Source organism: Artibeus jamaicensis, unplaced genomic scaffold (genome assembly GCF_021234435.1).
Source record: "Artibeus jamaicensis isolate MK-2021 breed Jamaican fruit bat unplaced genomic scaffold, CSHL_Jam_final contig_484, whole genome shotgun sequence".
NCBI lineage: Eukaryota > Metazoa > Chordata > Mammalia > Chiroptera > Phyllostomidae > Artibeus > Artibeus jamaicensis.
Window position 1 is genome coordinate 3084196 of NW_026521859.1, and position 71282 is coordinate 3155477.

General features: G+C 44.2%; 2 protein-coding genes across 4 annotated transcripts; one reads left to right on the forward strand and one right to left on the reverse strand.

The window, feature by feature from the left end:
* The first annotated feature begins 5210 nt into the window (after positions 1-5210).
* LOC119059745 (glutathione S-transferase A2) lies at positions 5211-17963 on the forward strand. The gene is made up of 7 exons (XM_037159558.2): positions 5211-5317; positions 9691-9797; positions 12126-12177; positions 12364-12496; positions 14573-14714; positions 16731-16862; positions 17593-17963. Exons 2-7 carry the CDS (start codon positions 9711-9713, stop codon positions 17713-17715), a joined length of 669 nt encoding a protein of 222 aa, XP_037015453.2. The 5' UTR covers positions 5211-5317; positions 9691-9710; the 3' UTR covers positions 17716-17963.
* A 14312-nt stretch (positions 17964-32275) lies between these two features.
* Positions 32276-44746, reverse strand: TMEM14A (transmembrane protein 14A). Of its 3 annotated transcripts, none has more exons than XM_037159570.2 (5): positions 44504-44738; positions 40635-40712; positions 37393-37494; positions 34958-35045; positions 32276-32847 (listed from the first exon to the last, which is right to left on the reverse strand). In XM_037159570.2, exons 2-5 carry the CDS (start codon positions 40702-40704, stop codon positions 32808-32810), a joined length of 300 nt encoding a protein of 99 aa, XP_037015465.1. In that variant the 5' UTR covers positions 40705-40712; positions 44504-44738; the 3' UTR covers positions 32276-32807. The 3 variants fall into 3 exon arrangements, with proteins under 3 accessions (XP_037015465.1, XP_037015464.1, XP_037015463.1); XM_037159569.2 differs by lacking the exon at positions 32276-32847 and adding an exon at positions 32860-33583 and having other exon boundaries at positions 44599-44746; XM_037159568.2 differs by lacking the exon at positions 32276-32847 and adding an exon at positions 32860-33583 and having other exon boundaries at positions 44504-44746.
* Between the last annotated feature and the right edge of the window lie 26536 nt (positions 44747-71282).

The following is a 71282-nucleotide window of genomic DNA, read 5'->3' on the forward strand; positions in this document are numbered from 1 at the left end:
AGGACCCCAGGGCCCAGGCCCGGACAGAGATTCTGGTGTGCGGGACTGTACGGAACCTGTGAGAGAGGTGACGGCAGCCCAGACTGGAAGGTGGGGTGGTAAGAGAGAGGCAGCCGGGAGGTGTGAGAGTGGGAGGACGGCGGGGATTCCCAGGGGCAGGGCGGAGTCGGGGATGGCGGCAGGCTTCCAGCCTGGGCGACAGTGTGGATCAGCAGTGTCACTCAGATCCAAAGCCCAATTTCTGCTTGGGGTTTGGTTAGTGTGAGTGATGAGAGGGTCAGCCAGGTAGGTGTGTCCAGAAGGCAGATATACACGGATCGTGTCTGGGCAGAGAGCTCTCCCAGACACATGGCCCTGGAGTTCAGTGAGTGACTTCCTGGGGCTCTTCTGGTAAGGGAGTTGCCTGGTCTTTTGTCCGCTTCAGGGAGAAGCGGGTGGGGATGAAGCCCTAGGGAAGAAGCATGTGGGTTGCCTTCCAAGTTGGCGGGAACTTAGCATACCTCCTGGATAGACCGGTATTACAGAATCTTTCCCTCTCCCTCCAGGAGGCACTCCGTGCTTCCTCTCTCACAGGCTGACCTGAGAGAGACCAGCTCCCATCTCACCTGTGACTCTGGGCTTGGCACCCATTTCCTTAACTAATAAACCTTTTGCGTGTGATTGGGTTTTCATGAGCACAAGCAAATGAACCCCTTGAGTTCTGTAACAGTTTTCCTGAAATGCAAGCCTGAGTATCACCACCCTCTCTACCTCCTTCAGTGACTCCCGTGCCTGCAAGGGGGCCTCCTCATGTCCCCCCTCACCCCAATCTCCATCCCAGTTTTACCCTTGGGCATGGGCCGGGGCCACTTGCCTTCCTCCTGGGCACACTGACCAATCAGGACTGGGGCAGAAGAAATTCAAGGTAAGTCTGGAATATTGCTGGTGCAAAAATATATGGAAATACCCATAAAGAGAGGGAACTTGTGATGAAGGACACAGGACCCAACCTGAAGTACCTATCAAAGGTCAAAGTTGAAAATTTGAGCCAAAAAGTGTATATTGACAGTACTAGATCAAAACCTTTAGGATAAAATGTCTATAAGTCCATACTGATCTAAGTAAACAATTGAATAAATAGCTAAGGGAGAAGAGATAGCTCTTACAACATAATTCCAGCTATTCCGTGTAGCAGGAATGAGTGACACCACCTTTAAGCAAACACTGTAGTAACATTTTGCTATAGGCAAGATCCACAATGGATGTTAAAGTTAGTGAGTGGAAGTTCAGCAAGAAACAGACTGTTTGCATAGCCACAAAGTATCTCCTTACAAAATATTTATTACTTTCAAAGGGATAAATAGTAACATTACAGCTGACAAAACAGGCTGACACTACTTTAGTCAAAGGATCAAAGTTAACATCACCTTAGTAAGACATATTTTGTTTCGGCTATGATGTTATGTCTGGAAATGAGATACCAGTGTGGGAACAGCATAACTTCTGTGGTTTCTTGCAAAAAATGTATTAAGTGCAATCAAATTATGAGGAAATATTAGGCAGAGACATATTGAGAGACATTCTACCAATACTCTTCCAAAGCACCAATGAGGAAGGAGACAGTCAGGAAGGAGGAAACTCAGGAGGAGCCCAGGGCTAAGATAAAGGATGCCAATACAGAATAGTGATCCTGTTCTAAGACTGGTCACTCCCACTTTCTGGAAAAGAGCTGAATCATGGTGACTCATGAATGTACCTGCACAGCAGATGCTACATGACCCCTGCTTCATTATAGTAGCATTATAATAAATTAACATTGTGTGGCCTACTTCTCTGGTAGCCAGTCAAAGAAAATCATGGGAGACCACATATACAGTAGCTTTAAAGTAATACAACTACTTGTACATGTGCAATTAAAGTCCACCAACACTAGCTAGGAAATAGCCACCCTGTAAGAATAGAATCCCTCCAGCCCCTGAGGTCGGTCTCTGCTTGGAGTTGTCCTGCTCCCATGTTCTGTGGAGTGTGCGATCGCTTAACAAATCTGCTCTCTCTCTTTCAGCTACAAACTCTGTGTGTTCAGTTCAATTCTTTGTCCGCGATCACCAAGAACCTGGTTACCTGTGCCCACCTGTGACACCAAGATCATGACAGGCAAGGAAAGACTGAGGAATTGTCATAGACTGAAGAAGACTATGGCAACTAATCAGTGTGGGATCCTGAACTGGGGGGAAAAAAAAACCACTGGTTGGAAAACTGCTAAACCCAAATCAAGTCTGGAATTTGATTAATAGTGTTGTTATCCACATTAATTCCTGGTTTTGATCAGGGTACTACGGTTATTAAGATATTCAATTAGAGGAAACTGGGTGAAGGCTGATTGGGAACTCTATAGCACTTTTGCAATTTTTCTGTGATGCAAATAATTTCACCCTATTGATCCACAAGATAGATGTTACATTATTTATCGGAGGAATAACATAAAATCTGAGATTTGTTTCAAAGCATTGCTGACAACAATTGGTGTACAGCAATGGGTACACTAAGGCCCATTATACTCTTCCTTCTGCACATATGTATGTTGGAAATTTTCCATTAGAAAAAGATGAGGTATGCATATATATTTATATTTATCTATTTACTTATTAAATCTCTTCCATGTGCCAGGCACTGTAGTCAGTCACGGGCACTTGGCAGTCTTGTCCTCAAGGAGCTCCCAGTGAACAGTGGCGGGGGAACATGTGATAAGCATATAAGGTCATGGTCACAGGACAGAGGAGGCACAGGATGCCTGAGAGTAGGGAGGGGAGAATGTACCCATCACAAGAAACAGTGCATGCAAGGGTCCTGGGGCCAGAGTGGAATGCTAAAGCAGACAGGGATGCCCGGCACACATAGAATCAATCTTCTGAAATCTTTCAACAATGAGGTGCTCTACTGGAATTTCAACCTTGGCTATATATAGTGAGAATAATAAGCTTTTTCCAAGTACTTAAATAATAAACACCCATGAGCAGATTTAGTTACAGTTTATTCTTGTTCATTAAAATCTAATATGAAATCAGATTTTCAATCTTCTATTGTGTCCCTCTTGGAATTAAGAATTAAATTAAAAAGGGAAACAAATTATGAGGTCTGTTTGATCTTTTCCAGAAATTGTCACATAACATCTGTCCCAGAGACTATCAAAGAGTCAAGTGTAAACATTTATATCTGACACTCTCAGGTATTAACGGGGAATTGCTAACTTTTAGGGTAATGGCATAGAGAAATTTTTTTCTTTAGGAGCCATTTTCCTTCTGATAATAAAAATGTGTTTTGTTATTCATTTTTCTCCTGGGCAGTACAACAGCTACATGCCTACTCTGGACGCTGGTGTTGCAGGAGGCGGGAAGTAACAAAGAGTAAACCAGGCCCAGGCTCTGCTCTCTGGTTGCCTGCCGTCCCTCACGGTCCGCGATGGGCCTGGCGCCTCATTGCTCTGCTGCTTAATGCCCTGTGGGGCCCTGGCTGAGATTTCCCTTGGGTTACTCGATGTCATTCAGAACTGGACTTTCGAGATACAGATTATATGTATAAATTAGATGCAAATGATTATATATCAGATCACGTTTCTTTGGCCTGTCACTGGGCAGAGTGGCTGGACTAGGAGTGATTTCTAGCTTTAGCCATATTCGGGGCTAATAATTCACACCCTGCCAGAAGGTCTGCCCTCTGGCCCATTAATTTCTTGTTCCTTAGAGTGAGCTTCTCCACGCTGTGGGGTGGGCAGCTGACAGACACCCAGGGCTCCCTGGCTGCAGCGCCACCTCCATCTGGTCTGCTGTCTACTTGCAACCAGAAAGGTTTCCCTAACATGCACATTTGAGTGTCACCACCTTCTTTAACTCCTTCGGCCACTAGACTACCATGCCTGCCTGCCGGGGAGCCTCCTCCAGTCACTCTTCACGCCTCCTTCCCACCTGCGGGTGCTGAACTCCTCACCTCAGCTGCTTCCCAGGGAGAGCAGGGCTCTCTCCTCTGTGCCTCCCCTGCAGCCCTGTAAACCACTAATAGAGTTGAACGCCACTGGGCCTCCCCCACTGTCCTGTGAGGTGGTAGGTGTGGTCACGGCCCCGGGCTGTCCCCACTGCTCCATCACAAATGGTAGTAACGTTGCTAGTCAGGGACCAGCCCAGAAGGAGGTCTGCCTTGAGCCAGCCTCTAGTGTGAGGGTTCTTGAAGTCCGTGCAGGAAAGATTTCACAACAGGAGTTCAAGTTCCTTTACTTAATTACATCTGCAAAGACCCTTTCTCGAAGTATGGTCACATTTATAGGTTCTGTGCATTTGGACAAGGATCTATGTTTTCAGGAGGCACCATGTCACCCCACGGCGTAGAGATAAAAGGAGATCGTTGGCAATTGCTGAAGCCGGGGGATTGGTACATTGGGCTTTCTCTACTTTCTGCGACTCTCTCCATGTTCGTATTTGCTGGAAATTTTCCATTTAATTATTTTTTAAAACAATTTATCTATTATTTATTGAGTTCCAATTATGTGCTGGGCTCTGTGCCAGACCATGGGGACGTCACTGAGAAGAAGATGAAAACCTGCCCCCGGGACTTCACAGACTATGGAGAAAATGGACATTAAACATTTAATGTAAAAGACACAGTCGTAGCTCAAAAGAGAGTATTCCAAACAGAACAAATCACATATGCAAAGGCCCGGAGGATAGCAAGACTGGCTTAAGTGTGGCATAGAGGAAAGTGTATACCGACCTGGTTGCCAGACTTAGCAGAGAAAAGACAGGATGCCCAGTTAATGTGAATTTCAGATACACACTAAATAATTTTTAGTATAAATATGTCCCATGTCTGCAACTCTCATTTACTTGAGTGTCCTGTATTTTCTCTGCAACCCAACATAAAAAGTATTACACAATCGGCTTGCCCTTTACCGACATCAGCTTCCTGCTCTGCTCACAGTGGAGGTTTATTTATCTACTGTAGTCCTTGCACCCAATTTATGAAAATCTCACCATAAGCTCCTTCCAAAAGCCGTGCCCAACTCCCTGGCAGAGTCCAACAATACGAAATTCTTTGCTTTATCTTTTATTTGCTGACCTTGACAAGAAACATATTAACCAGTTGTTTTCTGATATGAAGGATGACTTGGCTTTTTTTTTTTCTATTTGGCATCGGACCCATTGACCCTGAACACCATGGGAAGAGATTTTCTTTATCTGGAAGTTACACTTTTCAGAGAGGAGGAGTCATTCAGTTATAAAAACAGCTGTCACACACATGAGGACTTGGCACTGAGTGGCTGAGCAACTGGGAGGCAGGCTTTAATAAGGTAAGTACTGATTTTATAAACCTTCATACAATGCCTTACATCCTCATACCTTAGTCACAAAAAAAGGGAAAGTTTCCAAAATATGTCATTAGCACAAGCAAATGTTTGTTTTCTACTCACATTGAACGTCTTTGGTGTGCTAACAGGACAATTGCTATTAGGTATGTCTGTATGAAAAAGTAAAAGCGAAGAATTTAGCAAACTAGGGCACAAGCATTGTGATGTAAGGAAAATTAATGTGAGGAGAAAATGTTGTTATCATTGTAGATAACCTGAAAATATGACCAGGGCAAGTGAGAGTGTAAGTGTTCACACTAAAGTTACTTTCTCTATGGAAGAAGTCAACACACACAGTTGTGAATGGTAACACTGTAATCTGATAGAGGCTGTGAAAATTCAAAATTGAAATTTGTTATAACAGGATGAAATTATTCTAAATGTCATTGGAACGAGATTGTATTCATTCCCAGCTATGCTTAGCCCCCTGAGCAGTCTGGCTCTTTCTCTGGGGCTCATGGCAAGCCCAGCCCAGGGCTGGGGCAGGTTTCTCACTGTGGTGCTGTTGGCGAGGTGGGCTGGGTAATTTGTCGTAGTGGGGAGCTGTCCTGTCCATTGGCTTTTTGTCTGCTTGCTTGTTTGTTTGTTAAAAATATTTGTTATAGAAATGTGCATTTAATTGGTTTTAAGGGCTCTACTTGACAATAGTGTTATCATATATTTCCTCAAATTTTTAAATTTTACAGCTTTCAGATATTGACAATAACTATTTGTTTACAAGTTTTGCAAGAAATCATCCCTCCGCCAACTCTGTGGACAGAGTTTCCCTTCCTTTTCCTCTGCACTAGTAGGAAGGACAGAGTGGGGTAAATTGCCATTCTGGTGCTATTTCTAGTCTGCAGAGTTGAATGCAGGTGTGAATGGCTAGAGAATTAGTGTCTTTTCAAAACAACTTTATCCTGGAAAGATTACATAGAGCTAATAGCCAAGTGCAATCAACTGTCTGGTATTTCCAGCTAAATAGCCAAAAAATGTGTGTTAGGACAACATGGTTGATGAATAAAAGCTAGTTAACATGCAGAAAGATTTAAGGTGGATAAAATTGTATTTGTGCTGGAGCTTTGAGTCAAGAGACAGTGAGATGATAGACGGATGGATAGATGGAGAGCTAGATAAATAATAGATAAGTGATAGACAGATGGATGGATGGACTGACAGGCAGAAGAAAGAAGACACATGTGCTACCCAATGTGTTCAGAGCCTTACCTGTCTCCCAGAAACTGGGAGCAGGCGGGGACTTGCATTTGCTGATTCCTATGATGACTTTTATGTAGATCATCACATTTAACTGTCTCAAAACCCCTCAAATTACATATACCTATCTTCATTTTTAGAAGAGAAAATTGGGGTGCAAATATGAAACAATCTGGCCAAGTTTATGAACATCATAAGGAAAGGAGTTGGGCTTTGTCTCTAAGTCTCTCCTCTCTCTGCTAAGAAACACCCCCAGAGACTTAACTCCTTAAGTTTATGATGGAATTATCATAGGATATATTCCTTTCAAGGAATATAAACCTACTTCGTTAGGAAGGTAAAATATAGTTATGCTAGTTCTCAATTTATTCACAGGTTTTTAGGGTATCAATATAAAGCAAGACACACACTTACTAATATTTCTTCTTGTTAAGCCACTAAAAATCAGGCACCAGAAAGACACTTGTGAATTCAATGTCTCTCTCTCTCCCTCCCCTTTAACCATTAATTGGCTAATGGATTCTGAATGGGGCAAGGGACGAGGGCCTCAGAGAGAAGCACAGAGCCTGCTGACGTGTTTCATGGTGGAGTGCAAAGGCCCCAGACCTGAAATCAGAAGATGAGCTCAAACTAACCTAACGCTCGAAAAACACAAGCGCATAGGAGAGGCACTTTATCTCTTTGAACTTCAGTCTCCTGGTCTTTAAAGCAGGGTATTAAAAGCTGTTTCCTAGGGTAGTTGCAGAGGCAGATGCACTCGCTAGATACTCGCTGCGAATCAGGAACAAATGTGTGACCTCTGGCACATTGTCACATCCCTCGGGTTCTCACTTTTTGTTGACCAAAGTTTCATGGTAGGGTCTGGCCCAGTCTTGACCAGGACATTGGGGACCTCCTACTTGGGAGGTGAAGAAAGTTTCCTTTGAGGAGGAGCTTAATGATAAAATATTACATAAGGTAGAAGTTATTTCCCTTTGTAACTTGATCCTCAATCAACAGAGTAAGGGAGCTTAATGACAGGATGTGAGTCACTAAGCTCTGTAAATTCTAGCCCATAACAAACATGTTTCCGAGCTAGTGGAGACTTTATTCCCCTTCTCATTCTGCTGAATCATAGCATCTCCATTTCCCATGATAAGAAAGTATACTACACAAAATCTCCGCTTATGAAGCAGGTTGATTAAGGGTGTTTCCAAAAGACTCTTTATTTTCTTCTTTTTTTAAGAATCCTCGTTCAAGGACATGCTTATTGATTTTAGAGAGAGGGGAAAGAAGGGCAAGAGAGAGGGAAAGCAACATCAATCAGTTGCTTGTCTCACTCGCCCTGCCTCGGGACTGAACCCACAGCCTAGGCATGTGTTCAGACCAGAATCGAACCAGTGACCTTTCAGTGTGTGGTGTGACGCTCCAACCAACTGAGCCACCGCAGTCAGGGCAAAGACTCTTTACTTTCTAAAGCTTAGGCTATTGAATCTCATGTTAACAATGTGGACATTGAACACATTGTGATATCTTAAATTCAAGTCACACTCACGTTTTCAGAGATATATCCATTTGGGTAAAGGAAAGTATATTTTTGTCCCAAACTTCACCACAACAATTTCACAGGAGAATTAATATATACTAAGCAGAGTTTGGGATTTACATAGAAAATTCAATCTTCTAGCTAAAGATGGTTCCTCTCTAAGTCCTGGCTTTAGATCCCTGCTTTCGATGAGTTCTGTGTGCCTCCATTCACACAGTGACAGAACTCCTGAGTTTCAATATCTGGTTGCAGGCTTTGTCCATTTGCTCTGCAGGCCGAGATAGACCAAGGGCTTTCAAAGTTTGTTGACCAAACACTGACACAGCACCTCTCATTTTTATAATAACCAGGTGCACATGCACACAGTCACACATCTATACACATAACAGATACAACGAAGACTGAAACCTCGTGGAACAGTGCTTACCTTGACTATATATAATGCAGTCTGATAGCTTCTGTTTTTAATTTCGTTTTTTAAATAGGTGGGTATCACAATTCACTTTAGCACTATCATGCATATCTTTTAAAACAACTAAGATAGAAAATAAAGCCAAGATTTTGATTTTTAAGAGAAGTGGGTTTCACTTCCAGGTCCACCACTTACTTTGAGTGAGTTACCCTGGAAACCTCAGTATCCCCAACTGTAAAATCAAAGCACTACCAGAATCGATCTCAGGGGATTTTTGCAGGATTAAGTGAACGTAAACGGGCGAGAGAAAGCCCATCGTGCAGGGGCAGCAGACACTGGACGAATCCTGGTTCCACTCTGTAGACTGCAAAGGCAGTGCAGTTTCACTTACTTTTCTAGGTTGTAAAATGTACCAAGTATAGGTAGAATGTAGAATTCCAAGAAAGGTGGGAATTAGCAACCTGTGTTTATTTAAAAAACTTAAGGTCTTTTGAGCTCCAATTAGGTGAATCTCAGCCCTAATTTCAGCCTTTGAACAAATACAGCATAGCCGTGAAGATGCTGAGGCCTGACTCTGCTCCCTCCCCCACCTCCCCGTCAGTGAAGCCCTCTGGTTTCCAGGCTCCACACGGGCTCTCAGGGCCTATACCTGGGTGGTTTCCATCCCTGTCCTTTTTCAGTGCTTGATGTGGATTTCCATGTCCCTCCTTAACTGCAGTGTGACTGTGCACAGGTCATTTAGCCTCTGGGCCTTGGTTTCATGAACTGAATAATGGGTACATGACAACTAGTTCACAGGGCTGTTGTGAGGATTAAAAATATAATGTTTCTAAAGCAACTAGCACTGGGTCAGAATCATTAGATTTTCAGCAGATATTAGTTGTCTAATCCTTCCCTTCTCCCTAACACGCACACATACAGCCTTACCACAGACTCCCCCCATTAGCCTGCCAAATCAATCAGACTTTACCCAATAGAGAAATGAGAATGGTTTATAGCAATTTCCCAGGGTTGGCTAATGATGGGTGAGAATTTAGGCCAAAATGGACATTCCAGAGACTCTTCCAACTCTGCCAGGAAGAGGGCAGATACTCCTTCAGCATTGTTGGTGCGCTACCACCACACATCATAGGGTGAATTTTCGCTTTTGTGGTTTCGTGCATTCATTCATTCACTCATGTTTAGAGAAAACAAGAGGCGGCATCATGGCGGGGAAGCCCAAGCTTCACTACTTCAATGGACGAGGCCGAATGGAGTCCATCCGCTGGCTCCTGGCTGCAGCTGGAGTGGAGGTCAGTCCTGAGTTCTGCCAGTTTAAGCTAGACCTGAAATTGACTGTATTGAACTACTTTCTTACTAAGCTGAAAGCTTTTCTTAGCTCATCATGAGTTTTGCATGAAAAGAAAAACTGCTAGTTATTAAGCGAGGAACAGATTTAGTCTAATATTAAAATCTCTTCTCGTCGCAGAACAAAAACAATCAAAATAACTTTAACAAACTAAGCGCAATGAGGACCTGATATGGATTTGGATGTAAACACACCACAAAATGTCACATGTAACATTCATGCAACATTAGAAATACGCACGTCCCTTGAATGTTGGTGACAGTAAAGAATCGTCGTGGGTGTTAGGTGTGATCACATATTTTGGTTACTTTACAAATAATTCTCAGGTTTCAAAAATACAGATGGAGGTATTTAAAGGTGAAATATATGATGTCCAGAATGGGCTTTAAATTATTACCCAGAGTGTGGGTGGGCAGAAACACAACATGGGGTTAGTTAGAGTTGGTAATTATTGAAACCGGGTGATGGGTACAAGGGGGGAATCACTCTCTGTCTTTTATGCATGCTCAGAGTTTCCATAATAAAAAGATAAATTAATGTATTTGAAGTTAAAGCATTAGCCAGAAAAATGGGGAGGAGCAGACTGTAAGAAACTGCTTGTTAAAGATTCAGTACAGGCAGTCAGCAGCGAATCTGTTGGGCAGCCTTAAGTTCCAGGTTCCGTGGTAGGTCCTGGGGACACAGAGGTGAGAGAGACAGACAAGGCCCCTGTGCTCAGGGAGCTTACATTCCAGGGAGGATGCAGACAAGCAAATGGGTGATTCCAAGGAGGGATGGGAGCATCCAGGGTGACACCTCTGCCCCCTAAAGGCGCCAGTGAGAAAATCTTCCCAGTCCAGATCAGAGAGACCCAGCGTCTCTGAGGAGCATCTTCCTGGGGAAGGAGTGGTGGATGAACTCAGGAGACCGTGTCTCTGACATTAGAGCCATGCAAGAGGGTCTCAGGTGAGGTGGCCTTGTGTGAAGGGGGCTTCTGGTGCACTCCCTTCGTGTGCTGACCCTCGGGAACCACGTGTGTGGCCGAGCCTTGGATTATACTTTCTGGATTGCTCAATGAGTGCATAGGACTTCATCTGGCCCTTTCTGAATTTCATGAAGAAATGAGCACACACACACAAATACAAATAGTGCCACCCAGCTTGTTTGGTTATATACCAATAACCCTCAGTTTCACTGCAGTGCAGTCTTCAGCTTTGGGTTTGGGGACATGTTCAGGGCCTCTGGGCAGGATGAGTTCAGCAGAGGAGGGTGGGTCGGAGTGAGGCCGCCCCAGGCTGCCTCTCCTGAGTCCCAGCTTGACTGGAGAGTGTGTGGGGCAAAGACTATAGATCAAGAACAGAGGGCATTTGCACCAATGTTAGATTTCTTTAAATTAAAAGAAAAAATGATGGATGATATTATGAGATAGTAGCCATCTTTAAATATCTAAGCACAACTTATATTTATGAAGCACTTAGCTTTCGCTGGGCATTGTTCAAAGGCCTTGGCACACCTAGTTGATTTAATCTTCACATCAACCTGTGACACAGGTACCATAAAGATACACATTTTATGGATGGAGACTGAGACACAGATTCAAGAATGTGATTAAGCAAAAGAAACAAGTACATGAAAGAGGCAATAGTCACATCCAGGCAGTCATATCAGAAACCAGGGGATTTTTGTTCCTTTAAAATTTAAGAACTAATTTGGAAAACGTTTTTTCTTCCTTATTGGGAATTCCAGCCTAGTGTGTCATACTTTTCAAAAGGGAACATTCTGAGTAGAAAGAGTTCAAGCTGTACAGCAAGGAGGACCCATTTCACCTGCAGTGTGGCCAGACGATGTGGACTGAGGCCCTGAGTGGCAGCGTCTCAGATGGTCATTGCCCCATGGGTACCCCGAGCTGGGGCACACACACTGTCCTGTCTCAAGTGGAGACAAAGGCTTTCCCAAGTTGTTAAAACTCCACAACTAGCAGAACTTCCCAGTCCCTTCCCTCCAGTAACACTCTGCTCCCGAATCACAACCTAGTCATTCACAGATAGAAGAGCAGGGCGGAGGTGGATGGAACGTCCAAATAGGAGCAGTTGCCTGTTGCGACCCACACTCTCTTCCTGGTGGCTCTTACCCAGATTCACAAATGGCCGGGATCGCACTCCTCCGTGTGCCTGCAAACTTGGAGAGCTTACCTCCTCCACGTTATGTACCAGACAGAGGTCATTCAAGGCTGAAAGTCCTATAATGCTATGGAATGAATAACAAGAACTCCTTTACTGTTTCTGCTTTCCAGTTTGAAGAGAAATTTGTGGAAACTCCGGAAGGCTTGGACAAGTTAAGGAACGGTAAGACCAAGTGTCTAAAGTGCTCTGAGGAGCGCATCTGTAAAGTCCATAACGAGGTTTGAACACCAGGCAATAATTTTTGGTTTCCTTTCATATCTTTAGTCATTTCAACAAACACATTTTCATTACCAGAGTGTGTGCTCTATGAAGCACTTCAGTCCACTTTTCCTTTTCTCCTTTCAAAAGATGGGTATCTGCTGTTCCAGCAAGTGCCGATGGTGGAAATCGATGGGATGAAGCTGGTGCAGACCAGAGCCATCCTCAACTACATTGCCGCCAAACACAACCTCTACGGGAAAGACCTGAAGGAGAGAGCCCTGTACGGTACTTTTGCTGTGTTCCCCCCTCAACGGTGAACAGGAACTGTTCAGACTCTTCTGTGAATGAGCAGGCTGTGTCAGGGATCACGACCAGCAGCAGAGTGGGCCTTGGAGGCAAAGACTGAGGTCCAGCCCAGCAGGGAGCATGAGCATGAGCATGAGGGGTTCTGCCTGAGGTGGAGTCAAGCAAGTGGGAGCATAGAAGGAGGCTCAGTCCACGGCATAGCACAGGGAGTGACAGAGGTGTCCACACACTGATGAACTGTGAAGCCAGGAGGAAGGTGCAGCCTGGACTCCAGGTGCTCAGGCCTTTGCGATGATAAGGCTGGGGAGGGGAAGATCCAAAGGAGCGAAGTTTCAAGTTCCAGAAATTACTAGAATAATTCCCAGGAGCCTAACCTATCAGCTGGTTGTGTGGACTGGCCCCTTGACAAGGGTGAGCAGAGGCTGGTCCTCAAGAGGCCGGGGTTACCTTGCACATTTGGAGACAGAACCGAAGCAGCCAGATTCATTCCATACACGCACATCTGGGGTGGGCTTGGGGGTTCTCCTTCCCATGGTGGTGGGAACGCGTGATGGAAACTAAAGTCTTGTAAGGAACTGTTGGCCGTTACTCAGGAAGTTAAACATAGTTACCATATGTTAGCACCTCCACTAGTAGGAATGTACCCAAGAGAATCAAAAACATATCTACACTAAAACTTGTAAAAAAATGTTCAAGCCCTGGCCAGGTAGGTCAGTTGGTTAAGCATCGTTCCAATATGCCAAGGTTGTAGGTTTGATGCCCTGTCAGGGCACATACAAGAATCAATCAATGAACGCATCAATAAGTGAAACAACAAATGGATGTCTCTCTCTCTTTCTTACTCTCTCTCACCTCCCTGTCTATCTCTCTAAATCAATAAATAAAAATTGAAAACATCCATAACAGCATTATTCATAATATTCAATTAGTGAAAACAACAGAAATGTCCATCAACTGATATTAATGAACAGAGTTTTGTGAATCTGTCAATGTAGTAATATTTGGCCATGAAAAGCAATGAACATGGATAAACCCTGAAAACATTATGTTGCATAAAGAAACCAGACACCAAAAGCTCATATTGTATGATATCATTGAGATGAAATGTCTAGAACATTTATATTCATAGAAACAGAAGATAATTTTATTCTCAGGGTTTGGGGGTGGGGACAGAAGGAAATGTGGAATGTTACAACAGCATGCAGTAATTCTTTGGGGAGAATGAAAATATTCTGAAATTAGAGTGAGGTGATGGTACAGAAATCTGTGACTTTATGAAAAAGTACAAAATTGTACATTTAAAAAGAGTGACATTGTGGTATGAGAATTATATGTCAATAAAGCTTTTATTTATTTTTTAAAAGAAATCACTTATAAGAAGCCTGGCTAGGAATAATAAAAACATATCTCCTGGAATATGCAGTGGTTGGAATTATATAAACAATTACACCAGTTCAGGGGCAACTTTAGGGGGAGTCCGGAGCAGTGCAGACATGGCCAGAGCTCGGGCCCCGCCCCTGGGGAGGGCTGTGGAGGGTGTTCCATGGGGAACTGCGGGGAGCACTGCGAACGCTGGGCGTGTACAAGGGCCTGATGCAACAGGATGAGAGAGGGAGAGGGACATGACACAGGTGGCTCTGCCAGGGACTGTCTTCAGGTCACTCAGCTGGCGGGTATTTAGCATTGAGTCATACTGAGTGTGTGCCCAGAACAGACCACAGCACAGCTGGCAAACCCTGGGCACAGTCTCAGTGGTTACTTGCAGTGATCCTACTGGTTTCTCTGTGCCTGTGACTCTGGACCCCTCACTGCTGTTCTCTGGCCCTATATCTGGTCATGTGTATAATGAAAATTTTAGACATGTGTGTCTATCTACCCCGATGCGAAATGTTCAAGTTCAGTGAAAACTGTAGCTGAATGAGTGGCTGTGAAAAAGCGCCCAATGGAAGTGGTTTACCTTTCACCTCCTGGGGCCCCATTGTTTTACATTTTTAAAGAGTAACTTGTAAGTCGGGCGACAATTGACAATTGGGTCATTTTTGTCTTTCAGGATTGATATGTATTCAGAAGGTATAGCAGATCTGTATGAAATGATCTTGCTTCTTCCACTGTGCCCACCAGATCAAAAGAGTGCCAAGATAACCCAGATCAAAGAGAGAACAGTGAACCGCTATTTCCCTGTCTTTGAAAAAGTAGGTGGTCTGTTCTGCGTTTGGCGCACTGAGATGAGAGAGGACAAACAGCAGTGGTGCCTGGCAGGCCTGGGGCATTGACCCTCGCTTCCCGAGGGCCTCCTGAACACGAATGTAGCCCCTGGCTCCCTAGGCGTGTTACGGAAATCCGCTGTGGGGAGGGTGTGTGTCTATTACACCCAAGTGATAATCTCCCAGGAACATCCCCATGGGCTGGGGCCCAATTCAGAGCTCCGTGTTTGCTGGCATATTGTGTCACGGTGACAGCGGGGCCGTGGGAGGCCCTGAGAGCCACACCAGCGATGGAGTGGACCCCACAGAGACCTGCTGTGCAGGGGCTTTTCATCCAAGAGGAGGAGCACGATGAAAGCAGTTGGTCAGAAAATGTTCTGACAGCATGTGAGGGAGACAGGGGACCAGCTGCCCAGCAGGAGAACAGGCTAGTGTTTCAGGGAAGGGTGAGATGTGTGTAAACTAGTGGGGGTCGGGGGATGGTTGGGAGGAGACAGATGAAAAGATGCTAAGGAACAAATTATGTACAAAATGTTGGGTCCTCAGACTTTAGAGGAAAGCCTCTCAGCGTAAGGAATCGGGATTCATCATTACGTATGTAGTGCATGTCATAGTTTTCACTTTGAAGGGAAGAGAAGAACATATCAGATGAAAACTTCCTGAAATCAAGCTAAATAAAAATTATGAACTGAATAATGATAAGAGATACAGTAGGAATACATAGAAATACAAGGTTTAGCATCAATACCCTCATCTCTATAAAACATTAAAAAGCATTTATAAGGCAATCTTTCATTCATCCTACAAATGTTAATTCCTTACTTGTGTGTCCATCAGCATTCAAGAAACAAGGAATTTAATACTAACCTGAAAATACACTGTCCTGGGCCTTGTGGTGCTGAGCGTTTAGGGGACATCATGTAATGGCAAGCTCATTAGTCACTGCAGTTTGAGAATCGACACTTGCTATCATGTTACCTCCATGGTAACATGAAAAAACAAACCTTACAAAACACTTTTTGATGTTATTATAATCTTTGTTAAATAATTACCTATTCTTTTATATGTATACATGATCTGAAAGTGTATTTGCCAAAATGTTGCCTTTAGTGGGTGGTGCCGTATGTTTATTCTCTTAATACTTTGTGATTTCCATATTGCTGGACCATTTTAATAAATATCACATATTTCCCCAGCATTTTATTATGAAAAATTTTATACCTTCAGAAAAATTGAAATAAATTTACAGTGAACACATATGTGCCTACCACAATACAACTATTAACCTTTCCATATGTTTGCTTTATGATGAGTTTCTATCTTTCAACCCCTTTCCTTATCCATTGAACTACTATTTTTGGAAATATTACAAAGTGAATTTCAAGCAAACTTAGACAGTCACACCTAGACACTTCAGCAGTGCTGAACAGAAAACAGTGCAAGTTAGCAGTCAGAGTCAATGCTGTAAGGGAGATGGTGAGTTCACGTTGACCCAGGTTTATGTCAGGTCCCAGAGAGAGAGACCAGGAAATGAGGAGAGGACACAGAGGAGAAATGGAGGCTCTGAAACAGTCTGCTCAGCACTGAAGAAGGATGTCACGGAGATGGTGTCTTTGTAAAAGGGGCAGAGAGAGAGGGCAGCGTGGAGAGCCGTCCATGTCCTGACACCACAGAGCATCTGGGCAGTCAGGGCGTGTAGACAGAGAAACACGGTGCAGCCACGGCCGGCCCCGGGCCAGCAGAAGATGCACACGGGGAACCCTGTGGCGTGGGAACGGGAATTAGAACCAGTAGCTTGCACTTTAAGTGAAGAGTGAGGAAAGAACAGCAGAGAGAGCCCTGCTTCTCTCTGTCTCACTGAACCAGGGGCAGTGAATGTGGCCTGGTTCCCCCACTGGCCCAGTGAGGCAGCAGAGGCAAGAGGTTGGGCTGGAGAACCTGGGCAGGAACAGGGCTCCACGTGATTGTGCCCCTGTTCATAATCTGATCCCTGCCATTCACCAGGCGCTCAAGAGCCATGGACAAGACTACCTGGTAGGCAACAGGCTGAGCAAGGCTGACATCCACCTGGTTGAACTGATCTACGCTGTTGAAGAGATTGACCCCAGCCTTCTGGCCAACTTCCCTCTGCTGAAGGTAACCTCCGTCACAGCCCTCGGAGGGAGGCCCGCCCCTCCCCTCTTGGAGTCTCGTGTTTGGACTCTTGCACTGGTGATGTGATGACCCACACCACTGCCTGCAGGTCTCCAAAATGTGCTCGTAGGCCCAGGTCTGAGGCATGAAAAGAATCTGGTTTTGCCAAGGGAAGTGGAGGTGGATGCTTCCCCAAGGAGAATAGTTTGTCTTTCTCAATGAGACAGACCACGGACTCGGCATTTCTGTCCCTGGCCCTTCTCCCATGAGAGCATCTGCCCTCGTTGCCTCTGGGTTCCCTTTGGCCCAGATGTGTCCTTGTCTATGTCACCTGAGTCTGTGTGGGCAGGTGTCCTTCCTCTGAGTGCCTTCCTTCCGTCTTCAGTTTCACCTAGCTGTCTGATATCTTCATTTTTCCCGTTTGGAGCCTTTATCTGTGTTGCTCTTCCTTGTATGAACAAGAGTGATGAAACGACAGGATTTCCCTGTAGGGAGGGAGACCGGGAAGACTGAGAACTGAATCAAGTCTTCACCGTGTCTTGGGGGGAGTGCTGTTGAGCTGGGATTTCTCCTCTCCTGCTCGTGTCTTGCTGGCTGTTTGCCAGCCTCATGCTGGTGCTGAGGGGAGTGACTCAGTTGGTGGTGGTGTAGGAGGGTCTGGAGTCCCTGGCTTGTGCTAATGGCGGGCGGGTGTTTGGTCTGCCCCCTGAGACTGTGCTCTTGTGCATTGCAGGCCCTGAAAACCAGGATCAGCAGCCTCCCTTCGGTGAAGAAGTTCCTGCAGCCTGGCGGTCAGAGGAAGCCTCCCATGGACGAGAAAGCATTAGAACAAGCCAAGAAGATTTTCAGGCTTTAAATAAAGCAGACAGGGATGCCCAGCACACATAGAATCAATCTTCTGAAATCTTTCAACAATGAGGTGCTCTACGGAGATGTCAAACCTGTGAAACTAAGAATCTTTTCCGAAGTATAAATGCTAGTTTAATTAGAAATCAACTTTGCAGATTTACTTGCCCAGCAATCTATTTTGTTTAGGTCAAATGTGAAATCACGATCATATTCTGGAATGTGTCTTCCATCTAAATAAATGGAGAAAAAGCTTCATGGACTCTTTGATCTACCTGAAAAGATGCCATAGAACAGTTATTGTCATAGATGTTATCAGAAGAGTTAAGGAGAAATATCCATGTGGCACTTAGTGCCACAAAAACAGCCTTTTCCTGTCTGATGTATAAACCTAAACACTTTCTTGTCCCCCTCAAAAACCATTTTCTTCAGGTAAACAATGCTTGTTTTGTCCAGTTATGAAACGACTATTAATTTCACATGTGATGTGTAATAGCCAGTGTTCTGCGAGCTGGGGAAATAAGGATGGCAAAGCCAGCTATTGTCTCTGTCCTCATGGGGATTACTCTACGGAGAGAAACCAAAAATAGGTCATTCTAACCCCAAACCATGTATATCAATTTCCTAAGGTTGCTGTACCACAGTCCTGCAAATTTAGTGGCTTAAAACATTAGACATTTATTTTCTCACAGTTTTGGAGTCTTTCAATGTGAACGAAGTTGTGAGCAGGGCCATGCTCTCTCCGAAGGCTTCTGGAGAGGCTCCCTTCTCGTCTGTTCCTAGTTTCTGAAGGTTACGGGCAAGCGTGGAATTGCCTGACTTATGGACACACAACTACAACGTCTGCCTCTGTGGTCATGCAGCAGACTTCCCACGTCTGTGTCTGTCTCTAGCCATATTCCCCCGCTTTTTGCGTAGATGCCAGTCATTTGATTGGTGCCCACCCTGATCAATATGATTTGGTCTTGATTTGATTACGTCTGTGAAGACCGCACTGCCAGATGACCACATTCATAAATATCCAGGGTTAGAACTTCGAGTTTTGGGGGAACACAACTTAATGTGCAACACCACGCTCAGGGTTGCAACAATGTTGGGAATGAACCTAGAAAGGACACGTGTATGGGAATCCGTGGGTCAGTCATGACTTCTCAAGGAGGGGAGTCGTGTCTGACACGAGATCTGAAGGAACGGAAGTCGTAGTTAGGGAAGCCAGTGGGTAGAACTTCATTTAAGCAGAAGAGATGGAATTCAGGCAGAAGGGCAGCGGGGTCTATGGCTGGAGAGAATCTGAGCAGTGTATTTGAAGAAAGAGAAGCCGGGAGGCCTCTGGGGAACATTCCTCAGGTGGGGAGGGGAGATGATGAGCTGAGATCGGGGAACGAGGCATAGAGTCCTAAGGTCTTTGAAGGCCGTGGCAAGAAGTTTGGGTTTTATCCTAAGGACAGTAGGGAGCCATTGAAGTATAGCCATATATCCTGCTTTACCAGCCAGACACGCATATAGAATAATATCATTTTTTAAAACAAAAGCGCTTGTGAGCATTTAGTGAACTCTCTGCATGGCTTCAAGCTGCCCCTACCAACACCCCTGCCAACATCCTTAATCTTCTCCTGAGCTTTTCTTCTGAAGAACTTGGCCTTCACCATGACTGGCTGCTTTAGGAGCTTTCCCTTCCCCGAACTTTGTAGTAGCCCAATGGCACCACGCCAGGGATAGGAGCAGCTCCAGTCTTGTTTTGGGCAATGTTTACCCGTATTTGCTCACTGATGAAAGGCCACAGTTTCTAACAGTTTACAGTTGGCAGGAAGTTCTGGTTTCTCTGTGAATGGCAATGCTTCATACCAACTTTCCTGAGGGAAGGGACCTGGGTGATATTTGTCAAAACTGATGCTGTGGTGATGCAGCCACCAGAGTTACTTCGGCCTCCCGAGTGCTTCCTGTGCTGGCCAATGTGGCGGTGGCCATAGCTCACGTGGCCCCAGAGTTTCTGGGCCTTCCTCAGACTAGATGCTATGTTGGTGGCCAAGACTCCGATCATATCATATCTTTTAAATAATCAATTTAAGTCACTCAAGCATCCATCTCAGAATAGCAAGAACATTCTTCCCCCACCCTGGGATTCTCTGTTTCATGTTTAACTCATCCACTAGGGGGGTTTACTCTACTCAAGGACTCAAGTAGTCTTGAGTCAAACAGAACATTCAGTCCTCTGCTGCAACCCCTGTTTTTGCTGCCCTTTGTGCCTGTAGTCCCATGGACTCCTGATCTGATTAGGTTGAGTCAAAACACTGGTCACCATTAGTCCATCTGAGCAGCTGCATCCTCTGTATCTGCATCCTCATCCTCTGTATCCTCTGTATCTGCAGAGGGAAGGAAGGGAGGTCTCCCTCCTTACTGTCACTCAGGCTTGGGTTCTCAGACTACAGATGGAGGTGTACATCTATCTCCCCCTGGCATGTCTCTGTGGCACTGTGCAGGAGAGGCTGGGATAAAGTGATTCCTAGCTTCAGCCACATACTGAGCCCGTAACTTGGGCTCCCCCAGGAAATCTAGGATTTATGGAGTTGAGCTCAGAGCCCTAGTCTTTTCATAGTGTGAACCTGCCCCGAGTTGAGTGGGGTGGGGCAGACACAGTCACAGGACACATGACTCATGCCCGTATGTTACAGTCCAACTCAGCCCAGCCAAGGTGTCCCAAGATGACTTCACAGGAGGCTCTGGTTCCCTTTGCACAGTTACCTGTTCTCTGTGGCTCTAGACTCAAGAAACTGATGAGGAGGAGAGGCCTTTGTTATATGCCCCTCCAACAACATCCTCATAAACCCTTGTTCTGGAGCAGAAGTTCTTAACCCTACCTAGCCCTCCTCAGTTGATAACAAACATTTTATAATGCCTTTTATTATTCTGAAGTAAACTTTAATAAGATTTACCTCATTGTGGCTGGTGCTATAAAAACAAGAAGAATGAGATATCACCTTGACTCAAAAACAGTGACTGAAGAGAGTTTAATGAAATATCTATTTACAAAGACCAGGGTAAGGTTAAGATACTTGAAAGATGGTGAAGCCCTCTGGGTCTAGACACATGGGAGGCCTCTACCTTCCCTCCCCTCAGTCAGTGTGACAAGGGTAGAAAGCAGTAGGGAGACCTAGGAATTCACCAAGAGCCACAGGTGCAGGAGGGGGCCACCACAACCAGAACTGGTGGCCTTCACAGAGGAAGGTACCCGCTGCCAACCCCAAAAGCCCAGGACCCATGGACAGTTCATAAAAACCACAAATGACTAGAGAAGATTACAATAATTTGTGACTGGTTTGTACAGCTTTATACACTTTTATGCTATACATAATTTAGGTTAAAAAAATTGGGATTATAAATGGTAATATGTTTTTAATTTTGGGTATATATACTGAATTATATCTTAATTTATATTTCCTATACCAAATGTTAAATATTTTGAATACTGCTCCTAGGTAATCTGTGGTATAAAAACATAAAGATGTTTGTCATAATTAACACTTGGTATTTGATCTTTACACCACCTACCATTTTTATGGAGAGATTTTATATATAGAATTGAAATGAAAGTGGATAATAATTTTCTCTGACTACAGTGGGGGAAGTGGAGCAAGAGTTGAACTATATATATGGTAACTTTCCAATTTTCCAAAGTCTTCTTGAAGAACAAATATGCTTTAGAAACATTCTGCCAGTCACGGCCATTTGGCCCGAGGCAGCCCTGAGTCAGCACAAATGTAATCTGTGTTGACTTCGATCCGCCTTGCCTCCTACCTTTCTTCCACAATCTTTGTTCACCTTTATTTAAATATACTTGTCCTTTGAAACTTTTCATGTAGTTGCGACATTCTAAGTCAACAAGCCAGCTAAACATACCCAGTAGAAAGAGTATTTAGACTCTGGCCTTAGAAATTGATGAAATTTTCTTAAGGGTTATAGCTCCAGTAAAAAATATTGAAATGATTTTATTCATTATTTTACTCAGTAAGTGTTTAGTGAGCATCTGTTTTGTTCCCTACATTTTTCTAGGCGCAAAGGATTGCCATGGTACCTATTAACAGCATTTCCCTGCTCAGATAGAGTAAATAAATAAATCAAAGAAAAAACTTAATCCTGACTAGTGATGAACACTATGAGAGAAATAAAACAGAGTAGTGTGATGGAGACTTTTGGGGATGGTGATAGGGAGGGGGTTAACTTAGAAGTGGTCACAGAAGACTAAGTCCTGAACAACAGGAAGAAGCCAGGCATGGAAAATCCAGGGTCACAGAATCTTAACCAGAGGGACCAATGAGGGCAAGGGCCTTGGTCAGGAATAACTCTGGCATGTTTCAGGCACAGCAGGCAGGCAGGTGTTGTGGGAGCATGGGGAAGAATGAGATCAGAGGGATAGACATAGTTATACCAGCTTCCTATTTTTGCACAACAAATCACCCCAGAGTTTAGTGACATAGAGCCACAAATACTTATTATCTAACAATTTCTGAGGGTCAGGAGCCTAGAAGCAACTCAGTTGGTGGTTCTGGGTCAGGATCTCCCAAAAGGTTGCAGTCAAGCCATCAGCAGGGACTGTACTCATCTGAAGCTTGACTGGGGATCAGGGGTCCACTTTCAAGATGGTTCACTCCCAGGACGCCGTCAGAGGCCTCGGGTCAGCTCTGGCTGTTGGCAGTAGGCCCCTGTTCCTTGTCACGTCTGCTTCTCTGTAGGGCTGCTTGAGTGTCATCATGACACACCAGCTAACTTCCCCAGATCGAGCAATTCAAAACAGCGAGACGGAAACTAGCATTGGAAGTCACTCCTCTGATGATGGTGCTAGATTGAGGAGGTCGCCTAGGATGGGAGAGCAGTGAGAGGGGAGAAGGGAAGTGCAGTGGGAGCCAGCTAGGGAATCAGCGGCGGGTGTCTGTCAGTGCAGTAGGGGAGGAGCCAGGAAACTGTGGCATCGAGAACGAAGGAGGAAGGAAGGACCGAAGAGTGACCGTCGAGTTTCGTACCCAGAGGCCACTGCTGCCCCTGATGAGGGCAGGTGCTGTGGAGTGGGGCACAGAAGCCTGACTAGAATGGGTTGAGGGGGAAATGGGAAGTGAGAAGTAGAACGAGCAGCTACTAACTGCTTTCTTAACAATTTCTCTCTCCTAAAGAGCAAGGGGAATGGGACAGTACGCGTTACCTAGAAAAGAAAAGGAAGGTTTAGTAGGTTACACTCAGTTTCATTTGGAGCTGCGAAGTCATGTAAGAATGGCTGAGGCTGTATACTAAAGGGACAAAGGCTCTAAAAGGCATTGAAGTTGTTGATCACAGAGAGGTCCCATTGCTCCAGAAAGGTCGCCACCTAGTGGTCAGTCATGGCGTCAGAGTGAGACTAACTTTTCAGAGTGCATTGGGCGTCTTCTGTTCAGAGCAATCCCTTTGCTGAAACAGAGAAATGTTTCTTTTAAATCTTGAATGCATGTTGGAGTAAACCGCCAAGTGAGTGACAAAAAACTGCTGACTGAAAGGCTGAGGCGGTTCTCCACATTTTCCCTTATACCTTCCAGTTCATTCCTCTTCCTTCTTAGTCCCTCGGTCCCTCTTTTCAGTGTCCCTTCCACTGTCCATGTCTATGGCAGAGACCGAGTGATACATCCACACGCTGAGGACCGCTGGCAGCCACCCCCCTCCCCCGCCCCAAAGCTCGGACAGGGGCATGGAACAAACTCTCCCTCAGTGGCATCTGAAGGAACCAGTTTTTTGTTTTTTGTTTTTTTTTATGGATTAGGTTGTTTCTATATTTATTTATTTGTTTGTTTGTTTATTTATTTATTTATAGCTTGAAGTTTTCTTTTTTAAAATTTTTTTATTGATTATGCTGTTACAGTTGTTCTATTCCCCCTTCATTCCCCTCCAACCTCCCCCCCTCCCCCACCATTCCCCCCTTTAGTTTATGACCATGTGTCTCAAGTCCTTTAGATTCTATATTTCCCATGCTATTCTTGCCCCCCCATCTATTTTCTATCTACTGTCTATGCTACTTATTTTCTGTACCTTCTCCCCCTTCTCCTCCTCCCACTCCCCTGTTGCTAACCCTCCTTGAGATCTTCATTTCTATGGTTCTGCTCCTGATCTAGCTGTCCTCTTAGTTTGCTTTTGTTTTAGGTGTGGTTGTTAATAACTGTGAGTTTGTTGTCCTTTCACTGTTCATGTTTCTTTAACTTCTTTTTCTTAGATGTCCCTTTAACATTTCATATAATAAGGGCTTGGTGATGATGAACTCCTTGAATTGGATCTTATCTGAGAAGCACTTTCTCTGTCCTTCCATTCTAAATGAAAGTTGTGCTGGATAGAGCAATCTTGGTTGTAGGTCTTTGGATTTCATAACTTGGAATACCTCTTTCCAGCCCCTTCTCGCCTGTAAGGTCTCTTTTGAGAATTCGGCTGACAGTCTGATGGGGACTCCTTTGTAGGTGACTGTCCCCTTATCTCTTGCTGCTTCTAGGATTCTCTCCTTCATTTTAATTTTGGCTAATATAATGATGATGTGCCTTGGTGTGTTCCTTCTTGGGTCCAACTTCTTTGGGACTCTCTGAACTTCCTGGATTTCCTGGAAGTCTATTTCCTTTGCCAGATTGGGGAAATTCTCCTCTATTATTTGTTCAAATAAGTTTTCCACTGGTGGCTGTGCCTTTCCCCCTTCTGGTACCCCTATAATTCGGATGTTGGAGCGTTTAAAGATGTCCTGGAGGTTCCTAAGACTCTCCTCATTTCTTTGAATTCTTGCTTCTTGACTCTTTTCTGTTTGGCCATTATTTACTTTCTTCTGGTCCACTCCATTGATTTGAGTCCCAGTTTCCTTTTCATTGCTATTGGTGTCCTGTGCAATTCCATTCATTTCAATTAGTTTCACCTTCATATATTTGTCTAATTTGTGGCTGTAATCAACCAGTTCTGTGAGGATCCTGATCACCAGTGTTTTAAACTGTTAGTCTGAGAGTTTTGCTATTTCTTCATTGCTTAGATTTATAGGCTCTGGGGCTTTGAGATCTTCTTGAGCCATTTTTGGTCTGTTCTGGCCCTTCAAGTGTGAGGAGCGGCGCCTTGGACTCCCAGGTCGCTGGGTTGTGACGCTGTATGTGGGGGCGTGGTCAGAGTGGGAAATGGCGACCCCCTCTGCTGTTTCGTGCCGTTGGGTGAGGAGCTGCACCTAAGGTGATTCACCGGGGCCGGGCCACTCAGAGTCGCTGGGTTATGATGCTGTATGTGGAGGTGGGGTCAGAGCAGGGAAATGGCGGCTCCCTCCCTGACGGTTGCTGTGGGGACCTGCAGGGTTCCGGTCCAACCGCCCACTCCCTCACTTGTCTATCCTTGCACAAATGCGCGACCACAGTCAACCCGCAGCCCTGCTCCCTCGCTGCTTGGTCGCTTGCTCGCTCGGTCGCTCACTAGGTCCAACCCTGCGCCTGGATTCCACCGCCTGCGTCCGTCTGACCGAGTTTTCCTGTGCAACCCCGCTCCACCAGGTGCTGGTTTCGCCCCTTACTGGTCAGGCTGAAGAATTTGTTGTTACCAGACTACCGAAAAGTTCAATTTTCCATGTTCTGGCTGTGTTTTCTGTTGCTAATATTTAGTTGTCTCTAAACTTGGTTGTGTGAGAAGGCGCGGCGTCTCCACCTATGCCTCCATCTTGGCGGAAGTCCCTCTGAAGGAACCAGTTTTGATGGTATGTTGATTTCAGGCTTCTGGAATGGTGTCAGAATACATTTCTGTTGTTTCAGCCACCTGGTTTATGGTAATGGTTACAGTAGCCACAAGAAATGAGTATAATTACTTCAGAACAACCAAGAATGGATACACATCCAACGACATAGATGAAGCTCAAAATAATTATGCCTAGTGGAAGAAACCAGACCAAAAAAAAAAAGAGCACTTACTGTGTGTTTCTATTTATATAAAATTCTAGAAAATGCAAACTAATTTATAGCAACAAGAAGCAGACAGATCAGTGGTATGGGGAGGGAGGTGCAGGAGGAAGGGATTCCAAAGGGCAAGAAGACATGCTGTGTTCATTGTGTCGACTGTGGTGGATGTTTTCACGGGTATATAGCTATGTCAAAGCTTATCTAATTGCACAACCAAATTATGTGCACTTCATTATATGTCAATTATACCAGCAATGATGGCACTAAAACTAATGGAGGCAAATAATGCCCCAGAAATCTATCCTCTGGCATGCTGCCTTCTAATGACAAACAGGCTTAGGTCTCTCTTGTCCTAAACTCCTTAGCCACCTACACTCTCACTCTTCATTAAAAAATAGAAATTTAAAATAAACACTCCAAAACAAGTCAAAACATGAGCTCGGCCTAAGATGGTGGCTCTTTCCACATTGGTTTGCCTGGCAGAGAGGTCACGACCTGGAAGCAAGCTCTGTTTACGAGGCCTGGTGAGGCCTGGTGGGCACAGGGAGGCAGGATGGAGACGCACATGGGGGGGCAGATGCCCAGTTAGTCTGAGGAAGAAGGCTGTGGGGGGCCAAAAGGTTGGTGGGGGTTTGTGGCTGGCTGGTTTTCCTTTTCGCTGTTTCCTTCCCTCTTCTGTCACTTCCCAAACTCCAGTAGTCTATACTCTTGACTCTACTTCCTCTTTCCAAAGTCTGGAACTTTTTTCTAAACCAATGACCCAATTGTCACATTGGTCCTATTGGTTCAAAGGTGTTTCCTCAGTTCTCTCTTCTTGAACATCTTTATTGTAAATCCATGCCCAACCTCCTTTTTCCATCAGCAACTTTTTGCCCCCCTCCCCCACCAAGCTCCAGTGCTCATACAATCCTGGGGCTCCCTTTCCTTGGTTTAGTGATTTCTATGACTTTCTTGCCTCATCCCACCCAATCCTGCATCATTTCAAAAGGTCAAAATGTTCACAAAATAACAAGTTATCAACGACAGCCCCCTCCTCCAAAGCTCAGGCTCCTCAGGAATGCTATGAAGCGTTTGCAGAGTCTGACATCCAGCAGAGAAAGCAGCATTTGGCAGGGCAATTGGGATGAGGCTTCAACCAACTGAGCCACCTAGGCAAGGCCCTAATATTGTGTTTTAGAAATTAATATCTTTATGCTAATCTGTATTGAAATGAAACTTCCAGTACAAGAATGTATCTGAGCACTCACATGTAAGTTCCACACACATGCACAGATGTGAAGAAAACAAGCTCAACTGCACTCAGATGCAAAGTTCTGTGTTTCAAAATTGTTTGACAATTTAAGAACATTAGATTAAAATATAATAGGCCATTAAGATTTCTTAAAGAAATTGATTTTGCTTAAATTTTTTCCCAACACAGTTTAAATAAATTAACTTATCTGCTTATCTAGCTATCACCTGATTATTTTACAAAGCCTCATTTTTTGACTGTTAGCAACAATTTGGTTCCGAGTGCCAAGTGAGCCTCCTGCAAGGAGAATGAAGCGCAGGCCTTTCCAAGTCAGACCAGCACGTGCCAGGACAGTATCCTTATGGGAGCAAAGTAACTTCTTTTTCATAAGCAGAACGTAAAAATTGTCATAAACCAGAAAATGCATATTCGGTAACCAAGGACATGTGAAATGTACTGTGTGCTGGGTTACTAGACTGACTTCTATCAAGGGGAAAATTCTTGTCCCTTATCTTAAAGGACCCACGAATCCACATCATGAAAACCCAGTTTCACTAGACAAAGCAGAGGGGAGGCATGGTGCCAGCATGCTTGGAGATGAAACTCCAGACTGCTGGCTGAAAATAAAAAAGAGGGAGGCGGGGCATGCGTGGTTACTGTTGTATTTAATTCCTCGTACTCATACACACTTTAAACAATGCATTTTTAAATTTTTTTAACTTTAGAGGCGCACTTGAAAGCTATGAAACTAACCACTTAGCAGAGTGCTATGAAGTTCTTCTGGCTAGAGTGAGACAAGTGCACAAGAACTGCTTCCATCCCTCCTTTCCAGCAAATGGGTGGAGAGAATTGTCATCAGTGTTTCCGGAGTCTACTGGGCCACCTTCTTAACCTTTCCCTTGACTTCAGTAAAAGACAGCCTTGGAAGCAATTACAAAAGGAAAGAGTGTTGGAAAAAGCTCATGGAAGATGCTAGTCCATGAGTACTTTTTGCTCAGATTCCTGTTTGACATCATTTGGCTGAGGAGGCCAGTACTTTCTCTTAAGCAAACAAGTTCAGTTGTTAAAATCCAGAAATTATTCTAGAATGTGTTTACTATATTCTTAGCACAAAATCACAGATATTAAAAATATGAAATAATTTTTCTGTGTATATTTTAATGAAAGCCAAAATTATCAATATTTTTAAATGAATAAGCCATATTGATTCATGTATATTTGTCAAATACTCTTGTTACTCTCTCACCTCAAATTAATATGCATAACGAGCAGACAGGGAATTTACCATTATCTGTTACATTAATAGACATTTTATTTAAATACAGATATATGAACACATAATACCAAGTGTATATATATTTTTTAAATATATTTTATTAATTATGCCATTACAGTTGTCCCATTTCCCCCTTCATTCTCCTCCCCTCTGCACACCCCTCCCCCATCCCCCCTTTAGTTTATGTCCACGTGTCTCAAGTTATTTAGATTCTATACTTCCCATACTATTCTTGCCCTCCCCCCTATTTTCTACCTACCATCTATGCTTCTTATTCTCTGTACCTTCTCCCCTTTTCTTCTCCTTCCACTCCCCTGTTGCTAACCCTGCATGTGATCTCCATTTCTATGGTTCTGCTCCTGATCTAGCTGTCCTCTCAGTTTGCTTTTGTTTTAGGTGTGGTTCTTAATAACTGTGACTTTGCTGTCCTCTCACTGTTCACATTTTTATCTTCTTTTTCTTAGATAAGTCCCTTTAACATTTCATATAATAAGGGCTTGGTGATGATGAACTCCTTGAATTTGATCTTCTCTGAAAAGCACTTTATCTGTCCTTCCATTCTAAATGAAAGCTTTGCTGGATAGAGCAATCTTGGTTGTAGGTCTTTGGATTTCATGACTTGGAATACTTCTTTCCAGCCCCTTCTTGCCTGGAAGGTCTCTTTTGAGAAATCCGCTGACAGTCTGATGGGAACTCCTTTGTAGGTGACTGTCCCCTTATCTCTTGCTACTTCTAGAATTCTCTCCTTCATTTTAATCTTGGCTAATGTAATGATGATGTGCCTTGGTATGTTTCTCTTTGGGTCCACCTTCTCTGGGACTCTCTGAGCTTCCTGGACTTCCTGGAAGTCTATTTCCTTTGCCAGATTGGGGAAGTTCTTCTTTATTATTTGTTCAGATCTTCCTCTTCCCCTTCTGGTACCCCTATAATTCAGATGTTGGAACAATTAAATATGTCCTGGATGTTTTAAAGCCTTTTCTCATTTTTTTAAATTCTTATTTCTTCATTCTTTTCTGTTTGGTTGTTTCTTCCTTCTGGCCCACTCCATTGATTCGAGTCCCAGTTTTGTTTCCATCACTATTGGTTCCCTGTGCATTTTGCTTCATTTCACTTAGTGAAGCCTTCATTTTTTCATCTAATTTGCAACTAAAATCAACCAGTTCTGTGAGCATCCTGATCACCAGTCGTTTGAACTGTGCATCTGATAGATTGGCTATTTCTTGGTCTCTTAGAAGTATTGGCTCTGGGGCTCTGAGCTGTTCTTCTTGAGCCATAATGTTTTGGTCTGTTCATGCCTGTTACATGTGAGGGGCAGAGCCTTAGGTGTTCACCAGGGTGGGTCAACTCAGTGGCTGGGTTGTGACGCTGTCTGTGGGGACGGGGTCGGAGAGGGAGCAATGGCATTTGTTCCGCTCTCTCTCGCAGATTTCAATCCCCTCTGCTGCTTCCCACAGGCAAATTGGGCCCTTCTGGTGCTGGTTCCCAGGCAGGTGGGTATGTGTACATTCTAGGACCCTGTGGGTCTCTCCAACGAACTTCCTGTGAGGCTGGGAGCCTCTCCTGGCACCTCAATACCTGTAAGTGTTTCTAATTGGTGCTTTTAGGCTTTATTTCCTGTCGCTGGGGCCCTGTGTTGCGAGGTCTGCCTCACTGCTGGTTTTTTGCCTGATTTATGTGCATGTGAATGTGTATCCACAGTCAGCCAACCACCTTGTGCACCTCACTGGGTTTGCTGGTTTCCTCCCCCAGGTGCGCCAACCATCACCTTTTCCTGCTGTGACCCCTGTCCACCCGCCACCGACTCCACCTCTCTTACTGGTCTGGATAAATGGTTCGTTGTTCAATTTTCTGTCTGTTCTGGTTGTGTTGTTGTTTCTAAATCTTTGTTGTCCTTAAATTTGGTTGTGGGAGGAGGTACACTATTTCCACCTACGCCCCCACCTTGGCCAGAAATCCAAGAGTATAGTTCTTAATCAGCAACATGTTTTCCACATTTGAAATTTCATTTTGAGTTTATTTGAATTCTTACAGTTCTTTTTTGGTTAATTGTTTGAGGTCAAGTTTCCTATAAATTACAGTACCACAGTTTTGATCTGTACTTTTAATTGTAAGTTCTTCAAATTATTACAGAATGGTGATATGTATTTTCAGAGGTGGCCCACCTGTAAGATAGCTTCATTGTCTTTTAGGAGATAAACACCTCAAAAAAAAAAAAAGTCAAGACATTTTGACTTGAAATGTTGGCATTCAGAATACACTTTTGCTTTTAAGAAATATTGAGATTGCTAGTCTTGCTACTCAGAATAAATCCTATCCAGACCATCTCTCTGGGATCCTAAAACTTTGAGTTCTATCAGAACATTAGAAATTATTGTGAAGAACAGATATTTGAATAGAAGACAGGATAATATTCCCTCTATTTTTGTGTAATCTGCTGTGTAAAAGTATCTGCTGTATGGTCTATTTTGATAATTATTAATTCACTGTTAAAATTGATCCTAAGCCACCTACTCTGAAAAGGGAACTTCATGATATATAAGATGGGGTGAATCAGTTCACCAACTCAAGAGAACAAGAATTTCTTTGTATTTCTGTAACTGTATTTAATTGCTATATGAGCACTACTGCATGAAGGGCATGAATTAAATCACAGACAGTTTCAGTCTCCTCAAAACATCCCCCCATATTTTCTCTAGGTTTGTATCTGGGTCCCAGGCACCAGGGACAGGGCCATCCTGTCCCTTAACAGGCTTCTGTTCACACAGGAGACTGCCAGGATGTCCTCATTCCTATCACATCCTGGTGATGGTCTTGCAGAAAACTGCCACACCCTTCACAAGCACCTCATGGTCTTCTGAATTGGTAACTGTGTTGGAAACACCTGGCTCTAGAGTGAAGAACTCTCAGGCTATCTCAAGCCCGCCTGCCTAGACACAGCACATAGATATTTGTACTCAGTGCTTTTGAGTCACTCTGAGTTTGCAAGAAGGAAAATGTTTCCCAGGTTTGCTGATACTATAAGTCATACTGGGATTCTGGCACTCCCTAGCTTGCCTTCTCTAGCATTTGACTGGGCTGATATGAGGAAAGAGAGCAGTTTCCTCTCATGGACACTAATTTCCTCTACCTCAATTCCAGAGGGTAACTGGGCTCTTTCTCAATCATTTATTTGTAGGATATGTTGGATTAAAGATGGTGGCTTTTCTTCCAGAGAGAAGTGGGCTGTAATTCCCCTTTCTTGAATCTAGGCTGACCTCTGTGACTAATTTGAAACCTATAGACTATGACAATAATACAGTGCAACTTTTGAAAAGTAGAACAGAAGAAGGCTTGCAGGTTCTGCTTTTGGTCTCAGAACATTCACTCTCCAGATGCTTCCTCTCAGAACGAGTCACCGTGCTGTGAGAAGCCCAAGCGACACAGAGAGGCCATGGGTAGGTACTTTATAGTCAAGATCCCAGCTGTGCTTGTAGCCATATGGGGGAGCCACCATGCGCGATTGGTCTAGTAGATTCTTTAGCTGACTCCTGCCCTAGCCGGCATCTGTATGAAAGACCCCACAAGAACCGCTCAGCTGAACCCTTCCCGATTCCTAAGCCACAAAATTGTGAGCAAAATTAAATGACTGTTTTAAGCTGCTAACAACAAACAAACAAATAAAACCTTTTTTTAAAAGTCATAACTATGCCTAAAAATAAAGTGGCAATTTGAGACAAAATCATTTTGGTTTCAGAATTATTGCTGTGACAGAGAGTGAGAGAGAGAGAGAGGGGGTGGCAGGGTGGGGGGAGAATGAATATCTACCTGCTCCCGAGGAGGAGTTTTGGCTTAAATCACCCTCCTTCCCAACCTCTTTCATTAATAATTGAACATTTAAATGTCAAAGATGATTTGCGTATACACAGAAGACACTAAAATGAAAAAAAAAAAAGAACAGAGCCCTGGCTGGTGTGGCTCAGTGGACTGAGCGCGGGCCTGCGAACCACACAAACGTGGTTCAATTCCCAGTCAGGGCACATGCCTGGGTTGCAGGCCAGTTCCCAGCAGGGGACGCATGAGAGGCAACCATACATTGATATTTCTTTCCTTCTCTCTTTGTCTTCCCATTTAAAGATAAATAAAATCTTTTAAAAAAAAGAACATATTTAACGCAGTACACCTTTTATTTGAATACTGAGTACATTCTTTTAGTACAGAGTGTTTGAAAATGAGTTTTTTAAAGAAAAATAACATTGGCACCAATACAATGAAAATGGAAAAACATAATTTCTAATATAGTAGAAATGACATATAGATACATTAGCATTCTGTAAAGCCCAATTAGGGCATTCCATTATCTGATATGCTGGGGTTTCATTTACACTTACTTCAGAAGGTATTGGAAATTGTTGAAAAACACCTCACACATAAAACTAAACACAGCAAAATTAATGACTGTATCACAATTTATTAAATATCTTTAACGAAAACAGTACCTGACAATTAGAAAACAAAGTTTTGTTAAAAAAACCAAAACTTCAGACTAGTGTACATATCAGAGGTAACAGTTTCTTTTGCTTCTAATATTAAACAAGATACTTAATATTCCACATTGAAATTTATCTTCAGAGTTCCAAAAGTGTGTTCTGCCCATTAGTGTAGATGACATGCATTTAGCTTTTGCTTCTCCCGGATTCTCAGAGCAGCAGGAAGACAAGTCTCAGAATCATCATGAGGCTGGATGAAGAGAAAAAGGCAAAAGGAGGGGGGCTCGTAGGGGGGGTGAGGAGAGGGTCGGGGGCAGACGGAAAGGGCTGCGTCTCCTCACCAGGGGCAACCCAGCTCTGGCTCCCAGGCTTCTCGCTCCCTGATTCCGCTTCAGGAGCAGGGGGGTCCCATTATCCCTGTACTCATACTTCCCAGATATGACTGAACAGCCACTTAAAAATGTTCACTCAATGAATGAGAACAATCAGAACTCGCTGTTCTACTCGCTGTTCTTAAGATCTCGGAGGAAGCTTTATGAAAGAAAGCTTTCAAAAGAAATACAAAACTTTTAAAAGGTTGCAAAGTAAAGCAAGTTGCAAAAATAATCCTGGAACAATTTTGAGGGGTTGTTATTCCCACCTCAGCTACTCTTCACTGACTGGGGACTTGACTTTTTTTTTCTCTTTAATAAACATGTTTCATTTGTTTTCCTTATACCATCAGAACTGAAACTACTGATTAATTTCCCTCATTTTCCTAAAATAGGGAAATTAATCTAAAACACATAGTGGTGCTTTTCAGAAGATAGCAATTTAAAAGGCATTTGATATCTTTGAGGTCTTGTCTTTTTGATCCACAAACCCTACTTCTGATTATTTCCACCATAATGATCATTTTCAGACAGGCCTAAAACTGGAAAGCAGTCTCTGTAATCACATTTTTCTTCCCCGAATCACAAGCACAAACATAGCCACAGTGGAAAATTCTATAGAGCAGAAAAAGAAAATTACTCATTATGCCGCCACCCAGAGACAAACTTGAATCATTTGAGGTATTTCCCTTTCCAACTTGGCTTTTTATATATAAACTTTTAAAAACTGAGATTACACTATATTTGGTTGTTTTTTTGTCCTTTAAAAAAACCTCTCTTCTTATGTTATTAAGGTTTTCCAGTGCCACTAAACAGTTTTTGAAACCATGACATGTGAAGCCTACTCAATATTCCTTTAGGTGGACAAAACATTTACTGAAACATTTCCTTACTGAATTTTTTAGGTTTTTAATTTTTTTAGTTTATCATGTTTTGCATTAGGAATAAAATTGCAATAAACATCAGTCATTGGATACATCTCATTATTTCCTCAGAATAAATTCCAAAAATCAAAAATGTTTATCAAAGGAAATGAACATTTATGGCTTTTAGTATATAAGGGCAGCTTTTAGGAAGAATTAAAATGTAACCTATAGACTTTTTCTTGGTAACGTGATTAATATCATGGATAGAATGACTGGAATCAAATTAAGAGAAACTTGAGGTTCCCTATTCGTCTATTTTTAAAAAGTGTTTTTTCCCCTAAAAACTCAGAACAACTATCACACTGCCACTGTGTCCTACTCCCTAAGAGAGAATGAGCTTCAGATTTAAATGAATACATTCACTGCCTCAGTAGGGTAACTGCTGAGGAACAACAAGGTTTAACTTAGTTCTTCATTCTGACAAAGGTAAAATGTACATGTGATCACACACTACAGCAACACTAAGTGGGCACAATAAAAATGTCCATGTGGCCCTGGCTGGTGTGGCTCAGTGGACTGAGCACAGGCCTGTGAACCAAAGGGTCGCAGTTCGATTCCCAGTCAGGGCACATGCCTGGGTTGCAGGCCAGTTCCCAGCAGGGGTGTGTGAGAGGCAACTACGCACTAATGTTTGTCTCCCTCTCTCCTTCCCTCCCTTTCTAAAAATAAATAAATAAAATCTTTTTTAAAAAGTCCATGTGCATATCAGTACCAAAGACTGGCTGAATGCAGATAGTTTAAGGTTTCACAGTCATGCTTATTGAATAAAAAATACCTTGACATTTCAAGTTAAAACTGACTTTTGCCAAAAATTCAGCACTTCAAAATGATGGCAGAAGAAAATAAATCAAAATAGTTTCTCTTGCCCTGGATGGTATGGCTCAATGGATTGAGCACTGGCCTGTGAACTGAGGGGTCACCGGTTTGATTCTGGGTCAGGGAACATGACTGGGTTGCAGGTTGGATCCCTGGTTGGGAACGTGTGAGAAGTAACCAATTGATCTTTGTTTCTCACATCACTGTTTCTCTCGCTCTTTTTCTCCCTCTCTTCCCTCTTACTTACCTTAAGCCTGCAACTAGCCCAGCTGGCATTATTTTCTTGGATCTCTTAAACCTCACACCCATTATGGTGGCCAGAAAGAAAGCTGTAACTGAAAAACAAACCAATGTATGAACTGGAGTTTCAAACATATTGTCAATGCTTGCTTGTGGAAAAAAAAAAAGGGTGTCATTTCAGCTTTTTTTTTCTTTTTAAATATATTTTATTGATTATGCCATTACAGTTGTTCTATTTCCCCCCTTCATTCCCCTCCACCCTGCACACCCCCTCCCCCGCCATTCCCCCCTTTAGTTTATGACGTCTCTCAAGTTCTTTAGATTCTATATTTCCCCTACTATTCTTGCCCTCCCCCTATCTATTTTCTACCTACTGTCTATGCTACTTATTTTCTGTACCTTCTCCCCTCTTCTCCTTCTCTCACTCCCCTGTTGCTAACCTTCAATGTGATCTCCATTTCTATGGTTCTGCTCCTGATCTAGCTGTCCTTTTAGTTTGCTTTTGTTTTAGGTGTGGTTCTTAATAACTGTGAGTTTGCTGTCCTCTCACTGTTCATCTTTTTTTTCTTAGGTAAGTCCCTTTAACATTTCATATAATAAGGGCTTGGTAATGATGAACTCCTTGAATTTGATCTTCTCTGAGAAGCACTTTATCTGCCCTTCCATTCTAAATGAAAACTTTGCTGGATAGAGCAATCTTGGTTGTAGGTCTTTGGATTTCATGACCTGGAATACCTCTTTCCAGCCCCTTCTTGCCTGTAAGGTCTCTTTTGAGAATTCGGCTGACAGTCTGATGGGGACTCCTTTGTAGGTGACTGTCCCCTTATCTCTTGCTGCTTCTAGGATTCTCTCTTTCATTTTAATCTTGGCTAATGTAATTATGATATGCCTTGGTGTATTTCTTCTTGGGTCCAACTTCTTTGGGACTCTCTAAGCTTCCTGGATTTCCAGGAAGTCTATTTCCTTTGCCAGATTGGGGAAATTCTCCTTTATTATTTGTTCAAATAAGTTTTCCACTGGTGGCTATTCCTTTCCCCCTTCCAGTACCCCTATAATTCAGATGTTGGAGCATTTAAAGATGTCCTGAAGATTCCTTAGCCTCTTCTCATTTTTTAAAATTCTTGTTTCTTCATATTTTTCTGTTCGGTCGTTTTTTTCCTCTTTCTGGTCCACTTCTTTGATTTGAGTCCCAATTTCCTTTCCATCACTATTTCCTTTCCTGGGCATTACCATTCATTTCAATTAGTTTAGCTTTCATATGTTCCTCTAATTTGTGACTAAAATCAACCAGTTCTGTGAGCATCCTGATCACCAGTGTTTTGAACTGTGCCTCTGATAGGTTGGCAATTTCTTGTTCGCTTGTATTTATTGGCTCTGGGGCTCTGAGTTCTTCTTGAGCCATAATGTTTTGCTCTGTTCGTGCCTGTTACGTATGAGGAGGGGAGCCTTAGGTGTTTGCCAGGGCAGGGCCACCTAGGTCCCTGGTTTGTGACACTGTATGTGGGGGCGGGGTCAGAGAGGGAGTAATAGCGGTCCCCTCTGCTCCTTCCCGCTGCTGGGGCCTGCCCTGTCTGTCTCACTCCTCGCTCCTTCGCTGGTTTATCTGCGTGCAAATGTGTGACCGAGGTCAGCCCGCGGCCTTGCACCTTCACTGGGTCCGCCTGTTGCTACCCCCACATCTGGGATCCACCCTTGGCTGCCTGCACGCCTGGGTCGGGGATCTTTTTTGCCCAACCCACTCCACTGCTGGCTCCACCCCTTAATGGTTTAGCTGAGTGTTTCGTTGTTGTCAGACTCCTGTATTGTTCAATTTTCTGTGGTTTGGCTGCGTTTTTTGTTGCTAAAACTTTGTTGTTTTTAGACTTGGTTGTGTGAGAAGGTATAGTGTTTCCACGTACACCTCCATCTTGGCAGAAGTCCTCAGCTTTCTAATGTAACAACTATTATACACAGGTACTAAGCTGCCATTTTCTTCAAATAATGAAGCGTTCTATGAAAACACTTTAGCTCGTCACAAAGGTTTGAGTAAATTAGCATGTTAAAACCCATTCTTGAAATGTCTTTTAAAAGGAAGTCTCTTCTCACTTAAATTTTTATTTATAGAATACTCCTGGCAGACTAGGACTGCAGTCTAATCCAACTCTCCTCAGGAACTCTGGGCCGTACACCTGAGCCCACAGGATCCACTCAGTCAGTGTTCAGGTAACTGAATGTAAAGAAAATAATTAGTATCTTTTTCTAAAGTAAGACCTAATTAATAAAATAATACTATTTCAGTATTAGGAAGAAGGTTGACAGTTTTTATTTTCCAGCATTCCACTTTGGGAAATTTGATGCCTGGAGACTAAATAACAACAGACTAAGTAATAATATTAAATTTAGAAGCATTGTATCAGCTACCCCCATTCGGTTCTCCATTGCTGGGGAAGATGCCTTACTTACACAGAGATACTTTAACATCTCTCCTGTCATTGGAGACGCGGTAAGCTCCATAGCCAGCCAAAAGTCCAACAGAAAGACCAGCAATCAAAGATGGAACACCACCTTGGGGGAAAAAAGTATGGGCTCAGAAAGAGAATCACAAAATGAAAGGAATTACTTGGAGTATAGTACATGCACATATAAATGTATTTGTATTTGGGCACTGTAACTGGACAAAGCCGAACTGAGTATCAGCCTATTCATGGGTAGTTTGTAAGAAATGACTGCTTCATGCTGAACTCTAGATGTAAGGCAGACAACCCCTGAATGCACAGTAATGCAGTGTTAGGCACCACTTCAGGGAATATAAAAGTCTCCCTTAGAGTAGTGGTTCTGACTTTGATGGCATGACCTTGGGCAATCAGTTGACTTCTTAGGACCCTCTCTGTTTTCTTCCTATTCTCCTTGTCTCCATCTTTCTACTGTGAGGTTGTGATGATAAAAGTAGGGTGCAGGGTATTTTTAGCTTGTAGGGTTGGAGACAGAAGTGCTACACGAACCAAGTGCTGGTTCTACCCTGAAGAGTTAGCAAACCTTCCAGCCTCTAGACATCAGGACTCGGGGATGGCAACGACACTGAGAAATGGGGAGAAACAGGGCACTGATGCAGCCAGCCAGCCAGCCCGACCCTCCTGCCCACGGCACCAGGGCACCGGGACCAACTCTGAGCACTTTCTGCACACTGGGCTACATGCCAGTGATGCTGAACATGACACACACTCTTCTTGCTGCATGGGAGTCACCCTATTTACAATCTGCTGGATTGGAATATCCAGGGGTACAGTCATGGTAGCTTTATTTTAAAAATATCTAGGAATTCATATTGCAACCAGGGTTAAGAACCATTGCAGCAATACACACACACACACACACGCACGCACGCACGCACACACACACGCACATACCAATAGCAGCAGTAGCAGCATCCTGAAAGAGAAGCCAAATACCTTACATTCTAAACCAAATTCTTTCACTTATTGCCAGAAGGTCTTCGGCTACGTCACTTGGCCTCTCTGAGTTTTATCAGTAGCAAAAACTGGGTTAATAATATCATCCATGTCAAATATATAAAGGTGTAGAACGTTACAGTTGGAAATAATATTAAATTTCTCATTGCTCTCCCTACACCCCCCAAATCTATTCTCTAAACACAGTAATATGATCTTTTAAAAACATACATCTAGACAGGTCACCCCGTCTAATTAAAAGCTCTCAGTACTTCCCATTGCCCTTAGGAAAACCCAAGTTTACTCTATTATTGGAGCTCTGATCTCCTTACATTCCCTGAATATGCCAAAGTCTTTATTCCTTACGGCTTTCACACATGCTGTTCCTTGCCTGGACTGCTCTTCCCTGCAGTGTTCACCTGGCCAACTGCACTCACCTTTGGATGTTAAGTGTTGGCTCCTCAGAGATGCCTTCTCTGACCCACCATTCTGAATGAGGGGCCCATTTGAGTCTCCCGCTGTTCATCATCAGATACATAATGTCAGTCTTCCCCCCAGCTTCAGTGGCGACTGCCACGTCTGTTTTGCTTACTGCTGTCTTCCCAGGGCCCAACACGGTGCCAGGCACACCGCCAGCACTAGATAAATACTGATGGGATGCATGGCTGGGCACTCCCTGTACGGCTTCAAGCAGAAGTCAGATACGACTGTGGCTAAGGAGAATACTGTATTTACCCTTAACAGATTAGTTTACAGGTGAGGAACTGAGGCCCAGCAGTTTAAACAATTCACAAGAGTATCAGAGCTAGGAAGTGGTAGTGTCAAGAGCAGAATTTAGAAACGCATGATTCTGTGGTCTATGCTCTTAACGCACATGCTACAGGGGTGGGCTTCTTTGTGAACATGTGAAACCCTGGGGGGCTTCCAGGGTCCCTTAGAGCGGGGCTCCTGCCGGAAGCCAAGGAACGACATTGTGCAGCTGGGCACAGCTAATGCGATTCCATATGTTCCTGAACAGGTTTGGGTGGGAACAGTAAAGCAATCCCTTCCCCCTCTCCCTTCCACCAGCACAACATACATATGTATGTATGTACATGTATATACACACCCACATATGTATACACACACATACACACTTCCTTCTTTCCACCCCTCTTCAAGTCAGGAAGAAATATCTAGATGGTCTTTCCTGTCCCATAGTAAAGATTATTAGACATGTCTTTGTCAATGAAAAAAATTTTTATAACAATCCTATCAGGATTTTACACTGAGTCCCCTTTAATGTAGATTATGAAATACCAACTTTTCCATAGTTGTTTACAGGTCTTAATTTAATGTCATCATTTTCCCCCATGCTATCAAACATGGGTATCATGCATATCAAATTTGATGTGGATATCAAATACATATCCATGATGCTACACATATTGAGAGAAAAAATAAGAACAACAAAAGTCTGAGGTGAATTACAGGCTCTCAGGAGTCGTAGCAGAGAACCTATCCTAACCTGCCAGCCCTCACGCCCTGGGCAGAACCGCTGGTCTTGGCCCTGGACTTCCCAGCCGTCTCTAAGGAAGGAGGGGGCTCTGGTAACTGTAGACCTCGCTTTTTTACTCAAACCTAAGTCCACCAATGCCACAAATATAACACTCTTTAAAATATACTTACTTTTTAAAATACACTTTTAAAATTTCATAAAGATATAGGAGCAATATGAGACACTGCGACTACAAATGCTTCTACCTTAAAACAAAGTGAAATATAAAATCTGACCTTTCATTTTTCTTCATGAAAACCCTTTCATTTATCCACTAGGTCTTTTTTTTTTTTCTTCTCTTGGACAGAGATGGAGAGATAACTTCAGATATGATATTTAAGTATTCAACCAATTTTCCTTTGCAGCATACAATATCAATCTAATTCAGTTTTTTGACACTATGACTAAGTAAACAAAAAGATTTCCTCATTTGATAAGTGAGGGGCCCTGAGGAGGTTAAATCAATTAATTATGTAATTGATAATGACAGGTGAAATTAGAATTCTGCAGTGGAGGGAGACCCAGAACCCCCGGGCTGGAATGCTCTTTATACCCAGCCCCACGTAACCCCCTTCTTTCCACAAATCCCTTCCACTGCTGGTCCCCAGCCACCTCTAGGACATCTTTAGCTTCGTGTCCTACTTACAGACCCTCAGCTGATCCTGGCACAATCGCCGACCCCCCGCCACGTCATTCTTATGAAACTCCTTTGGGCTTACCTCTCCGCTTATATCCCCAAATACTTCCGAACGTCACAAGGGCCGCATAACCAAAACCAACAAGGTCCATTGGCAAGGCTGCAAGTGTAAAGCAAAGGGGAAGGGACAAATTTTACAAAATAAAATGAGTTTTGGGGAGCAAATGCATGTAAACGTGGCATGCACTGCCCAGGATAAAAATGAATTTCTCTACTAAAAAAAGGGAAGCCAGACCTTCACCTGCGCACCGCTCATCTGCTGTGCTACCGTGCTCACCACGCTCAAGCACACTCAGGGGACACCCATTTTGATTCTCCTTTCCTTGTCTTCCAGACCGGCTATATGGTCAGCTGTTTACTTCCCTTCCACTTCCCCAAGTAAGATTTCTGCTCACCGGAGACAACGCCACAATCTTCGCTTTTCACTTTGTGCCTGGAATGTCTCCCCTCTCTCCCAACTACAAACCCCACCCACCCTCTACTCCTCACCCCACTTTTGACCACCTCCCAACCTCCTTAACCACTCTGGCCTGTACCATCCAACTGGTCTGGCGCAAACTACTCCGTGTCCTCTAAATTCCTTGACTGCAAAACACCACCTTATAATTATTTCATATTTGTGTGGATACTTGTCCCTGCATCCACCTCACAACAAAGAACAGAACAGGGGTAATCTGGACATTTGTGGACTGAACCACAGATTCAATTTAAACAACTGCTTTGTCACTGGTTTTGTTATGAGACGGCTCTTCCCTGGTGGCAGAGGCACGGACGCTTACTCAGGGGAAAATCACTAGAGAATATGACAAAGCCTGGGCACTAAGTTAATTGAACGACAATGATATTCTATTGTGCACCATTGCAGCAACTGAAACATATACCCAGGGGTGAGAGGTTCCACTGAAGTCCAGCCCCAGTTCTCTGAGCTACAGGACAAAGTGTGCTGCCTACAGGCTGGAGACAGGACCCTGGTCACCAGCTGGCTGTTGGTCCTTACATCCCACTCCATCCTTACCACCAGCTCCTCTAAGAGACCTTGCGGTCTCTTAGGTCTAAGAGACCTGTGTAACTTAGCTTTTTTACAGCTATATTTCCTCCATGGGGAAAATAATTATCTTTGTACATACTAGGAATGATGTATGAGATTTCATTGCATTTTTGGTTTTCTCACTGCTCGTCATTTGGGTTAACCCAATCTTCTATTTCCTGTAACAGCTGGTAACAAATTGACCCAGAAGAATGGAAAAAGGGTCCTGAGCTTATTTCAGAGTAAGCTAGCACTTATACTGTGAGGAAGGGCCTTGGGGGAGGGAATCTCAGGCAGAGGAGGAGATGACTGTACTGAAAACGAGGCTACACTGAAAATCTTCAACATCTGTAGGAGCAAGAATTAAAATAAGGGAGCTCATCTGTGCCCAAGAAGTGGTACAGTGAGACTAAAGGAAGGACCTGTGTTCAAAAACCTTTGTTAACGAAATGATAAAAAACAAATAATAATGAGGATAATGTTTATGAGCAATTACCATGTGCTAGGCGCCATTCTAAGGCCTTACATCTATCACCTCATTTAATTATAACTACAATGCCTATGAAGTAAGTACTACCATTACTATCTCCATTTTCCAGATGAGACTGAGGCACAGAGAAGGCAAGCAACACCTCTGGGGTCACACAGCAGAATCATGATTTCAGATACAGGGTAGTTCCATTCCTAACCACCAGCAATAGTATCTCTCATAACCGAATTTGCTGGCTGAAAAAAAGTGAATATGTAAGTGAAACTGATGTCCTTCAGAGTTTTAAATTCTGAATTAATCACTTCTGATTGGCTCCATAGCTTAAAGTTGTGAGCACATTGCCCAGTCTTCCACTTGGAGCCTTGTCATCTTCAGCCCTATGAGCATCTCCGGTTCAACCCTACTCACTATCTTTCTGAAAGAGTTCATCATAGTCCACAGTGTATGTTTGGCTTTACCTCTGATGCCACCACTTATTAGCTGTGTAACATTAGGCATGTTCTTTAATGTCTGTGTAATTCAGTACCTCTATCTGTAAAACAGGGATAATAAAAATATCTACCTCATAGAGTTGTGATAATTAAATGACTTAAAACACAACAGTGCTTGGCACATACTGAGCACTGAACAAATATTAGCTGCTCTAATAATGACTGTTCTTCTTGTTCACCCTTACGCCCACTTTTAAGTTTGATGTGTGTAAGGCCACTGAGGAAAAAAACTAGGGAAGGATGAATTCAGGCATTCAGTGAATCAAACCATAACATTACAACTTACATTTAACCATTATCTTCTTTGTGCAAAGCAGTGGGAAGCAAGCCCCTGGACAGGGCTCTGGTCTTCCAAGACGTACAGTACAGTTCAGTAGAGGAGACAGACATGTGAATGAGCCCTGAGAGGCATGGGCACCCAATGAGGCTTGGGGGCCTAAGGAAGGATTCCTAGAGGAAGCTGGGACCTCAGGCAGAATATGAGTAAGCCAAGTGAGAGGGATGCAAAAGGGGGCATGTTGTGGGCAGAAGGGAGAACATCTACAAAGGTCTACTGGCATGAAAAAGCATGTTTTCAAAATGAAAATAATTGCAAGGAGGCTGTGAAAAGAAATGGGGCTGCTGAAAAAGACAGGGCCTGAGCAGCTATGTGAGGGGGTCTGGTTTCTGTCCCAAGGACAGCGAGGAATGAATGAAGGGAGCCTTTCCATCAGATTTAATTCCCGCAAGCCCTTCGTGGTTGTAGATGTAGGAGATGTGTTGCAGTGCAGGGAAATAAGCTGAGAGGCTGTTGCAGTAAGAAAAACACCTGTATAGATCTGACACTTATGAGAGATCACTCATCATCAGACTGTAATTTGGGGACCTTATTTTCTTCTTAAGCCAACCACCTGGTGTGAAAGGCTGATTCTTCTCCAAGTCTCCCATTTCTTCCTCTGACACTCTTGAGGCGCTCTGGCATAGAGTTAGTTATAAGAGCTTATCTCTCCTTTCAGCCAGTCAAGTTCCTTGAAGGTAAAGCTCAGGTTAAATTCATCTTTGTCGTTCTCACAGGATCAAGCTCATTGACATGCATAGGCAGGTGCTTATTAAATACTTGCTGAATGAATGCGTGATGAGTGAACGTAGTAACTCCCGTCTGAAGACTCTGTGATACTGACCTAATGCCAAGAAACAGCCATTGCCTTAATCTCTCCTTAAGTGAACTGAGTGTTGTTCTTAGGAGGTAAAATAAACATATAATCCTTGCAAGAAGTTTCTGTACACACAGAGAAAATTCAGACAAAAAGCAATCACCTCTCTTGCTCCTTTGCTATGGCAGGAACATCTGAGCAACCCAGAAGCACACATGAAAAGTCAGAGGATGAGTTAACACGAATGGGATGCGGGTGGGGACGATGTGGGATACATCACAGGCTTCCATAACCAACCAGACGCTCAGAACTTAGGTCAGAAAGCATCATGGGTACAATGCAGCAAAATGACTTATTTCACCGTGTACAAAACCAGGTGGCAGGGCCCTGCCTTGTCCCTAGCCCTCCAAAACTTGGGGAACCCATTAACATTTTCCGTAAACTACCATATAAAAAGCATTTTTATACGTTGAGTATTAATAATTACCTATCTTTGCACTCCTTGGGGCACGACAGACACATTTTCGAGTGAAGTATGGGTGGTGTAGGAAGGATAAAGCCCTGCCAAGCATTTTTTCAATGATCCACTAGCCCCACTATCCCCACCTCTCCCTAGCTCCAAGAAGACAGGAGTGGGGGGACAGGTGGTAGATTCAGGGCCGAGGGAAGGGAGAAATCTGGGAAAGTCCTAGGAGGATGAGAGAAGCGATCCCTAGGAGAGGAGACCTCATCTCCTAAAAAAACACCTACCAAGGTTCGCTGTATGGTTGGTTCTCTGCTTATTTCTGCACCTTTACTGTAAAATTCAGAGCAAGGAGTACTCGACTGCAAGGTTTACAACTCACCTGCAGCCCCGAGCCCTCCTCGCAGGAGCCAGCTGCGGGCAAACTTCTACCTGAAGTCCGGAAGTGGTGCAGCTAGCCTGCGCCCCACCGTCCTGGCACCGGACTGCTGCGGAGGGTTCCGGGCGGCGCCTTCCCTGCGGTGCGCATGCGCGGCGTTCTGGACTCTCCGTGAATAGCTGCGGCGAGCGGACCCGCCAGGCGGAGAGGAGGCGTGCATCCGGTAGGCTCGGTCGAGCGCTGGCGCAGCGGCTTCCAGGGAGGCGGATGGGTTTGGCCTCTTGTCCCGTCTGCCCGCTTTTGCTCTGGCTTAGAGCGGGGCGTGGGGGTGGGGGTGGGGGTGGGGGTGGAGTTGGGGGGCGGGGCTGGGGGCTCCGGGCTGGGGGCTCCTGCCTGCTGCCTCCTGCCTGCTGCCTCCTGCGGGATGGAGCGAAACTAAGAAGCGTTCTCAGGGTGTGGGTCTGGGTGTAGCAGGAATATCAGAGATTTTTAACTCCGAAGTTCATTCATCATTCCAGGGTCATTTGTGTCTGGAACATCCCAGGTCTTTTACATACTCTCCAGCATATAGTTTCCATTTTCAGTGGAGGGAGCTCCAGTCTCCATGGGGTGCTAAGGTAGAGCCCACATTTGTCAGATTTCAAAGCTCAAGCCCCGTTCATGGACACACTCTGTATTGGGTCATCCAGATGTCGAGGGGAGGCCAGGATCCATTTTATAATCCAAGCCGAGGATCAGCAGAGCTTAGTATCTGAACTAAAAGGTATGTATTGAGTACCAGAATTGGAAGGCACTTAAAATCTGTCTAACCCCTGGATAATCCATTCCCAGAAAGAACCTTAATTTGACTTTGGAGAGAACTCATCTCACTTCAGCGTTGCCTTCTAGGCCACTTCCTTATATAATAGCCCTTCAGATACAAGAAGAAGGCTGTTATGTAGGAGTCAACAAGCAGCTCTAGGAGTCCTGTGGAACTGGGAATAATAGAATTTCTTTTTTTGAAATAAGAACTACTGATGTACATTAAGTCCTGTGAAATTTGTTGAATCTATTCCATGTGCTTCAAAGTCTGAGCAGGAATGTGGCTAACTTATGAAAATTCTAAGTTGGTCCTAGGAAATTAAGATTCCTGAAAATTCACAGGAGTTGATGGCAGGCACTGGGATGTGCATTGGAAGAAGTATCCTGAAATCTGGCCCAGAGGTCCTTTCCATCCCCTTCTGTTCCCATCTTCTCTCTCTCCCCCTTTCCCTCCCCCACCCCTTACCTCTGCAGACTCCCAGGACACTTACCCTATTCAGAATAAAGTTAAGACCCTCTTGGAAGGCACCATTATCTTTAACTGATGTGTACCTTAGTAAATAACTTCCCTCTGAACCTCAGTGCCTGGATTTAAGACGCTGCTCAGATTAGATACTCTCTGAGACCCCTTCCACCCCTGTCACAAAGGTATTTGAAGGTAAAAATAGCTTCATGATATTGCTACTCAGTGTATTTTCACCCAACATAGAAGACAACTCTTTGCATATTATGGAAATAGTATGGAAATTCCATACTATTGGAAACAGGAAGGTCCCTAGGCAAAGGGCCCATTGTCCTGTCAATTCATACGCCACCAGCTACCACCCACTGCAGATAATGGTAAGGTCAGCATGAGGAAGGGGTGCAGCAAAGTCTTCCTGTAGCTATCTGTAAAGCTCTCTATTCCTGATTCACAGCACACACTGTAACTCCCAATGTGCCATCAACCCCTTTGGCAGTCTAGAGAAAGGGTCCTTGATTCTTCTCTTCCTCCAGATAGATCCCATATGGCTACTTATTATTTAGGCCTATGCTCACCAGTAAAAGAAATTTTGAACGAGCATCCCAATATATGTACAATGTTTATATTTGTAAAGATCTTATTTATTTATTTCTAGAGAGAGGGGAAGGGAGGGAGAAAGAAAGGGAGAGAAACACCAAAGCGTGGTTGTCTCCCGTGTGCCCCCTACTGGGGACCCAGCCCACAACCCAGGAATGCACCCCAACCGGGAATCAAACCAGCGAACCCCTGCTTTGCAGTCCAGCGCTCAATTCACTGAGCCACACCAGCCAGGGCTATAATATTTATTTCTAAATTACACATATAACATTATGCTAATATGCTATGGATATTTTAAATACGAATATATAAATCAAATAAGATGTTTAAGACTTTAAAAGGGGAATATAAAAATAATAGGACTAATTAGATATTTCCTGTATTTAATAAAAAGTGACATATTTCTTCCCACATAGAAGAATATTTTTATTCTTTCTGTCCCCTTTTCCAATAATACTTTTCTGAACTGCCTGCAGACTTTAGGGCATCCTTCTTTTCCTTTCTGTAGGGGTAAAACTGAACACAGTCCAACGTAAAATTCACTCCAAGCTGCAGCTCCGCTCTCCTCAAGCCCACATTATACTGATTTCTAGTGTCAGTCAAATCTGATGACACAGTATCTTCTCAACAAAAATGTTTGAGCATGGACCACTTAGGAATTTACTTACCTGCAACAGCAAGTTTTTACATTTGTAGAAATTCATTTTCCTTTTTCCAGAAATGCCCACCCACTTTGAATCCACAGGCACGTTCAGAAAGACCAGCTGGTTGTCAGTCAGGCCCTTGGCATCCATGAACTCATCATGCAGATTACCTATGTCTACAACAGCTGTCAGTTTCAAGTCCTCTGAAGCACACTGGGTGTCATCATAATTTAAACATTTCCCTCTTAGGGAAAATGGCCTTAACCACAGAAGTCATCATTTGAACTGTGCTTAAAGTTGGATTCCAAATAAGTTACAGTTCTAGTAAAGTAATTAAAAAGTCTTGTTTAATTCGGCTGCCCTTAACTGTTGACACTTTTTTTCAGTTCAGAAGCAGTCTTACTTCCAAAAAATGAGCCATTTTTCCACCGTATGAGTTCTTACCTCAACCTACACAAAATACCCAACCGCTCAGGTGCAGTCAGTCCATCTTTTCTAAGCTCTTTCTCACCTCTGAAGACCACCAGACAGTTTGGGAGAAACAGCATATACACCTCTGTTTCACTGTAGCCCTTTTCTCCATTCTCATCCTTCATATACTTCCAAATCAAAGAGGGACATTCCTCTTGTTCCACACTTGGAAAATATGGTTTTATGGTGGGCCAACATTTTAGTACCTTTTCTATGGCTGGGAGCAATGACACCCACCTTACATGCACGTGTCTAAAGAGGTTATCTCCTCCCACTTCTATAAAGCCAGAAACTCATTAAGTGCTTCTATACATTTTGAGGAACTGAAAAGTGACCCAAAGCTTTCATTATGAAAGTTTCGATGTCATAGTTAAGCAAATCACAGCTCTTTGTAGCAGTGCTGTATACAAGGAGTGCAGGACATTGGGTAGGTAAGGTCTTTTCACTATCTTTGTTAGGGAGTTTATAGACAGCATAAAATTTGTCAAATTTTTCATTTGCATTGTCTGATGAATAAGCAGATAGATGAGTAAGTCTACTTTGTATTTGGAGAAAATATCAACAATCTTTTGCTTTCTTATTTCAGCTGTTTCATTAAAATGCCTCATAGATATCAAGAAGATGATTTGAAACTCTATTTCTCAAGTCGAAGTGCCTAAGAGTTAGATGGAACATTTTTTTTTTTTGCTGCCATGATTCAGCTCATTGCTTGAAGCCGATGTGCTGTAGAGCACATGACTGTTGGTAATAAATGACGAAATCAGCTCTCCACTGTAAGGAGCCAATGCATCTGTTATCAAAATTTCCCCTTTTGTTTGCCCACAGGGTGTTTTAGCTTCAACCTCTGAATCAGGAAAATTTCCTTGACTCAGTTTCATAGCACAGTCAAGAGAATGACCTGATAATGCATGTTCATTTGTGTGGAATGCCCCAGCTAATGGAGCAGTTGCTATTTTTGACTGAACACTGGCATCTTTGGGGGCCATGAAAACACCTTTGATTGGTTTAGAGGCACGTGCCTGTCTCATCCTGGACTTGTGAGATACAGTCTCCATATGTGCCTCCAGATCCCCTTTCCCACTGCTCCCAGTTCAAAATTTTTTCTGCATATTGTTCAGTATGCTCTGGATTGGTACCTAATCCAGTTGTAGGTATCCTTCCTCTTGTCATTAAATTAACAGTCGTTTAGCCTTCTTTTCCAGTGATGGGGGTCATGCTTGCTTTGATATTATAATCATTCTCATTTTCATTACCTGACCATTTAGAAAACGTGGTCACAATACTCACACTGTTCAAAAATTAAACTAGGGCTATCCTAATACAAAGCACGACAGTTAATCCACAGGCTAAGTCAAAGATGACCTTTTAATATTCATAATTACGGCACGCCTACATCGCATCACTCTGAGTGATGCAACGACGAACAGGTAAACCACAACTGTGGATGGTCCCAACATCGGTGGTCTGGGGAAAAGTGGGTGACAGCCACCACAGGAGGTGCACAATCTATGTCACATCCATTGGACACTAAAGACAGCATTGCTTTCAGCCCCTCTTTGTTGGACCCCTGTATGGGACCCTTGTACTTTTCTTCCAACCTTCCATTCATTGCCAAAAAACCAGGACCTTTTTCACATTCCAGGGAAGGGTTTGCCTGGATACTTTCAATGGTAAAATTGGGATGACTGGTTACGCTACTATGTTCCCCACTACTCCCAGGGCTAGCTCTGCAGAGGCAGGAGGAGAGGCACATGGAACCGGAGACTCCTTGCCTTGCTACCACTGATGGTACAGAACTTTTTCAGGACATTTCTTGTTGGGAACCACTTTGTGTGGTATCAGAGACTGTAGCCCCGAGCAAGCTAGGCCTTGAGAGAGGCCTGTAAGACTTGACTGGAAAGCCAGGAACGCAGGAAGCAGGCATGACCCGATGCTACCACCAACGGTTCCCCTGGGAAATCAGGCCTGATGAGTGCATTGTACCCTCTGAAGCTTGCTTTGCTTTTTATAGCCCTGTTGGAGTAAACCAGTTGTTTAAATTCAAAGCATAAGGGAACAAAATTCTAATCTCATGAACCATGCCTTAACGACCCTCAGCATGTCTAACAGATGGTGACCTGAGGCAGATCTCTGTGTTCCTTCAAATGTTATCTATAATGTCTGTTTTGTGTAACTATAGCCCTTCGACACTGATGGATGAGCTATGCATGCATGCTGTACACCCCTGCACATACCTATCTCAGCAAAAGCCATTGCAGAGAAGGGCTCAGGGCATTCTCCACTAGAGGGAATTGCCAGCCCCTTTTCTCCCACACAGATTGTATCCAAGCAAACTCATTTCATCCGAGACCAGGAGGACTCCGTAGGATGGGATTCCCCTCAATTTCTCATAGGTTTCTTTGAAGGTGACAAAAACAGAACTTTGTCTTTTTATTAGACTCTGAATCCAATGAAAACTCAATAGTCACAGTCTGGAAACATAGGCAAAGCTCAGGGCTGGTGCCTCCCCTTACTTAAGACCTAAGGGGAACTCACCAGACAGAGCATTAAAAAGTCAGAAAGCAGGAGAAAGAAGCCCAGCTAAGAACTTGAGCCAGGCAAGGACTGAAGGGAAAAAGCAGCCGTAGGTGTCTGGTGAGGAGGATAAATCACTCCCCGCAGAGATACTCACTTTCCCAAAGTCTTCAAAGTATTCCCTTATCACCTTGTCAGTGGCCTTGAGGTTCAGACTCCTCATAAAGATTTTCTTCAGCCCTGGCTGGTGTAGCTCAGTGGATTAAGCGCAGGCTTCCGAACCAGAGGATCGCAGTTCATTTCCCAGTCAGGGCACATGCCTGGGTTGCAGGCCAGTTCCCTGCAGGCCAGTTCCCAGCAGGGGATGCACAAGAAGCAACCATACATTGATGTTTCTCTCCCTCTCTCCTTCCCCTCTAAAGATAAATAAATAAATATTTTTTTAAAAAAAGATTTTCTTCATACTCCTTCATGGCTATGGCCTTTTGGGGGTTCATGCTACAGCCACCCAACCTGTGCTCCTTCTGGGCTAGAACCTGTCCCAAGAGAAGAATAAGTTTACCAACCCTCAGGACCAAGGTGTTTGGAGACTTCCAACGCTAAAACCAGAAGTGAGGGATTTCCTGGGAAGCAGCACTATCATTGCTACAATCAGAACAAAGGGATTTCCCAGTTCGAGCAACTTACAGCTCTAAAACCGGGGCTGTGGGGTTTCCCAGGAATTGGACTTCTAGTGCTAAAATGGGGACAATTCCTTCTGAGAAAGGGGTCAGGCAGGCTCTGGTTCTGACCTGCACTGGCATTTCTTAGCAGCAGTACCCAGGTCTAGTCCCTTCCCTCTGAGGCAGAGGACTACTCCCTCCCAGGTACACAAACTAGTGCGTCCCCTCCAAACGTGCCACACTGTATCTGAACCTGACTTCCCAATTTGCCCGAAAGCTGAAATTGGGCTGGTTTACCTGCACACACATAAATCAGTTCCTGCTCCCTGTCCTGGCAGTCGTAATCTAAGACTCCTTTCCTCCAGAAGGAAACATGCCTTAATCCTCCAGCAGAGATTAAGAATTTAGGCTGGTGCTGGGCTGTCGGGGTGGGAATCCTCACTGCCCCCCCACCCCCGAACTGTGTGATTTCCTCCAGTCACTGAATCTTCTCTGAGCCTTAATTCCTTCCTCTGTGAAATGACACTTACATAATACCTCTCTCATTACATTCTTGAATGTTCTTCTGATCCTTACATGCGGAGGGTTTAGGGCAGTGCCCAAAACAGACACAAGAAACAGGTACTAAATGTCTACTGTCCTCTACCCAGACCACTCCAACCCATATACTCCTTACTCCTCACTTAAATCTTTACAAGTCCCTAAACTCTGCTTCTACCCAGTACACTTGGCCGCACGCAGCCCAGGCAAACCGATGGTGATCATGTTGTTGCTTCAGAAAATCAATCCTCTACACAAGGGCCCTTGATGGAGTGCATAGCTTGCCTTTTCCACACTGGCTGCCTTTTTAAGGAGGATAAACCCCAACCCTATTGATCTTCCAATGTTAGTATCTGTTTTTATAATACAGTCAACCACCTCTCCAAATTTGGTAAAATAGTCTTTTGGGTCCTTTTTTGCTTGTTTCCCAGCTCAGGCCACCAAACAATTTTCTGAAAAGGTAGGATGAGACACAAGGGGACAAGAAATCTTGCAAAGAAGAGGTGACTTGAGGATGTCTTAGAAGAAGTCCACGAATTAAAGAGGAGCTGGATCTCCCAAATCTTTCACTGGAAAAATCACAAATAAAGTTACCATCCCCAGCTCAGGCCTACACCCACCCCCCTTAGAAAGACAGGAACAAATCTATACGACCTCCTTACTGAAATCTCATCTCCACATGGGCTCTAACAGAACAAGCCCACAGCACCCCCGGGTGGAAGAGGGCAAGGCCAGGCAACTTCACCCACCTGGTGCTGAGCACTCCGCACAATAGGAAGTTCTTTCGATTTTGCTTTTTTAACCCAAAGGCCAAAAGCCAAACCCTCTTACCAAAATGTTATGGCCTATCTCTATCTTACCCTGAACCCAGATGTCACTCTGAAGGAACTTGGTCTTCCCGGGGTGGAGACTGCGGTCCTACAGTGAATCCGTCCCCAGCTGGAGGGGAGGAAGGAAGGAGGGAGAGGAGAAGCTGGACACCCCAACTTCGACTGGGCTTGTATCCAGTCCCAGAGCACACCTTCCTCTCCGCCACCGTCACTCTCTGCCAGGAGGCTCCGGGGGCGGGATGACACGGAGGTCCACCCAGCAACTCCCACCATCACCACAGCCCCCGCCCTGGGTCCTCCCGGTTCTTGCCGCACGCAGGCCACCTGCTCGGCCTCACTGGCCTCCTGGCTCCAGGTTGAGGACTCCCGTGTCCAGGCAGACCATCTGCCTTCAGGGGCGGCCTCGTATCATCTCCAGGCGGTGTCCTTGCTCTCGATATGCAGCTTTCCCTCTCCTGCTTCTGACATACTGGGCAGACCTGGCAGCGCTCACCCCAGAGGGTGCGGTGGACGTGAGGGACAGGTTCATTACTAATCCGTCTCATTACTCACCATCTTGGTTTAGATGGAGCAGCAGGCCAAATTTATGGGGCCCAAATTGGGGGCGGATCCCTCCAGGACAAGCTCCTGTTCGTTGGCGGAGCCTACCTCACACTCAGCACTGCGCAGGCATGCCATTGGCCTTAACGGCCAGAGCTCTAAGGCCAGAGCTCTAAATCCGAGGGAAATTGCCCTTCGGAGAAGCAGCGGGGCCAGGGCGCTGCAGAGGATGCCCGAGGTGCAGCCGGAGGGCCTCAGGTTCCAACCTGCAGGAAGGCCAGGTTGTCCTTCTCAGGCCTGTGATTCAGCAGCCTCTCAGCCCTGTGCATCCGTCTCCACAGAAGGTCTTCACGGAAGTGAAAAAGAGCCAAAAATAAGGTAAAGCCAGGTCAAATCCCAAAAGTCAAACAGCCAAAAGCAAATTCAAGGAAAGTATATATAAATGAGAAAAGTATAATTAAGAAAAGGGAGTTTTTGCGAAGGCAAAGCAAATAACCGAAATTAAAGGAGGTGAATTTAGGAAAAGATAAAATGTGCATATAATTTCAAATTTAGGCTATTTATACTGATTTCTATTTAGACCCCGATGAGCAAAAAAATTCAGTCAATAAACCAAGCTTTCTTATTTGATTGCCTTTCATCTGAAAAGGCAGCAGGGGGCACTAGATACTGTGGTTTCATACAGATAGGCGAGGAGTTTTAGCCCTGTCAAAACTGTTTTCAAACATCAAATAGTTCGTAATTAGGGGGGTGATTAAAAAAATTAACAGTCAATGGGAAAACAGGACGATGGTCTACATAGAAGACCTTTTTTCGTTTATCTGTTTATATGAAAAAAGGTAACATTTTCTGTATTACAACCTGTTGACTAAGGAGTTTCCTGAAATACTGCCTGTGTGTTGGCGGGGGCAGGGGGGGCGGAGTTTGAGGTGGGCTCTGAAAGAGGCAGAGCAGTAAAGAGTGACCGAAGGACAGCAGCTGACACACTGTCCTTGGCCTCCCTCTGGACCTGTTTTGAATTTTTGTCAAGTGTGTGGGATTTTCCAGGCTAAAGTTGGAACTGAGGGATTTTCCAGGACTGGGAGCTTTCCTATAAATAATAACAATGAACATTTAATGAGCACCTATTATGTGCCAGCCACCTTCTAAGCGTTTTGCATGTATCAGCTTTCTTTCATCGTCACAACCCTCCTAGATAGATACTATGGCATGCCCATTTTACAGAGGAAGAAACTGAGGCAATTTGCCAAAGGCCATGCAAACAGCTGAGAAGTGTCAGATCCACGTTTAAGGAAAGCGTGAGCCAGGCTCTGAGGTTGTTCTGCCTGGGTTCAGATCATGGCTCCATTGGGTATCCAATATTATTAATACAGAAAAGCACATGACATTATGGCTGATACATAGGGGAGAACTAACAGTGTTTGCAATTATTATTAAAAGAGTGGTCCTTGTTTTCCAAGAGCTTAAAATCTATTTTAAGAGGTTGCTTTGATTCATAAAGCATTAGAGGTACCTATTAAATGGATCACTGGACAGATAACAGATTCAGGTAAGTGTTCAGACCACCTGTGAAGTGGGTCTGTGTCACAGGTTGCTCAGTGTGGCCTCTGCTTAAAATGCTATGTGGGCAACTGGCATTAGCCTCTCTGATCCTGAATGGCCTGAGCTAATTATTACAGTGTTTGTGTCTTACTATCATATGGGTCTGTGTGTGTGTGTTTAACTAAACTTATAGTAAATTTTCATTAGTCACTAAAATTCTCTTAAGGAATGGTGTGGTATTTACTTTTTTGGCTGGAGGGTACATTTATTAATTTTTTGGAGGAAGCATTTACTAATTTCACAAACAGACATCTGTAAGATGTCAAGTTCTAGAACACAACCCAGATAGCAATGGTGCTGAGTCAAAGACTTATCTGGAGTGAGGATGTTGGGAAGGGATGTTATTTTAACGGAACGTGAAGTCTGAGAGGGAGCCAGCAGACAAGGAACCACACTGAGGGCAGCGGGACTGGACTGAGAAAAGGCCACTGGTGGAAAAACAACTTACATGCCTTGTGAGAACCAAATGAGGGTGCTAGGCCGGGACTATAAAACTGTGAGTTAGAGGCAGAGTGAACTGGTTCAGCAACAAGCTGTGTTCACAAAGAGCCGGGGCAAAGTGTGGTTTCTTGCCTCGGAGTTTTCTATGTGAATCATCGGGACTGTGCAGCCTCCAGATGTTGCTGCATGGAAACTTGACATCATGGGGTGAGAGGTCATCTTTGTGCCCAGCTTGTTTTTCATTGCTTGTCCTTAACTGGGTTTAATGCTGTGTGTTTGTGTCTACTTACAACTAGAAGCGCCTCTGTCTTGAGTAAAGTGACTCATCACTCTTCCATTTTGCTTAACAGTAAAAGAATCATGTTGTTTTCTATCCTAAAACAGATTAACATACCTTCACCAGTATACGTGTCTAATTTCTCTAACCCAAATAGATTTCTTGAAAATAAAAAACAAAACGAATATTAAAGATAGCTCAATCTTTCCTATTATATAAGTCACCACAGAGCCATTACTGTACGTGTGATACTTGGAGTGCAAAATGAAACAGAAAAAATGGCTTGGTGAGGAAGAGGACTTGATGTTCAGCGTCAATCCATGTGATTTCTTCAGATCACTTTGAGCGAACGACCCTTAATGCAATAAAAATGGTATCTTTGAGGAAAAGCAGGTTATCTTGTTTGATAAGGCTGCCTGTGCTCATTACATTAATGTTGTTCTCATAGTGCATTTTAAACAATTGTTTTTAATTTAAAAGAGAAAGTCCCAAGAGAACACATAGGCTGAAAAATAGGTCATGATAATACTTGAAAACATACATTTGAGGAACATTTTTAAAAGCCTCTAAACAGTGCAGTAAGATTCACAGTAAAGGTGAAACTGGGTCCAGGTTTAATGGGAGGAATGATTCAGTCCCTTTCTCTCTCCTTTCTTCTTATAGTGTGTTTTACGAGGCTAATTGTTACAGCAAGTTTAAGTAGTATCTCTAACAAATTTCATGGAAAGAAGGCAGTGACCATGAAAGGAGCGGATATTCGAGTCAGGTGTGGGTGGAGTGTTACTTTTAAAACACACAGGCACAGCACACCTGTATCTTGGGCGGGCTCTGGGACACCTGGCAGCACTTGTATCACTCACTTTCTCAGGCTATAGATTTAGTAAAGATTTTTGGGATGAAGATGGAGAGGAAGAAATTGCATTATTTGTGAAGTGACTCAATTTTTTTGATAAATTATTCCAATTAACAAAATGGTTGGCTTTTAGGCTTAAGTTCAGTTAGTGAAGCTTCAAGGCTAGGAGCCTGCCAGATCAATAACAAATGGCCAAGGTCTCTCCCTTGTAATTAATGCCTGGGGCTGTGGCCAGAATGTAATAGGATGCTTTTGTGTCATTTCCTCTTGCAGAGATGTCTTTACAGACACAGAGATTCAGGGATTTTTTTTCCCTTCCTCTTTTTAAGTATTTCCTTGGAGGCTTCTGAGATGCCTAATTCAGTGGTTCCCAAACTTGCTACCTATTGGAACCACTTGGGATTCTTTAAAAACTCCTGATGCCTGGTTGGTTCCTATCTACAGATACTGTAATTTACTTCATGTGGTCTGCAACCTAGATGTGGGGAGTGTTCTTAAAATTAATCTTTTTATAATGAAATCATTATAGATTTATATAGTGTTGTAAGAAGTAATGCAGGGGAAGAAAAGAAATAATACAGAGAGATGCCTTAGGTCCTTTACCCAACTTCCCCTTATGGTAACATTTGCTAAAACTAATACAACATCACAACCAGGATACTGACACTGGTCAATATACAGAACAGTCAAGATCCAGAACATTTCATTACTACAAAGACCTCTCCTTTCATAATCACACTCACTTTCCTACGCATTCCAGTCCCCTCATTTGCTTCTGGCAACCACCAATCTCTTCTCCATTTCTATAATTTTGTCATTTCAATAATATTCTAAAAATGGAATCATCCAGTATATAACCTTTGGGGATTAGCTTTTTTTCTTTTACTCAGCATAATGCTCAGGAGATTCTTCCAGGCTGTTGCATGTATCAGTCATTATTTCCTTTTTATTATGGAATAATAGTCTGTGTTATGGATGTACCAGTTTGTTTAACCATCTTGACTGTATTCAGGTTTTAGCCATTAGGGATCAATGCCTAGAAGCATTCATGTAAATTTTTTGTGTGTGAACATACCTTGTCACTTCTCTAAGATAAATGCCCCAAAGTACAATTACTGGCTTGTATGGCAGGTGCATATCTAGTTTTAATAAAAATGCTGGCCTATTTTTTTAGAGTGGGTAGTGAAATAAACAGCAAAACAGAAGAGAGCAATCAAAAGTGGAGCCAGGAGGCCTCCTGGAGGCTCAGCTAACACACCCCCTCCATGTGGAACTGAACTTTTCACCTGGGCTAAGCCACAGACAGATGACCCTGATACTGTTCCTGGAACTGGCTCTCCATCAGTGACCTCTGTATTAAGAAATGAGATTTCACCGGGCAGTGGACATAAAGCAGTCGGTCAGGCACAGCACAGTGTAAATCTGCCTGACGGTAGCAATGACACTCTTTCAGAACGACTTGTGGAATCCCTTAGGAAGCCCCTCTTTTTCTGTCTTTACAAACTCATTTATTTAGCTTTCCTGTTTAGAACACAATTGAGATTTTCCACCCATATCTGTATGTCCTGAATTACAATTCCCGAGATCTCCAAATAAAGCTTCTGTTGACCTTACTGTTCTTGGTCAAAATGGATTGAGATTGCATGGTGTCAGCGGTGTGATCCTGAGTGCCTTCTGGGATTTGAGTGAAGGACCGCCCAGCCTCCATTGCTCTGTCGCCTCCCCTGCGATCCTGGACTGCTGTGGCTGGTCCTCCCGGACCCCAACTGCCCACCTTGGTTGAGGTCCAGGTTCTACTGGGTGTTCTCTGTTACTGGCCTTTTATCTACAGGACTTAAAATGCCCATCTGGTGAGTAATTACTCTTTGCAAAACGGGAAGTTCACTTTCTAAAGGAATAGTTTCTGGACAGCCACTTCCTGAAACTGCTGCTGGATTTATGTACGAAAATTACAGGCCCTTGTCCTGCATATTTCTGTCTCACTGGTTCATGATCACCTGGGACAGTTTACAGTTAACTGTTCACTGTGGGCTCTTTAGAACTCCCCAGGTTAGTCTCCCTGCACAGTCCATTGGAAAAAGACTGCAAAACTAAGCAACCCGAATGGGAAGAATATTTTAATTGGCATTTTGAAGCCTTCAATCAAATACGTGATTCAAAAATTGCTTCTTCTGGAAGCACAATTCCTAAGTTAACCAAAGCAGCTTCTGAGTTGTCTCAGAGACTAATGAAACTTAAGGAGACTTCTAAATGTTCCGATGCCTCCTTCTCTGCACCTTCACTCCTTTGGTTCCTGCCTGTCAGCCCTCTCTCTACCTTTCACTTGCCTGAACTTCCCTTTTCAAATGGCTTCGTGTAAAAAATACCCGAGGCTTTTCCATGTTATCGATTGGAAGAAAATTCAAAATGTGTTGAAAAACCCAAATGAAACTGCTTTTGATTAGCATGATCGATTTAAAAAAGTTTTTAAGCAGTACTTCAGCATAGATGAAGTTAACGATGATGCCTCTGCCCCTATTTGTCTCCTAAGAGGAGACTTTCTTGAAAGCTCACGCAGCCATATTTCCTTCTTTCAGAAGGTAGAAACGCTCTTCCACCTTGAACTTCTAACTCATGACTAGTTCATAGCTATTCCAGTTTTCTTTTTTCAGTCATCTTAACTGACTTAAGTTCTCTGTTATATTTCCTTCCAAATAAACTTTGGTCAAAAAATGCCCCTGACATTGGTCACATTCATTTTGTACCAAAATTGAAATGAAAATTCAGATTGACCAAAACAAACCTCTGCCCACCATTTGTTAATACCCTTTCGATGCAGAGGGCATTGAAGGATGCACACCTGTCATTGAGGAATATCTCAGACAAGGCCTCATCATTCCTTCAAGGAGTCCTTATAATACTCCTCTCCTCCCTGTTAAAAAATCTCAGGGGAGATGTGTCCAAGATCCGGGAGCCATAAACAACACAGCCATACCTGGACACCCAGCCGTGCCTCACCCTCACACCTTACCCTTAGCCACACCACCGGAAAGTAGATTCCTTTCGGTTACAGGTCTTCGCAGTACCTTCTTGAGCAGCCCCGTTCACCCTGACACCACTTCTGCACTTTTTCACGGGAAGGTCAGTAATGCCTTGGGCCACATTGAAAAATCCCACTTTCTTCCCCCCAATTAAACGCAGATATTGGCAACAGATTTGTCTACCCGCTCACCCTTTTATGACCTGTGGGTGCCTTCCTTCTCCACTCGGCCTCTGAGGACGCACCCCTGGGAGACAGCCTCCACCTCCTTTGAGAACTAGCAGAACAAGGTGGGGAGGGGGGATGACAAAGATTATCTAAAGAGAAACTTCAGTCAGTAAAACTCAAATTAAATATCTTGGACATTTAGTTATTGATAAAGGTCTCTTCTTAAATTCTGACAGGATCCAGGGCATTTTGACTTCTCCTATCCCCAAGACTAAAAGATAACTTGGGGGATTCTTAGATTTGGTCAGATATTGTAGAAATTGGATTTCAAATTTTTCTGTCATAGCTCAACCTTTATACTCTCTTCTCAAGGCTGCCCGGGAAGAGCCCCTGACATGGACAGAGGAGTCCCATGTTCTCTTCAATGAAATGAAAGGCACCTTTATGATCTGCCTGCTCTAGAACATGCTAATTATCAATTGCCCTTTTTTCCTTTTTGTCCGTGAAAGAGAGGGAAATGCCTTCCTTAGCTGTCTTCCCCCAGTGACACGAAAGCCAGCATAGACCCATTGGATACTGTAGTGAGCAATTAGGTCTGGTGTCTAAAGGTCTCCCCTCCTTTGGTGAGAGCCGCTGTGGCCCCTGCCAATCTACTGCCACATGCAGAAGGTTTAATAATGGGCTCCCACTGGCCCTTTATGTGCCTCATTCAGCGGAAGCCTTACTTAACTCTCATCATACTCAGCCTCTCTCTGTTAGCAGACTGACCTCCTGCGAAGTTCGTTTATTATCTTTATCTAATGTGACTGTCGCTCACTGTAATACTCTACCACTCTGCTTCCTGTGCCCTCCCATGAAACCCTTTACAACTTGCCCCACATTAACAGACTACTAACTCCCCAAACTGATGTACAGAAAACACCTCTTAAAAATGCAGAATTACTTCGGTTTACTGATGGTTCTTCCTTAAAATATGAAACAAGTCGCTGATAGGTAGGCTATACAATTGTCTCTCTAAATGAAACTGTTAAGGCCAGTCCCAGGCCTGGGGCAACTTCTGCTCAACGAGCAGAGCTCTCTGCATTAATTCAAGCTTGCAGTTTGGTCAGAGGTAAAAGGGCTTACATTTATACTGACAGTGAGTATGCCTTTGGTGTTGCCCATGACTTTGGTATATTCTGGAAACAGGATTCTTGACTTCTTCCAGACAAGAGATTACAAAAAGTTCTTATGCTTTAAAACTCTTAAAGGCTATTCAATGACCTCAGTCTTTAGCAATCGTAAGAATCCTTAGACATTCAATGGCGAACATGGAGGGAAGTAAAAGTAATCATTTGGCCAATACTGCTGCAAGTTAGCAGCATTAAAACAACCTGAGCTCCTACGGGAAGTGCCTGTGCTACCAGCTGAAGCAGTTGGGGATTTAAAAGCTAACATTATGGTGGGTGATCATTTGAAAGTTATATAAACATCTAATCATTGTGTCATGCACTGGGACCTAATACAATATAGTATGTCAACTATAATTGAAAAGTAAACAATTATTTAAAAATTATTAAAAGACAAAAGAAAAACACAGGTATAGCCTGCAGATTCTCTCATTAAACTCCTCCCAGTAGAATGCAGTTTCTTGGTGATAATGCCCAAACTTCATAAAATGTGTATATCTCTCAAAATAATGTTTCCTGGCCCATATTATACAGGAAAAGTTTATATTTACAGCAAGGTAAAAACAGAAGTTTAAATAAAACTATAGAAAAAGTGTCCCAAGTGATAACAATAAATAAATAAATAAAAGTAAGACATAACATTATGGAAGCACAGCATTCAGCTCTTCGACAAATTAGTAAGAAATGGTCAGAATAATGGCTGGACGTTTGACCCGAGAAGAAATTTACAGGCAGGTCCAAATGACCAACTACTTCTCCCTGATGGCACGCAACATCATATATTACAACGTGTGCATGACTTAACTCACCAGAACACTGATGAAATCGTTTTACAGGGAAAATCATACTACAGGAAACTATCTCAAAAGATAGCTTCCCAGGTACATCCAAAATGCCAAATCTGCCCAAAGCACAAACCTGGAAGGCCCATTCACACCTCTATGGGGCATTTCCCCTGCTTTTAGTCTCCTTTGAGGTCTGGCAAATGGACTTCACTCAGCGGCCTCCTTCTCAAGGATACAGACAGATATGTGTTGATAATGATTTGGGGGGAAGCATTCCAATGCCACAGAACTGCAGCTTCAGCAGTAAGTAAAATACTGGTGGACAAGATCTTCCGCACTCAGAGAATCTCCTCAGAGCTCCACAGTGACTGGGGAACTCATTTCACAGGACAAATTATATGATCTGTTTGTAAGATCCAGTCAATATTGCAACATTTCCACTGTGCTTATCATCCCCTGTCCTCCCGTCTTGTAAAGTGAACTAAGGGGTGTTTGAAATTCAGTTCACAAAACTGATACAGGCTTTTTTAAAAAGTTATTTCATTGTTCAGTTACAGCTGTCTGCGTTTACCCCCACCACTTTTAGTCTGCCTTGGCCTCAGGTTCTTCTTTGGTATTTCTCACCCTAAAAGCTACTCCCTCCAAGTGATGACTCTGTGATCCGGGTCTCTTCCATGTTGTTGCCCTTCAACACATGGCCCTTCAACACGTGGCCTCTGAGGTCGAAGTGCAAGGAGCAGAGAGTTCAGGAACGGCACCTGGATACTTTAGACTTCTGAGCCCTGCATGTTTCATGTGTCACTTTCACATCCATTGTGTAGAACTGGTTACAAAGCCAACAGAGTTTCCAGAGAGGCTGGGAAACGGAACAGCAGACAGACATCAGCGCAGCCAATAGTTTTTCTGTCGCAAGAAGCCAAGACTCGAAGGGGTGCTGTGATCTCGTCACTCATTATGAACATTGTGTTACTGTTGACAGAACTAAGACCAGAGTCTAGATAGGATGACCCACTGGGTTAAATGTGGTCTATGATGGTATTTGACGCCTTTCATGGCCTGGGCGTTCCGCCATCCTTCCCTGCTGTCCCTGAGGGGCAGTGACCACCCCAACAAAACGGAACTGTTTATAGTTACCCACATCCACTTAGCCTCACATCTTTGCTCTTGCTGCCTCTTACTTAATCATTAATTTCTTCTTCTTCTTCACGTAATTCTTTTTTGTCTATTCTTTTGAGTTTAACTAGCACACCTGTACTTCCAGGAAGCCAATCACAATTTCCTGATTTTCCACCCCCCGCACTGGGTCAGGCACCCTCTGTGTTCCCACATCATCCTATTCATAACTCTAACACCGTAGGTGCTAAAAGGTATAGCATTATTCATTCATGATTCTATGTCCTCCACTAACTGTGTGGTTTTCTTGTGAGCAAATAACATCATTTACATTTTAAAAATTAACATACAATAAACCTGACTTTTTTGTGTAGAGCTAATGAAGTTTAACAATTACATATCTATATTAGAGTTGGGATTTTCCTTCTCGGAATGCTGAATAATTTTGGATTGTATCCTGGACATTTTAGGCTTATGTTATGAGACTCTGGGTCTTGTTTGAATCCTGTGGAATGCTGACATTTTTGCTTTAGCAAGCAGTCAGCCCAGTTGGTTTCAGGGTGCAAGTTCTGACCAACTTTCTGTGGGCTGTGGTTTCAACATCACATCTGTTTTCAAAGCCTTTGCAGGGCTATTCAGATCTAGCCCCTTTGTGTGCCACCTAGTGGCCAGTCTGATGCATGGGCAGTGATCTTTCCTGTGGTGCATCTCTCAAAGTCTGTGACAACACTCTTTAGGGTCAGATCCCTGCGTGCACAGCTTGGGAGTAAGGCCAAGTTCTTCGATAATTTTTGTAGTGCCCTAGCTGCCCCCTCTCTGAGAGCTCTCTGATGACTTTTGTTTCCGTGCAGGATCTCTTTTAGTGCTCATATGTTGTGAATTTCCCACAAATATACCCGTGCCTGGGCTGTTGGGGTCACTCAGCAGAAATGGGATGGACCTCACCCAACCAAAATTTGGTTTGGATATTAAGATCAATGATGCCACACACACAACAAGACAATATGAAAAGTTTTATTCCTTGCCTGATGAAAGTCCCTGGAGAGAGCAGGGAGGTCTTCCAAGCTGGTCTGAAAATGGGCTGAAGGAGCCTGGAAGGAAGGCTGGTGGAGCGTTTAGGACGGCTGAGGGCTGGGAGTTTGTGCAGGTGGGCTGCAGCTCTATGGTTTGAACTTTCTGCCCGTTACAAAGGAGCAGATGAGCTTTCTTATCAGCTTTGTCCAGATGTGGGCAGAAAGAGAAGGGGGAGTGGTGAGGCTTAAAAGCTATCAGCACTCCAACATCAAAAATAGAACCAGAATTTTCATTACAGGGCCGAGCAGCAGGAAGACAGAAAAAAGCAACAGGCATTTGGACCACGCTGGGCCACAGTTCTGCCAGCCGGGGAGGAAGGCTCTCTCCCGCAGAGTTTCAGGCGCCTGTGGGCCATCACAGGCCGGGTTGTGGGAGAGAGTAAGGAAAGAGAAAGACGGGGAATTTTTCTCATTCTCTCTAAATGTTACAAGAGACTCTTTTTCTGTTCCTCGTGTCAGAACGAAAGGGCTTCTCCCGGGGCATTTTCTGTCCTTGCCAATGTTCATTTGTGAGTTTGGGGCTGCCCCGAATACAGGCCAGTCCCAGAGGACAAAAAGTGGTAGGCTCACCACCAGTGTAGTGAGTCTTATAACGCTGGTCTATTTCCCAGTCCACGTGCTACTAGTTACCTTTCATGGTAAATACCTGCTCCGTGTATTCTGTCCGGATGTTATAGCTGCATTTAGTGGGGGAAACAAGGTTATTTATTCCATTTTACTTAGAAACAGTACCGACCTTATTTCATTGCATTTACCCTGTGCCTAACACAATGCCTGGTACATGGAAGGGACTTAAGAGGAATTCATTGACTAAACCAATGACTGAATGAATGAATGAATGAATGAAGGTCTGAACAAACCAGTCATACGGTTTATTTACAAATAACGCAGGAATAAATACTCATGTTACTAAAGAACAAATTTCTGATAACCGTGGCATGCTCCTCTCCTCTCTTCCTGAAAGAGCAGAGGGTGCTATACAGAGAGATCTAATTTAAATTAATAAAAAAAATTTTGTTGTTGTTGAGTCTTTTAAATCAGATAGGCATCTTCAATACCCACAGGTGCTATGTCTCTGGGGAGGGTTTGCACAGCACAGGGTTGAAGTGACTTTCTTAAACTCCGTTCCTCCCTTGCTTGTCCTAGGGCTCAAATAAAAAAAAACAAAATCGACAAAGTACTTCCTTCAGTTGCACATGTTTACAGTCTAGTTACCACCCAAACAGGCTGAATTGTACGTTCAAAAAGAACACTGTAGAGCTCTGTTGTCCATTCATCTCCTTCTAAATAGTCTGCATGTAAATGATCGGATCCGTCTACCACCAGAATGCTAGAAAGCCCCAAGCGTTTGAATAGCACGCTCTTTGATTTCTACCTCTTTAATCCTAAACTGCTCTGACCCCTGCCTGCAGCAGAACTTAGCTGAGGAGTCTGACATGAAATTGACTCCGGCTCATTTTTTCCACCCTTGAATTTGGCTTTGACAGGGACCACAGGAGTCAAAGGGACCTCTGTATGTGGATGGGATTCCCAGGAGAATCAGGAAGGGACTGATGATTCACGATATAAAACACCCCACAGGGACTCTGCTTCCCTTTTAGTTTTGTAGCCGTGTGAGGAATTTCGAAAACTGATGCTGATGAGGACAGAATTCCCATCAAGATCCCTGACACAGAGGAAACACGAGCTTCTGAGAACCAGGATGCTGTTCTCTTTACATGGAGGCCACACCAGTGGAGAAGGGCTCCCAGCCAAGTAGAATGTGCACTCTTTTGAATGTGTCAGGGACCTGACCCCCCTCCTGAAGAAACTTTTTCACTAGGTCTGATTCCATAAGAACAAATCAGCTGTCTGTGCCGAGTTATCAAATGCCATTTTCTCTCGAAGTCTGCCTTTCTCTGCTTCCTTTTTGTTCTCTCTGGGTGCTTTGGCTTTTCAAATGGTTTTTTCTGTCCTGGTTTATCAAAGGTATGAATTGCATTCATATCAGCAGTACTCTCTCATGGCAGGCTGGGCACCAAATGGAGAAGTTAAAACCCTCCATAAGTCAAATCCAAGTCCAGGGAGCTCCGGGGAAACCATTCAGGCACTTCTGATGTCATGGTTTTGGTTTTACCTGAGCTTTGTGCTATTTACTACCACCTGGGATGTATGTGGGTGTACAGGAATTGTTATCGACACGGCACTAGCCTGGCCACAGAATCCACTCCCTGCACACACTCGCACAGTCCCCGCACCCCAGTAACTTGCTAGGTATGTCCCCGAGGTCGGCTGTTACTTAGTGTGGGGTGTTCCTGGAGGGGGCTCTGTGGGGCACTCTGGTCCTCTAAAGGCCTGGCCTCCTGTGGGCGCCTCCTGCCTTCATTTCATCCTCATTGCTCTCTGGGGGTGCTCGTTCCTCATTTGAACCTGAGCTCAGCTAATGGGAGAGAGAGGGAAACGGCCTGTGTCCGTTTTTCCTCTTTATTCCTTCTCTGCTCCCCGATGCAGAGAAAGGCAGATGGGAATCATAAACGCATCTTCACTGCAAGTATCGTGAGTCCCAAAATGTTTTTTCATGTTCGAGGTATTTCCCCTTGTAAAAACTACACAAAACAAACAAACAAACTGCAGGAAAATTAGAATAGGTAGATCAAAAGAAAAAAGAAGCATCAAAAAAATGTTTCCCAATTAAAAAAAAAAACCAGGCTGCAGGCTTCTCGGTCACGTCCTCTGCGCAGCCTTTCTGAGCCCCGTTTCTGCTAACAACCACCATCCAGGATTGTTCTTGTCCTGCTCCCCACGATGCCCCGAGCAACCCGTGTATCATCTCTTTAAAGAAAGCGTTCTCCCAAATAAAGTTCAAAAAGAGCATGTATCCAAAATAGGATAAAATTTTTTCACAGACAATTTAAATAACTCTCTTAGAAGGATCTGTGCCTTGGAACCAGCTCGGCTTCCTCAGACCGGCCTTGGTGCTCGTGATTCTTGATCCCCAGATGCTTCGGCCTCTGTGAGTGGCTCTCAGGGCTCCCTTCGTGGACCCTCTGAGCAGGGAGTGGTTCCTGGCCGGGCTCTCAGCCCTGTTCAGAAGAGTTCTTTCCTTGCACGTTCTTCACCCTACTCCTCTACAAACGCCTTTCCCCGCTTTTTGGGGGGTACAAGTGGTGCAGATGCAGACCTCCAATGCAAAATTCAGGAATACAAGAAATTTAAAGTTCTTTTTCTATAAGCCGACTTATGTTCTGCTTCCAACCTCCTCCATTTCATCTGATGGCAGGAGTCAACCCTGTCGATGTGGGGTGCACACACGTGTGCAGTCGCTGTCTCTCCACGCTGGCTCCCCCACGGAGGAGCCCCCAAGGATCCTCCAGCTCCGGCTTGGGCTCAACTCCATTTTTTGCTGCTTTGAGGTGCGCAGGATTGGTCTTCTCTTCCCACATGATACGCTGTAAATGTGAAATCCTCCATGGGACAGTCTAGAGTACCGCACTACCTCTCTGCTGTGCTGGGGTGTAGAGTTCCCGGGGCTGCCTTAGGCCTGTGTGCAGGCCCTATTACGCCATGGGTCAGACCCAACACAAAATGGAAATACAGAGCTGGGCAGCAGCGGGGCAGTCAGCCTCTCCTTCCTACCAGCCCCCAGTGCCAACCCACAGCTGGCCCCCAATCCCCAAGGGATTGCACCCTTCACTCAGGTACACGCTCGGTCCCAGGACTGAGGATGAGCAAAGACCCCATGGAATTGCAAACTTGCAGCCTGAGGCAAGAAGGGGGCTGCCTCAACTCCCCCTCCCTGATACCCTGGGGTGTGCGCAGCAGGCCCTGACCATCACCAGCCCCCACAGCTGCACCCAGGTTCGTGCCATGTGTGGAAGTCCTAGTGGGCCCGTGGCAACTGGAGACAGGGAAGTGAGTGATGGGCAGCATAGCCCAGGAGACGGTGGGAGGCAGGACTGCACAGAAGCCAAGTCTCCAAGCCCCTGGTGCATGCTCCGTTGTCCTGTCATATTCTACTCTGCTTTGCAAATCACAGATTCAACGACAAACAGTTAAGAATTTCAAGGCAGCCACAGCAGAGCGTTGAATGCAAGTGCTAGGCCCTTCTGGGTACAGTGCCCTGTGCCACAACACTGGCCGTACACCCGTGAATCCGCCTTGCCCGTGTACCTAGACATGTGAGAGCCAGGAAATGAACCTCTTGTTTCTTGTTGCACATCTGCCCTTCCTTGTTACAATGAGAATGGACTGGTTCCGGCTCTTGCCCGGAATGGAGTGGGAGCAAATAGGTAGACAGAGGAAGTTCCTGGAGTAATAGGAACTATCAGGGAAAGGAAAAAAAAAGCAAGAACCCTGAAATTGTATTTTAAAAGTGTTTTTCCACCACACAAGCATCAGCAGATCCTAGCGCTGGTGGACTCCTGGCTGCAGTCTACCCGATTCCCAAGTGGGGCCCCCTGCAGGACACCCTGGGCTTCTCACACCACAGCCCGGGCTGCACCTCAGGCTTAGCAGACATCTCAGCTGGTGGGTAGGTCTGGGTGCTTAGCTTCTAGGACTCGGCCAGAGCAGTGTTGAGGTTTTATGTCACCTGGCCAAGCTCTCTCAGACTTACCTTCTTAAATCTAAACATGATCTTCAAAGGATGCTGTTGTCTAGACCAGCAGCATCAGCATCACTTGGGAACTTATTAGAAATGCAAATTCTTACGCCCACTCCGGACCCCCTGCAGCTGACACTGTGGGAGGGGGCCCAGCAGTCTGCTTCAACAAGCTGTACAGTGATTCTAATGCACGATGAAGTTTGTTAGGTGGGAGACATTCCTCAGTAAGTTTTCACTTACAGCCCTAGAAGCATTGAACCCGGTGCTCGCTGACAGTTCAGATTCCAAGAAGGCTCAGCGAGCTCTGAAGTGTGTCCTGTAACCGCATGCCCCAATATTTGGGATTCCTGCATTCGAAATTTGTTTCTTTGGGATCTTTTTACTACTCTTTTTTTAGAAAGTAAAAGTTCTATTTGGCAAGTTCACATACACGTATCAGTGACATCTGTCACAGTCTGCTTTCCATGGGTAGAAAGGCAAAGAGAAGACATCATGGAAAGGGGGAATGGCTGAGCAGAGATAAACATTGCTGGGGCTGGCACTTCCAGAGCTTACAAAGTCACTAGAGTAAAAACATTTGTTTGAGGTGGACCCTGTAGCTTCACTTAAAATGAGAGAGAATGAAAGAGTAAGTCCAGGGTGGGCTCATGGTAGATGAAACCTCAGTTTACATGCTGCCACCAACTGGCTAAAAATCTTAAGTCACCCAAACTTAGTTTCTGTAGAATGTGGTGATCGACCGTCTCCCTAGTAGGATTTGATTGCAAGTGCAGAAAATCTAACTCAAACTGGTTTAAACTGTTAAAGAAAAAGGTGTTCTGTTGGCTTTTGCAAGTGAAAAGCCCACAGACGGTTCTGAGTCCAGAGGCAGCTTTATCAGTGTTCAGAAGAGCTCACAAGAACCCAGCTCGGCATTTTGCTGTCTCCTCTTCTGTGTGTTGGCTTCGTTTTCAGACTTTGCAAGTTGGCGAGATGGCAGCCCCTGCTCCAGCCAGCACGTCTCCACAGTTCAAATCTGGATCTGAGGGCACTCCCAGGCGCCCAAGCAAACCCCCAGAGTGAGACGGATTGGCTCTGATGTGCCTCCCTAGAGTGATGTGCCTGTCCCTGAACCACAGGGACGCTGATGCTGTGGATCCCATGCCAAGCCTGGTCACACAGTTCCCTGGAATGGGGGTGATGAGGAGGTACTGTCAGTGCCGTGAAAACCACGGGACTGAAGGTGGGGAAGGGTGGTTCCCCCACAAACATTGGAGGCTGTTACTGGAAATGGGGTGAATGAACAGGGGCTGGCCAAGAAACCACACATGTCCACCACTGGGACCTCAGTTCCAACGTTCTATGATTCTGTGAGGTCTTCCCATGGCCCAGAGCACTGGCACAGAAAGCCCCATTCAGCAGACTGCCCTCTGGATGGAGTGCAAAAGGAATCCTGCTCCTATTTTAGGATGACTGAACTCATACTCTTCAGCAGCCCTGACTGGAAGGGCCCACACTTCTGGTAAACCAGTCAGGCTTCTCATTTGGGTGTGAGCTGCATGCAAAACTTTCCACCTTCCAGCATGGCTCCACCTCTGCTCACCTCATCTCTCCATTCACCTCCAACTGTCCGCCATCCATGCTCCTCAGCCGATCCCTTTCGTTTCTTCCCTTCTCTTTGCTTCTCGCGTCATCTCTCTGTCTCAGGTCTGATGTTCTTTGCTGCCTCTCTCTTTTCTCCTCTCTCTCCCTCCTTCCCCATCCCCCGACCCAGCTTTCTTTGAGTTTTTTTCTCTCTCTATTCTCTCTCTCTGGGTTTCTCTTTGTCCCTGTCTCATTCATTCTTTGTCTTATGCTCCAAGAAGGAGGAGAAACATTCTTCTCCTCTACTTACCTGCCTGTCACTCTCTCTACCTGTCAATTTTATTCTTAGTGTCTACTTCCCTTTCTCATCTGTACTTGTCTCCTTCCTTCCTTTCTTCCTTCCTTCCTTCCTTCCTTCCTTCCTTCCTTCCTTCCTTCCTTCCTTCCTTCCTTCCTTTCTTCCTTCCTTCCTTCCCTCCTTTCTGAAATTGACAGTTCTTACTGATATGGACACTGGCCCGCAGTGTTCATGGCATTATGGATGAGACAAGAAACATTCACACAGACTACCAAGTCCTGTGGAGGAAAAGGGATGGCACAGCTACTCTCCCAAGGGGAAAGTGCCTTGGAGCAGCCTGGCCACTCTCTCAAGAGGAGAGCACCCTGACCCTTGCCTTGACAAGCTTTTATTGGGTTCAGTTTACACAGGAATACAGGTAAAGTTCATTAATCGTTGTCAGGCAGTAAGGATCAAACAATAGATAGCATACAAAGAACTATGAGGGCCTATTCTGAGTCAGGGTCTGTTAGCTAAAGGGCTACAAAACTTTGAGAAACAAACTCATTTCTTGCTCGGACCCTTATCATTTAATTGAGAACATTCTTAGTAAAGCAGGTTTCACAGGATTTTATATACTCTTTCTCAGGGCTGATCACCGGGAGGAACCCGCCCTTTCCAGCACAGGGCTGCACTGCCCCCTGTCATTGTTTAAGGCTTAAGTCAGGCAGGGGAAGTAAGGCAGCCAAAAAATTAGGAGACTTCTCGCAGACAGAATGAGGACTCAGGCTATGTCAAAGCAAAGAGGCAAGGGTCCATCACCCCCTTTTGCTATAGCCCCCAAGTCCTTCCCTGAGGGCTCCCCATGATTGTGACTGTCTTAGGTCATTTCTCCCTTGAGGAATCTTACTTGTCATTGGCTAAAGACCGAGTATTGGGGGCCAGGCAGGGTGGAGTAAAAGGAGCAGAGGCAGCACCCCTGCCAGGGAGATGAGCTTTGTCTCCTTAGTGGCTTATGGTTCCAAGGTTGCTCACTGAGCCTTAGCTATAGGTGGGGGGGGGGGGGATTACAGCTTCTGAAACCAGGCAGGTAGTTCCCAACACTTACTGCTCCAGATAGGACTTTAAAATGTCCACTAAGCCCTGGCTGGGTGTCTCAGTTGTTTGGAGAGTTGTCCCATACATCAAAAGAAAAAAAAAGGAAAAAAAGATTGTGAGTTTGGTTCCCATTCAGGGCACATACCTAGGTTGTGGGTTCAGTCCCTGGCCAGGGTAACAGATCCATGTTCCTCTTTCACATCGATATTCTTCTCTCTTCTCTCTCTCTCATCAATAAACATATACTCAGGTGAGGAATTTAAAAAAAATACATTATAAAATGTTCACTAATACTGTTACTCCATATGTTCCTTAGTCAATAAACAAACAGGCTACAAAGATAGAGGAGAGACCGGAAAGGAGGGAAATTTAGAGAGAAAAAGGAAGTATTGATGAGAAACTTGAAGCACAGCACTGTGAACAGGGGTTATTCAGGCCAAAAAATGCACACACAACACAAAGCCCCAAGCCACCCTCAAGCAGACACTGAGCTTCCCCATCACAATTACTGTTGGGTTTGGTCGAAGTTTTATTTTCTCAGTTTAATATATCTTAACTGAATAGCCACTCCCCGGGGTTCTGAGCAGTTTGCCTACAACTGATAC

Excerpts from the sequence above, each read along its gene's own strand:
- LOC119059745 (XM_037159558.2), top strand. The coding sequence starts at position 9,711 with ATGGCGGGGAAGCCCAAGCTTCACTACTTCAATGGACGAGGCCGAATG. Across the intron at positions 12,178-12,363 it reads CTTGGACAAGTTAAGGAACG|ATGGGTATCTGCTGTTCCAG; the intron begins GTAAGACCAAGT and ends TCCTTTCAAAAG. Across the intron at positions 14,715-16,730 it reads ATTTCCCTGTCTTTGAAAAA|GCGCTCAAGAGCCATGGACA; the intron begins GTAGGTGGTCTG and ends GCCATTCACCAG.
- TMEM14A (XM_037159569.2), bottom strand. The coding sequence starts at position 40,704 with ATGGACCTTGTTGGTTTTGGTTATGCGGCCCTTGTGACGTTCGGAAGT. Across the intron at positions 35,046-37,392 it reads AGATGTTAAAGTATCTCTGT|TTACAGCTTTCTTTCTGGCC; the intron begins GTAAGTAAGGCA and ends TTTGTTTTTCAG. Across the intron at positions 33,584-34,957 it reads GGGCTAGTTGCAGGCTTAAG|AATTTTCCACTGTGGCTATG; the intron begins GTAAGTAAGAGG and ends TCTGCTCTATAG.